The sequence below is a fragment of the Telmatherina bonti genome (genome assembly GCF_933228915.1).
Source record: "Telmatherina bonti genome assembly, chromosome: 19".
Lineage (NCBI taxonomy): Eukaryota > Metazoa > Chordata > Actinopteri > Atheriniformes > Telmatherinidae > Telmatherina > Telmatherina bonti.
In genome coordinates, this window is record NC_136617.1 from 18,185,612 (window position 1) to 18,257,700 (window position 72,089).

The window sequence follows — 72,089 nt, forward strand, 5'->3', positions numbered from 1 at the left end:
GTAGTTTTTATTGTAGTTTGCTTAAAAAAAAATAAATAAAAAAGTTAAGGCCATTTGAGAAACCATGCATCATTATTTCTATCAGACTTCATTGACAACAGGCAAGTATTAAAGCTGAGTGACATTGTGATGTGTCAGTAAAATAAGAGGTTAATACCCCAAAATAAATCACATGGAGTATAATGGGAGCGATGACATCTTATCTTCTTGATATGCTTCTGATACATGTTCAATCAATGAGGGTTGTTTAAAACTAACTTTTGTCGTTAAATTAATTGTTTGTCTCGAGTTACTGCACACCCCCACATTTCTACCACCTTCCTATCTGGCCTGCCGCCAGCTCAAAGTTTTTGGGGATTATTACTGGATGAGCAGGCTTGCTTCAAGTCTAACCCATTATCAAGAGACCAAAGATTTACACTGGATTTAAAAGACAGCAAAATACCTGTGTGTCCATATAAATATGAATTTAAGCAACATGCAAAAGATCTGAAAAAATATGCAAATTGTCTTATTAGTTACTGCATTTTTCTACAGATGGATGAAAAATGTGAGCAAATATGAAATCCACAGAGTTTCAGGGATCCAGCATGCCGTGAAAATCAGCCTGCGTTGTCTTGTTTACACCCACGTGTTGTTCTAGAATATAAAAAAGCTAACCTATCTACAAAGACTTGCATCTCATCATACCTCATATAAGCTCTATGTTCTTATCAGTTCTCAATATCGTTGAATATAACTTGAAGTAATTCAGGAATATTTTAAAATTTAGGGAAATAAGCAAAAAAAAAGGAAAAAAAAACAGCAGATTTTTACAGTCCAGTTAGAAATGTGCTGAACTCTTGAAAGGCATCCACTTCAACAGTAAATGTTAGAACTGGAAGCTTGACCAGGTATTTTCTCAGGCAAGAAAAGAGACTTTAGCAGAACTGACTGTTTTCTGACTGGGTTTATGCTAAATGTCAGGGATAGGCATTGCAGGAGATATTCCAAACAAAAGCTTCCTCTTCAGCTGAATTGGTAAGCCAATTGCCTCAGTGTGAACTCAGCTGAACTGTCTAAATTCCTACAGTCCAATTACCAACACTTGCGACAGAGACACAGACACCTTTGCTTAATGAAGAGAAGCCGTGGAGTGCGTCACCAGCGAACAAAAACTTCAAAAGCAACCTCATGTGTTGCTGCAGCCTGATTCTACTCCAAATCCTTCAGTTTCAAGGACAAAGTCCAACTTGTTATCTCACCAGGTGGCTGATTGGCTGGCAGCAGCCCTTCTTGAAGGGTGAGCCAAAGGGCAGGATAGACAATACGATCCTGCACAGTCATGAAACCACCTGTTTGAAAAAGCATGTTTTCTGTCAGGTCGCATCCAAAGGCTATTACACAACAGGCAAATTCCAAATCATTTAAAAAAGATTTTATTCAAACAAGCTGTGCCAAAGTACACAAAATATTTAAAGGCCATGAAATTGCAACATAAATAAATAAGTAGATAAAATGTTGGGGATTTTCCATGAATATAACACAAGTGAAAATGTTACCACACTTCTCAAATGTACACAACGGCATGACTTCCATTATATTATCTCCGTTTACAGATGTTTTTGAAGAACCTGAATCTCTTAAAGTATAAAAGAATGAAATCAGAGGAGAGTGCTTTTATGCTAGCAGTGGACTACCTCAAGACAAAACTGATGAATAGATTTCAAGTCCGGAATATTAAAGATCCAGCAACTTCTGGGTGTTTTACCCAACGAAGACCATTTGAATCTAGAACAGAATTTAAAATCCTTCTCCTTACATATAAAGCCCTCCAGAACCAAGCACCACTATATATCAAAGACCTCATAGCTCCTTATATACCAAGCAGAGTACTTCGTTCGCAGACTGCAGGCTTACTTGTGGTTCCTAGAGTCTCAAAGAGCCGAGCAGGAGGCAGAGCCTTTGGTTATCAGGCCCCTCTCTTATGGAATAAGCTCCCAGTTAGTGTTAGGGAAGCAGACACCCTCCCCACCTTTAAGACTAGGCTGAAGACTTATCTTTTTGATAAGTCCGATAGCTAGGGATGGTTAGCATCCCTTAGTTATGCTGCTATAGGTTTAGACTGCTGAGGGACATTTCCTGATACACTGAGCTTCTTTCTCTCTCCCTCTCTTTATCTCTCTCTCTTATCCCCCCTCAATAACAGTGTTGCATCATTAACATGTATGTCTCCTGTCTCAGCAGGTCTCCCTGGCCGGGAGTAGCAGTTCCTGTTGTCTGTTGTCTTTCTGTCCTCTTCCCCCCACACAGCAGAGGCAGATGGCTGCCTGTCCTTGAGCAGGGTTCTGCCAAAGGGTTTTACTTCCTGTTAAAAGGGAGTTTTTTCCTTCCCACTCTTGCCAGTGTGCTTGCTCAGGATTGGAGATTGAGTTGGATCCTCTGTCTCAATCTGTTGATTTCCTTATATAGGCTATTATGGATTGGCTTTCATTATGTTTTTTTTCTCTGTCTGTAAAGTGTCTTGAGATGGCATTGCTGTGATTTGATGTTATATAAATGAAGTTGAATTAAATTGAATTGAATTTGCATAGCGGAGATTTAAAAAAACCTTCTCCAAGCAGCTCATTTCCATCCATATTGTGCAGAAACCTTTTAAAAATGCCTATGTCTACAATTCCTACAGATCACACTACGTGAGTTTTGGTCTTGATCTTTGGTCTCAATGTTGGACCAAAACCCATTCTAAAAAAAATAAAAAAATAAAAAAAATAAAAAGAATCACAAAAATCTGTCCTGGGGTTTTGTATAAAGTTGCAAACGAACAGAGACACGGAGAGACAGATGCAAGCAAAAACATAACTTTCTTGGTGGAGTTAATAAAAATACTGTGCTGTGAGTTGAAAATGAAGAGGAAACAGAGATGTAATGGAGAAAAGAAATAATGACATAACTTCATTCTTTTGTGGAATCACTTCATGAGCCATTATGACAGATCATATCTGTGGTTTCATTTAAATATTCATCTGTGTTAAAGTGACCACACACAACATTTAAAAAGACTTGTTTAACTCTTCAGTTTTCTCTTTTTAGTCTCAATTTTATGCATAACAAATACAATTAAACAGAAAGTATTAACAAACAATATCTGAATGCTGCTCGTCTAGAGTGCTGTCGTTCTTGGTCACTGCCCAAGCACAGATATTGGCTCAAAAGCATTTCTTCTGTACGTATGAATGCTATCTCCAAAAGTTAATTTTATCAAAGTAAACCGGTCGATTCATTTAGTCTGCAAGGAGTTTTATGGTAGGACTGTGTGCTTCATAATAATCTGGACAGCTCATACTCGCCAGCAAACATTTCTAGGTGGAAGTTAAGCTTTCCCCTTTGAAGTAGTTTAACAAATCAACCTTAGATTAGCTCTTAGAATTATTCAAGCTGGTTTAGTTTAAACCAGAATAAGTTAAAACTTCATGTTATGTAAGCCGAGTCCCTGAGTCACGACAAATAAAACAAGCGTTTTGGTCTGCGACTAGCCTAAAATCCAGTCTACAAATAGACAGTTCAATAATTCAGAATCATGCTTCATGCCACTGCAGCTGACAAAGGCCTTGTTCACGCAGACATTTTCTGATCATAAACGGAAACCAAACCAAAGTTGGTTTAAATATAAAGGACTCCTCTGTCAGCCCCTCACAAATGCTGTACACACTGGGTGAAAGACAGATAGTGGAAGCTTTATGCATATCTTCCTACTTTAAGCTACATTAAAAACATATATATCCCACATGGAAAGGTTAAAAAGCAGCATGCAACAATAGTCTAAATGTTTTACCAGTGTTTGAGCCTGGTGGTGACTATGTCTCTGACAAGTTCAGAGGGGTTTTGCATGTGAACGGTGTCACAGCCTGACCTTTAGAGAAAGGTCAGTCTATTTGGAAGATTTAAAAAAAAAAAAAAGAAAACACACACACAGATGGGCTTGATAACTGGTAATATAGATCCACCACAAACAACAAAACTGGACTTTATTGACCTTTATATCAATCTATATAAGTATGGAGTTATTTTGGAACAGATAATTCATATTAGATGTGTGAGCAGTTGTGTGGAGTGTATTTTACCCATCCACTTTTGTCATGACCTTTGTTTTGCTCACTCTTTCTAAAATCCTTCTGCCGTATTATACCTGACTGTGTATGCTGTTTTCTGTTGCCATTTTCTCTGGATACTTGAGCCATGTTTTGACTGCAGGAACTTCCCCAGGGAACAGAAACCTTTGGATGACCCACTCCATTTCTATTGCAGGGACAAGACTCTGAAAGTATTGTGGGGCAATTTACTTTCCAAAATGGGTCTGGAGGTAACACTTAGGAATTTGGATTGTATTTAAAAAATCTGTCCTCAAACATGCAGTTAAAACAGGTGAAAGCTTTTACCTGATCTTTAGTTAGTCTAACTGGATTTAACAGGTTTCCAGTTAACCTGAGCCCGTACAATGAAAAATATTGAATATATCCACACTTTTAGGTCAGTTTTTTTTTTCTTTTGTTCTGGTTTTAAAAAAAAATAACAAAATTTCAAGATATTACTGGGAGCTTAATTTCCTCCATAGCAGTTCCAATTGCCAGAATAAATTTTCCAGGCAATACACCTCTCTAAGAATTAAATAGCTTCTTTGAAAACCCACACTTGCACCGGTTGCACCTGGAGTTACCTCACTTAGCTCCCTGCTGAGTAATAACAGGCCTCGGTCAAGGCGCTCAACACTGCAGTAACTCAAACTGGGTTTCAGATTGGGACATTTTTTGAGGTGTAGTTTGTTGCATTTATACACTGGTTTTATTTTTTCTGCCATTGTTTGGTCAGTTTCAGCAGTGGCCTAAAAATTAGACCATGTGTTTTTCATTACATTTTGGGGAATAAATGTGACTTACAGCCTCACATTAGAGGTGCACCCAAGGTCCAGAATCAGTCCAGGGTCCACACCAGGACACGAGCAAGCAGAAGAAATCCGGGGAATAAGCAAGAGGCAGGGTCAAAATCAGGCAGGGTTCAGCATCAGCAACAGGTGATTAGTTCACACCAATAAGGGTGTAGCAAAGGCCGTAGTCTGGGACAGGCAGGGTCAAACCAGTTTTTTTTTCATTATTCAGGTACATGAACAAGGCTTGAAAGCTGCAGAAAAGACAGACGATCTCACACTGAGTAGATCTAGAGCTGGTGTTTAAGTTGAGGGTGGAACAGGTGAAGCTACATATATCTGTATATATATGTATATCTATATCTATCTATATATATATATAGATATATATCTATATATCTATATATATATATCTATATATATATATATCTATATATCTATATATATATATATATATATATATATATATATATATATATATATATATATATATATATATATATATATATATATATAATGTATATATAGAGATATAGATAGATAGATAGATAACAATGTAAATAAAATAAAGCGGCATCAATATAATAAAATGAATTTCTTTTCATGGATGAAGATAAGTTCTTGACTGCTGCTGACATATATTGGTGTACTGGTTTTGGTAGCAAACATCCACACCAAACCATAATGGTTTGTTAAGTGATGTATAAGGATGGTGTGATCTTGGGTTAATGTTACAGTTGACATGAATATAAAATATATTTCTTACAAGATTACGATGTTCAGCATAGGCTTTTTACTATTCTATATGTCTACGGATACTGATATTTTGGAGCAAGTTGCAACAAACAAAACTTTCTGGAAAACTATACATGACATCTCTTATATTTGGTCATTTTGAGCTATAGGAGACAAAGCTGAGGAGTTTAGAAAAATAACGTGTGCATGTTGTTTAAAGTTGTCAAAAAAAAGTCAAAACTACAGATAATTTCCAATATAGTATTTTGATGCTGATATCATCTGATAATATTGGTAGCCCATTTAATATCGTGCGTCTCTAGTTACATTGTAACATTATGTCATTTGTGTCATTTTTCACCTCACAATGGAGCCATTTTCTCTTTGTTTCACACTAACTGGATATTCATTAATAGAAATATTTAAACATCTTATCACACCTGCCTTTTCAAATAGCTTAAAACTGCTTATACCACATACTGCTTTAAAAGTCAGTGTTTGTTTTTCTATTAAACCGTATAGCTCCACTAAAGCAACAGTTTTTTGTTTTGTTTTGTCTTTTTTTTAACATATGGTGACGACAACAAGAAAGTCTGACAGAAGGAGAGAGCTGGCATGTTAATTAGCTGCCTTAACTGGCTAATTAACAAATGATGAAGTGTCAAGATGTCCCTGGGAGAGACCCACACGAGCACTTGCATGCATGTACACACACATAAAGGCACAGGGACAGCTGTGTGTATTCCCCAGTGATTTAATGCTGCTATAGCCAAAGGAAAAACACATCCACACTGACATACACAAGATGCCTTTTTCTTTATACATGTATTGGTGTACTGAAGCTTATTCATGCTGATTCCCGTGAGTCAAATGTCTGTTTGTTTGAGACAATATTGACTGGTAAATTGCGATTGTTCTCTGATGCTGTTTCACACATTAATACTACAATAAGGACAATTCAAATAGCAGCAAGACAAATTTCACCTCGCTGCATCGATATTGAATTGTCAAACCAGTCATGTTGAGCAATCATTTCTGCCCGAAAGCCGTACCTCTAAGTTTCATGAACCCTTTTCAGACCTCACATGTGTGACTTTGCTAAAGCAAAGCATTGTATTATCCAAACATGGATGTTCAATATTAATATTGCTTATGGCTGATTTAGTAAAGCTTGCTGTGGAAGGAAGAATTCAGATGGATGACTGTCATAGGCATGTATTAAGGGAGGCAGTGGCTCGGGTGGTGGAGCCGCTTGTTGTGTGGCCTGATGGTTGGCGGTTTGAGTCCTGCTCCCGATGCTGTTGCAGCCCCGTGGAGGCTTGTTCTCTGCAGGCTGGTTATAAGTCTGGATAAATGCAGAGGGTTGTGTTAAGAAGGGAATCTGGCATACAACGTGCCAGTTCACCTGCGTGACGATTTGCTGTAGTGACCCCTTTACATTGCAAAAAACCTCTCAAATAGCGCTTAACTTTTTTATGTTCTCCTTACATGGTCGAAATAGAAGTATATCGCAAAAGGAATGGAAACATGTTTTTCACATTTACACATCCTTTGACATGACGTAAGGCCTAACAAGTTTATTTTAAGTAAAGATGGTGCAGTATGGATGGATGAGAGCGGGGTGTAGATGGGATTTTTGAACTGAGGGGGTCATGCTGTCAGCAAATTTTGACAGTTATTTTTGTTTAATTTGGGCTTTAACTAGTGCTCAAGCAGTTACTTTTGTAATAGTCTGTGGGCGAATAGATTGCACCAAAAAAGCCATCAGAGAATAAGTTCAAATGATGGAATAACAAGTTTTGTTTCCTATCTGCTGCTTATTGACTTCCCTGTCCAAATATATAGAAACTCAACTCTTTTCATTTCATTGGGCAGTTGTCAAGGTCAGTTTTTTACTCTGATATTTAAAACATTGGACATTTTTCAAGTGCTTTTTTTTTTCTTTTTTTTTTTAGTTCCACTTCTCTAAAATGTTGTCAACATATGTAAATACAGAATGCTGAGATTTGCCTTATGTGTAAAGGCCAATTTCACTTCATTCTTGTGAACCCAGACCACATTAGACAAGCTCCTGATCAAAAACTACATATGAAACATTCTAAACATGTAGATTCATCCGAACAGTTTGTGAATTGTGAAACCTATATTTTGTTTAAAAACGTAAATGACTCAAATCTTATATGATGTTGCAGAAGTTCTACCCAACTGAGGCCTTTTGCTTTTGTAAGTGCCTTTGATCTAGAAAAGAAATAGAAAAACAGAACAGAATTTTCTACATTAGACACAAGTTATGTAAGCCGTACAGTGTTATGTCTGAACTGGATAGTAATACATGCCCAGTGTTTAAAAGAAAGAAAGAAAGGGTGGAATGGCAGATAGACAGGCAGTTATCATGTGCAATGATCAATTGACCAAGTGATTTTATTCTTTACTGTTATGAAATTTTAACCTTGCATTAGTGGAAATGCAAAAGTGACAATTTGCTTCACACTATTCTATATTTACCACGCCCACTTCAAATGTTTGACCAATCATACAATACTTCTTGGAGCTCCATGACAAGAAAGTTCTGCTTAGCTAGTGTATTGAGAACAAGCTGTTCACAACATCAGCAAGAAGAAAGACATTGTTCTTGTGGCCAAGCACAAACTTAAAAAAAAATACTCAGAGTATATAACAGGCTTAAGCAGCAAGACAAATGGAAACCCCTGTAGTAATCAAACAAGTTTGCTACATTTCTCTTACAAATTGTCCTCTGAGACTGAACCACCAGGGTGACATGTTAGGCAGCTGTGCAAAGAGTCTGATGTAGCAGCAACACCTCCTGCTGTGAGTGACTGACTCACAGCAGGAGTCAGTCACTCACATCCCTCACATCAATTGCAATCAATCTATCATCTTTTATTTAGAGCGTAAAAACAACATGAAACACTTTCTCGGTGCACTTTACAATTTACAATCAGAGGGACTAAATTAGAAATTATCAACATGAAACAAACTATAAAACAATGGCAAAATAAACAATCATACCATTTCTGACACCCCCCCCCCCCCCCCCCCCCCCACACACACACACACACACACCCGCAGGAACACAGTGAGTGTGTTTGGCCTCATATGAGAGGAGCTTGTTGCCAAAAAGCTCTACGTCCCTGCTTCTGTAGACTCTAAGAAGCACTAATAGACCTGCATTTTGGGAGCAAAGATATCTTGAGGGGCAATAAGGCACGATGAGCTCCCTGAGGCAAACTGGTGCTTTTGCATGCTTGTGCTGGTGCACACACTGCCAGAAAGCTTTCACTCTCCAACTACTCCATTTCCAAGTTATATGTCTAGTTTTTGGTTGGTTTTGTGATTCTTCTAGTATGTAGGTTTCATTGGCAGTTTGTTCCGCTTGTTTAAGCCAAACAGTAAAATGCTGCTTCTCTGTGTTTTGTCTGGACCCTGGTCTGGTCTAGCTGGTCTGAGTCTTTGGATCTGCAAACTAAACTTTCTTGGATTTAGAAGAACCAAATTCTCTCTCATCCAGGTGTTTATTTGCTCCAAACACTGACACAGTAAGTCTATTGGACAGCAGTTGTCTGGTGACAGACACAAAGTTGTGTATTGTCTGCATGACTGGGATTATTGATTATTGATATTGATTGTTGTATTTGATCCAAGGGAAACATAGGCAAGTTGAACAGAAGAGGTCCAAGGACTGATCCGAGAGGGACTCCACAAGTCGTGTTCACTCACTCAGATTTATAGCTGCTAGTTGTAACAAAATAACTCTGGCCTCCTAAACAGGACGTGAACCAGTTAAGGATCGCTCCAGACAGTCCGACCCAGTTTTTCAGCTTGTGAAAGCTGTGAAAGGATTTTGTGATCTAAAAAAATCAAACACATTGCTGAGATCCAGCAGAACCAGGACAGATACTTCACTGGAATCAATGTTAAACCAAATGTCATTTAAAACTTTTTACCATTAGAGTACTTTTCACTGATCAGCCTGCCGCCATGAGCAGCAAACAACTACCCACATGCCACCGGTTGGCTCCATTTAGAAACATATTTTCATCTAACAGTAGGTGACCCTACCTTTTCATGATTTGCAGTGTATTATAAATGCTAAAGCATTTGCCTTGAGGTGAAATCACATGTAAATAAGCAGCTGCACTACATTTTCCATGGCTGTGCTTTGATTTTCTATGAGAATAAATTACAGACTGCTTTCACCTACTGAATTCATTGCTCTATTTATCTTTATAAGTCATTTCAGAGCACACTTAATCAGCGATATTATCAAATTAAATTCAGTCTGTACAAACATGACGATTCCAGTCTAGAAAAAGTCCCTGGGGGCTGGGATTAAGACATGGTTTTTGGTTATTATAAATTGCAAATGTGTGCTTGGTCCTGTCTTTTATATTTCAATCATTGTGGAACTGTGCACAAGCCTCAAGTCAAATTTAGCAGCTTTCTGATATGAATATTTGTATTCATCATTGTAGAATGTAGACATATATCTGCTACAGTCAACCCTTCGCTGCATGTATCAGTGGAAAAAACAGGTAAAAGGTGCAGAAAAGGATTGTACCAGTATTTATATCCCCACTACTATACAGAGCAAGTCATTCATTTAATGCATCTCATTGAATTTAAAAGGGATGATCAGAGATTAATTCATAGAGCTCTGTTTGACCAAAATATCCTCACTTTTAAAAAAAAAAAACTAAACTCTGTGTGCAAAACACATATTTTAACATGTATGTGTAGGTTCTAAATCAATATTAAACAGATAAAAGCAGAAGTTAAAAAAAAAAAAAGTTATGTTTTTTTCTTCTTTTTTTTGTTTGTCTAAATGATGTAGTGGACTCCTTTATGTTGGTACTTGCATTCAAAATGCTGACCTTAACTTATATCCAGCTATTAAATTATAAGGTATCAGACGGGATGATTACACTGACATTACATATTTCTCATTTCTCATATTCTCAGCACTTGTTCCTGCCAGGAGGTCACACTATGGACATTACAAAGGCCAATTCCTGCCCTAAAGTCGGTAAATGCTATTGAGGCATTAGTGACCCTGCCTGTTTTTTCTTTTTCCTTTTTCCTTCAGGCACAACCTGCTCAGTGCTTTAGAGAGCAGCCATGTTTACACTAAAAAGGTACTCGGGTAACATTTCTGTCTTTATAAGACTGTCCAAGACAATTTTACTAGTTGAGCAATTGTCTGTTGGGTAAGAGAATATGGACAATTGAGGAAGGCCATGGCAAGAAGAGTACAGTTCCACAACAAGCTGATATGATTTTTGACAAATTGTCTTTTGATTCCATTTTAATTTCCACTTTTTTTTTAAACTCTCTAAAGCTGTTTTTAAAATAAATTTCATCAGGAAGACCACAAGAGGAGTATGGCACTCTACTCAAAGACCAGATCACAGATGTTGACAGTTACACACAAAATAAAAACACCACTATCGCTGGTTATTGATTTTGTGTTGTTTAATGGAACGTTTGGTGTTGTCACAGTGTGCAGAATATGTCAGATACAAACGATACATGTGTCCACCGTGATTGTGCCACTGTGTCATTTTAGATCCTTTTTCACACCGCATGATTTGAGTTATTCTAGACTATGCAGATGAAAACCCATACGGCTATATTGGCAGCATGGATGGATGTTGTTCAGGTGGATGAATAGATTGTTCACTAATCGCAAGGTGTGCTGTTGAGCCCACAGCCTCTTTTCATCTTGAAACATTTTCATATGACACTGAGCCCCAAATTGGTTCCAGTGTGTGAGTATATTTTAAAAACACAGTGTACAGTGCCTTATGAATTTGCTTAAGCCCTCCTATTAAATTGCAGTTTAAATTGGCCTATTTGTATATATATATATATATATATATATATATATATATATATATATATATATATATATATATATATATATATATATATATATATATATATAGATATATGTGTATAGATATAGATATATATATATATATATATATATATATAGATATATAGATATATAGATATATGTGTATAGATAGATATATATATATATATAGATATATGTGTATATATCTATATATATATATAGATATATATATAGACAAACATACACACACACACACACACACACACCTTGGAAAAAGGAGGTGGTAGCTTTACACTGCAGATTTATTATGCAATGTGCAGACATAATTTCAGGCACAGCAGCATTTGCAATACCAGTTAAAGTACAATAGATTTAACTCCAATCAAATACAGTCAAGCATTTCAGTGTGATTCAGACTGTGCTGTTTCACTTTTGAACCAGAAAACAGTATTTGTTTGATTAAATTGTGAGATACTTGCTTCCAGTTTCTCTTTCTTTACTTGAGAAAATTCCAAGTCTCTCGTTTCAGTTTTTCCATAGAGGAACTATTTGAAAAGAAAAGGAATTGTGTTATCATTGAGATAAATGTCAATTATTCAATACTCATAGCCAAAATCCCTTCCTTCTATGTTTCTGTCCCCTCTCTCTTCATCCATTTCCTTCTCATTAGCAGTCTCCTCTCTGCATTCCCCATCACTCCATCCCTCATTTCCTAGTCAGATGGGGCTTTGCAAGGCAGAAGGTCACAGAAATGTCTCTTTTACACACTATCTCTCCCTCTCAACTCTCTCTCTTTTTTCTCACACATCTGTACTCTTTTTTTTTTTTTTTTTTGTCTCCATCTCACATGAGAATGCATACATTATTTAATGTATTTTCCTCTTTGTACCTTCCCATATTTCCGAGTGCTTTCTGTTCCTCTGAATACAGTACATATAATATTCCTTTTGGTCCCGCTCCCTGGACTGATACGACACAACAAGTGGTGACAGATTTTGAGTTGTGACCTAAAACCACAAAGGTAGATATAATACCCAGAGAAAACAGCAAGCAACAGTAGTTTTTGTGCCTCTAAGCAAGGTATTTCAAACTCCATAGCAGTAAGTTAGCCATGTGAATCCTACAGAACACCCAGTTGCTGTCTTTTTTAACCTGTATGTTAATTACCTGACATCGATTTGCATTATTCAGCTGACCTTTCTTAGATTGTCGAATCCAGTCCAAGAGTATTCCCAGTTGCCACGGCAACCTTCACTGCCCTGGAATCACCTTGGTGATCCATGTCACGACGTCATGACAGACGTATTTAGCCTACTTGCATTAATTGAGCTTGGTATGCTCAGTTTGTGGAAAATCTGGTGTTATTTTCTCACAAGATTTGTGAGAACTGAAAAAGTGAAGGTAATGAGGATGAGGTGGATCATGGAGACAGGCTGTGACATGCGGCTGAAGCCCCTCCAGTGAACTCATCATTTTATTTACATGCTTTTACCCATGTGTCATTATTCAATGCTTCCATGAGAGTTGAGTGCTGATTAAATTTGTATTGTTTCCTAAGGATTCTAATCCAATAGGCAGACCATATGATAACATGTCAGGAAAAATGGAAACCTTTAAGTTTATTTCATTGGATTTATTTGAAACAAAAAGGAAATTGACAACAAACATACAATGAAGTATTAAAGCCCTTCAGAAAAAAATATAGTCGTAGTATTTCAAGAAGTCGATCTTGCTCAAATTGTTATTTTCAATTCTGGCAAAATTTCTCCCCTTATCTGTTTGGTACTTTAGTCCTATTCAGAGTCTAGTGACCTTCAATGGTTGGTAACTTGGTCTGGATGGTGCTAGATTGGCAGTGATATTTGTAGTTTTACTGAAATACAAGATGAGCGAATGGCACAACTAAGTTTGCAAACTGACTTGTGTTGTTATGCTTTCAGTGGAAATGTGGAAATGCTTTAACCATATTTTTACGGCATTTTAAATAATAAATTACATTATATAATATAATTCAATAAAAATATAATTAAATTCATATTTAAAAATACATGTAAACATTCTTTAGCTGAATTCTTAACAATGTGGGTCTTATTCACATATTTTTCATTGACTTCATCAGACAACTAAAAGTTTGTCTCTGTAGCTCATCAGTCGTCTTCTAGTTGGAAGGTCTGTGGATTGATTCCAGGCTTCCCCTGACTCCATGTCTGACTACTGAACCCTGCATTGAGCCAGTGTCCCTATTGGGTTATGTGTGTGTGTGTGTGTGTGTGTGTCTGAATGGATGACTGTGATATGTAGTGTAGAGCGCTTTGAGGGGTCAGCATGACTGTAAAAGAGCTATATAAATGCAGGTCCATGACCATTTACCAAGACTTAGAGTCCATTAATCATCACTTAAAGGGCTTCCAGACTGTAACGCCAATGAAAACTTGACTTTATAAACACAGTCATATTTAAAAATCAAAATTTAAGTGGCTTAAAAATGATTTACATCAGAGGATGCTTGAAGCAGAAAATGTCTAGAACATTATTTCCCACAGCATCGCTATATCAGTAATTCGGTTACCCACTAATTGGACATTTCATTTCTGTTTATCAACCTACATTTACTGATTCATAAATCCAGGTTTTTGTCTGTTCCATCAAGGCCAATGTGGTTATGATAATCTAAGGTGTGTAGAATTTTATTTCATCTTAAATTTCTTTAAATTGAATGACAGTGTCCTCCATTTGTTTTTTATGTTTGCTAGAAGTTCACAGAAGACAGTGGAACACCTGTCTGACTGACTGGTAGGGGGAACAGTAATTGTCCTGTGATCCAAGAGAACATTTAGTAAGAGTGGCAGGGAAGAGCGGGAAAGGTAGGCAGAAGTAGAGCTGTGTTGCACCAACAAACAATGACAACACAGAGGCAGAATCAATAGTCCTAGTCTGTGTTTGCTCCAGTAAAACACAAACGATGCAACCCTGCCACAACCACAGAGATGAGTTGTCAAACTTTTGTCAGTTCTGCACTCTATCTGTACAATGATGACTGATTATTAGTCTTTGTGCTTGGCTGAGTGTGTGTTTGGCCATTTTGAAATCATTTAAGGTGTCAGCACTGATTACTTTTCTGGCCGGGTGTGACATCAAGTTAAAGCCACACCAATACGCCACAACAGCCAGACCAAGAGACAGCAAAATGAATAATATTGATAACCTTGTTGCAATGCCAATGCACTGCTGGAAAACCATGAGTTCTGGGGTGTTACTTTCGGTTTATGTCGCCCATTTAAGAATTTTTATAGAACAGGTAATGTTTGGTAAATCACTGACACAGAAAAACACTGATTTTAGTGATCTGGCTGATTAGGGTTTATCATATACAGTCATCAGGTGATATAATAGTCGGAGGCTATTGTGTAAGTGATCAGATTAGAGTATATTCTGGGGGGCGGCAAGAGGCCCAGGAAGAAGAAACACGCTTAAAAAATACAGGATATGAAATTTTATTGATCAAGACATGTCACAGTTGAACTTTAAACAGATGAATACTGCATTAACTCTTCCTGAAACAGAATGCTCTGTCTGCCTCTATATGATTATTTTAAAAATGGGAGACTTGAGGCAACTTGTGCCTCTGAGCAACACTCACTGCTCACAAATCTGCCAGCAGAGCCAGTCACAGGATGATCACCACACACCAAATTGCATATTACCACTTAGGGAAGTTAAGTTGCCAAAAGCCAGCACCAACACTCAGACCAATAAGGTTCAGGGCCATCTTGTTCTTCTACCACTGTATTGCGTAGCTGATGGGATTCTGGATGGGGCGTCTCTTCCACCTCAATGACCACTCTTTAGCATAGGTACTTTGTGAGTCCGTGTCATTTCCCATCTTGCTGGTGACCACTGAGCCACTGTCTGTCATTCCATAATTTCTGCCTGTGTATTCACAACCCGCCTACTCTCCACCCCCTGATCACCTCTAAACCTCACACCCTCAAACCTGCAGTTTCTGGCTTTTTTTGAGCATGACATAAGACAAGACTCGACATCAAACCCATTTTTACTGACCGGGAAAAAGGCAATCTCATGTTTTGTATTAAAGCAGGCATGTATAGAAAGTAGACGTTCAAATATGGCAGCCCACGAGTTACCTTAACCTAGCAACAGATTATTTAGCCATTTCTGTATTGTTTTCTCAGAATCTAAGACATTAAATGTTATCTTCTCACCTTAATGACTGCACCCTTGTAAAGAGGTTCTGCGCACCAAAAGTGTGACTACGAGTCTGTTTATTCATATCTTTGTATGTGTGTGTTTGTGTGTCTATACACCAGCTCACACGCGTGTGTGTTATCACCCACTGAGCAGTGAAGTTAATTGGCTTCAGCTGAGAGGAGAAGCACAACAGAAACTTTAAACACACACATTCACTCAGACATGCACATACTGTCAGGAAAAACTCCCACAGAGTTGCACACTTCACACTTTGCTCAAAAATGACACACCAACACACACACTCCCACTGCGTAGCTCGGCTGAATCCAAACACTGAAGCATATTGTTGTGACTTTATTTAGAGACATGGCTTACATGAGTCACAACAGTGCCTGATAATGATGTTTGCCTGTGTGTTTAGGGGTATATACAAGTGTTGAGGTCACATGGGTAATATTCATGCCATGAAGGCTTCATTGTTAAGTGGTCGTGGTGCATAGCAAGACAATTTTACCACACAGTTTTTATCTATATATTTTTTTCATTTTTGTCAATGTTGTCAAAAGTGGAAGTGGGTTGTTTGCTGGAGGTTTAGAAAAACAATCAAGAGCCAACATTGCACTTGTTTATCCTTCCCCATCACTCTCAACCTCTTCTTTTGCATTATTTCCAGACTTTTCCTTCTATGTATTTGACTGTTTTTACGATCATTTTATCTTTTTGCATCTCTCCCTCAACCTACATGTAACCATTTTTTACATAATTTAGGCAAGATATGATTATTTAACTTTATGTAAAATTATTTTAAATGTGGGTAAAAAAAAAAAAAAAAGTGGAGTACCTCTAGAAATTGAAGCTCTAAGGCAACCTTTTCTAAGAAACTACCTAATTAGCTTGTTAGGGCTATGGCTTGTTCACAGACTTTGAAGTTCCAAGCTTTATGATTACAAGTTCCTTAGTCTTTGTTTTTACAACAATTAACATTTTTCCAGAAAAGAACTGCGGGAAAATATAGCAGGTTCTGTGTAATTTCCACCTTAACTATGTTATTTTAACAGCATTGACAAGATCCTCAAGGGACCATCATAAAAGATCCTTACTTACTTAGAACATTCCAATATAAAAACCTCCTCTAAGTGTCCATGTGGTCGGAGAAAATCATATCACGGAAAGAACACCTCTGCAACTGTTCAGCACAGAATCACATCTGTCAGGTTTTTGTTTTAATCAGGAGAGCGTTTTAAGCTTTACAATTTGCTCCTACTTAAATGCATCCAATCATGCAAATCCAAGGCTCTGACAGTACTCTTAAGACCTTTGGACAATGAAATACCAAAATCACCAAATAATAAGAGAAACTCTACTTTGGCAACCAAGAGCATTTCCTTGCAGTGGCACACAGCAAAGTGTCAGACATTGTAGGGTATCTGAAGTTTTTAGGGGCTCTTTAAACTGTTATAAAAGTGGAGACAAAATCTTTCCACAAAAGAAACATGCTTTGGATCTCACTTAACTGTATGCTTGTGGAAGTTAGGTCATGCTATACTGACTTTAAAGGTCTCTCCAATGGATTTTTCTTTGTTAAAGGGGAAACAAACCTTCACTTTTTTTGTTCAGAACAAAACATAATGTACCTAGTTTTTATTGTTTTTCATATTGATGTTCACTATACATCTGCATCAGAGTCTAACTGTACACAACATTTGACACACACACTTGCTAATACTCAAGCACATATATCAGCTCCCACACATATAACTATAGACCCTCTTCTTCTTAAGCACTCTTTGGTATAAAGATCGACAAAAGACGAAAGTACAGTATGCGAAGGAGGAGGCAAGGAATTCCGAGCTGAAGTGTTTTTGTTTGTGGCTTTTACCCATTACCACACACACAAACACACACACACTTGCTTTCTCACACTCACTCCAGTGTCTTCCAGTGAAAATGACTTTCAGATTGTTTCTTCACAAAAACATTTTCACCCACAGAAAAACAAACTGCTTTTATCAGGACATCAAATGACAAAGGCAGAGATAGCTTTCACTGACAATATCCATGTACATTTGGTACATTTTGACACTCTGTCTGCAGAGACAGTACAGACAGAGCCCATTAAAATATGAATATATGTAAATATTACACTGGTCAAAAAACTAAAGGGAACGCCTCACAATGTAACTCCAAGTCAAGTCAACCACACTTCTGTGAAATCGAACTGTCCACTTAGGAAGCAACACTGACTGACAACCAGTTTTGCAGGAGTGCTATTGAAGGTGGATGATGTTTTGGTCACTTTTGAATGCTGGTGGTTCTTTTACTCTAGTGGTAGAATGATACGGAGTCTACAACCCACACAAGTGGCTCAGGTAGTGCAGCTCATCCAGGATGGCACATGAATGCCAGCTGTGGCAAGAAGGTTTGCTGTGTCTGTCAGCGTAGTGTCCAGAGTATGGAGACGCTACCAGGAGACAGGTCAGTACATCAGGAGACGTGGAGGAGGCTGTGGGAGGACAACAAACCAGCCGCAGGACCGCTACCTCCTTCTTTGTGCAAGGAGGAACAAGAGGAGCTCTGCCAGAGCCCTGAGCTCCAGCAGGCCACAATTGTGCATGTGTCTGCTCAAACAGCCAGAAACAGACTCCATGAGGATGGTATGGGGACCCGACATCCACAGGTGGGGGTTGTGCTTACAGCCCAACACCGTGCAGGATGTTTGGCATTTGCCAGAGAAAACCAATATTGGCAAATTTATCACTGGTGCCCTGTGCTCTTCACAGATGAAAGCAGGTTCACACTGAGCACATGTGACAGACATAACAAAGTCTGAAGACGCCGTTGAGAACATTCTGCTGCCTGCAACATCCTCCAGCATGACCGGTTTGGCAGTGGGTCAGTAATGGTGTGGGGTGGCATTTCTTTGGAGGGCTACACAGCCCTCCATGTGCTCGCCAGAGGTAGACCTCATGTGCCTGGAGTGTGTCAGCAGTTCCTACAACACAAAGGCATTGATGTTATGGACAGACTCACAAGTTCCCCAGACTTGAATCCAGTTGAGCACATTTGGGACATCACGTCTCGCTCCATCCACCAACGGCAAGTTGCACCACAGACTGTCCAGGAATTGGCGGATGCTTTAGTCCAGGTCTGGGAGGAGATCCCTCAGGAGAACATCCGCCATCTCATCAGGAATGCCCAGGTGTTGTAGGGAGGTCATACTGGCACGTGGAGGCCACACAAACACTACCGAGTCTCATTTTGAGTTGTTTAAAGGACATTACATCAAAGTTGGATCAGACTGTAGTGTGTTTTTCCACTTTCATTTTGAGTAGTAGGAAATAAAAGCCAGTTGTCACTTTGCCAAGTAAATTAAATTTAGCATTTTTTGTCTAAGACCTTTGCACTTTATTAGATATTTGTATTGGACAAAAATGATAAAAAATAACTTTGATATCTTCATATTTCCCTTTATACTGTTCTATAGCAAATCCTGCACATTTCAGCAGAAGAGGAGCTGTCCAAGGTGCTAGCCTCAATTGCTGTTGGTACTGAAATGGTCGTTTTGACTTGTGTCATAGCAGAAAGCACAGTTGCATCTAGTTGAGCTCCCCGTGCAGTGACTTTTAAATTGCAGTCGCGTCCAAAACGAGAGCTCACTTTGCAACTGTCCTGCCAGCAGTGCTGCTTTGTTTTGTCTGTCTCCCTTCTGAGCCACTTGTGAGTATTAAAAGTTTTGGCCCATTGAGTCTCCATCATCTTTGTTTTTAGTTGCAGCCCACTCAACAGTGAAGCAATCTTCTTACCCATAGTGACCAGTTTAATGACCATGCCACATGTCAAAGTAGAAATTCTGTCATGTCAACAGCTAAACCAGTATGAACTCAACCAACAGATACCTGCATGATATTCACAAACAAACATTGATTGTGTTTCTAGTGTGGTATTACTTCTTGCAGAAGAAGCCTTTCGTTTTCTTTTTCAGCTTCATTTGACAGCTCAGGTTGACTCTCACATGTTTCTGAGAACAGCTAACCATATGCGAAGAGAAGTGAAAAATAAATTACTTTCTTTTGCTTCTTTTCCTCCTTTCAGTTTAGATAAAAATCCATTCTCCTCTCATCTCTCCCTACCGTTTGCATCTTTAGGGAAGACTTTTGCATTTCTTTTTTTACTTTGTACATGAGTCACATCACTTCTTATATATTGTAACCGCTACAGATTGTTATCTCGAGAGAATAAGCTGTCAAAATCGCCCTGCACTGTACATCTAATATATAAAAAAACTGCTCATACATGGACACCATGTTCAGTGTTCATGGATTAGGAGCTTTAACCCATTTAAAAAGCAATGCTATGTAATGCCGTTTGGATGTGAAGGGAGGTTAAATGCACCTAGTCAGATCAACTATTTGTATTGATCAGAAAAACAGCCCGAGGGGTCAAACCTCTTCTTGAACCTACTAATGCTACAATATGGATCATGCGAGCAGTTGGATCGATGCTGACGGTGTCTCTGAAAGCATGCGGTGCTCAGATGCTGGAAGTTTCAGCGTAAACACACGCATCATGGGTCCAACTAAATCGCATCTCTGTATATGAAAATAATTTCCACTATTCATCACTTGTTGTTCAACGTGTACTTTTTAACAGTCTGCTAGATGTGTAGACATAATACTGTGTGCACTGCAGAGCTGGTTTACACATCAGAAACTCACTAAATACCATTTAACATACAGTTTTCTTTATTTTAGAATATTTCTATGGCAAGTGTTTCTGTCTGCACAACATGATGGTAAATCTTCTCTACCTAAAACAAAACTTAAGGTGTTAGAAGTTGTACAGTAATGTAGGCTATAGATTACTAATGTCAAAAAACGACCTACTTTTGTAAGGAGGAAACTGTAATTCATTGAAGCAAATAAATGCTAAGCAGCCACTTGGGAAGTGTGTAAATTTCTTATATTGGTCAAGTTTCTTTACTGTCAAGTTAAACAAAAATAGTTCAAAAGGATTTCTAAACATTTTCTGTTTGTGCTGTAATATTTCTTTGTCATTTATAATGTTACATTGTTATCTCATGTAGTTTATAGAATAAAAAGTAAATAAATATTTTGACCTATCTTTATCTGAGGTTTCCTTTTGGAGTTCGAAGTTCATTGAAAAAATAAACTCATAGTGTAGTGAGACTTAACTGTGTAATGATATATCTTTTCTTCTCTAAGCGAGGGTCGTACCCTGATGTTTTGTTCTGTTATTAAGTGTTAACACTAGTTATAAGGTGAAACTCACTGAAAGACCCTTTCTATTAGATCAGTCTCCCACACCAGTCTTGGCCAGTAACCGCAAACTGTGATATAATTTATCGGCATATATCAAATTTAACTTTGTCACCCCGCCCCTCTGCTTTAGGACAACATAGTTTATCAGCTCAGCTGCCAAGCAGTTCATCAGAAAAAGTACCAGTATGCTGAGATGGCCAGTTTGCATTTTCTCTATCTTCTATTCCTGGTCTGTCAGTTGCTGCACACACACACACGCAAAACTAATTTGTTAAGATTCACTGTTTCAAAACGGATATTTGTTTCAAGCACTTTACTGAGGATGGGATTTTTGTCCCCCTCTGTACGATGACTGTAAAAGTTGTTTGCTTTTAAAATACACTGTCATCACTGTCAATCTGTCACATTGACAGGGCACATATAGGCTTACTTTGGTCACAGAACAGGAAAGAGGATTTTACTCAGGTTTTTTTTTTTCGTTGTTTGTTTTCCTTTTTTTTTTTGCTTTCAGATGTTTTATTAAAACAACTGTTATGTTAGCAAACACAATCATGACACTCAAGTGTGTCATTTAACATGTGCACATGCTTTCATTCCTATGAGTTGGATAAAACACCAGTTAAACTGTGTGTATGACATGAACTCCTTAGAGGTATTTTGCTTATATTTAGCTATGTCTAGCAGAAACTAAGAGGTTTGGCAATCTTGTACCTCTGCAGGATGACAGTATTCTCCTTTTTAAACTAAATCTATTTTTTTAAAGCCTCATGTTAACTACAAAACACACCATCACATATCTGAAGATATGGCTGCCCATAAAATACCTGGTTCTTACAGGACAAAGATGCAACAGCAATCCTATTTTAGCGCGATACATATTGACAGACATTTACAGCATCTCATGCATTCTGGGGAATGAACAACAAAACTCAGCTTAGCATTGTATAGCATTAAAATGCAATATACAAATTCATGAAGAAAAAATGTTTGATTTGATGAAACGCTGAGAGGGAAAGTCATTTTGCAGAGAGAATGTCTTTCCCTCATGTGTGTGAGATATGACACTGTGTACCAAGACAAAGGCTTACTTACTTACTTAAAAAAAAAGAAGGAAGGAAAAAAGTTTTATATTAGATAAGTGTTTATTAGTAAAAGACTGACAGCAAGAGAACCACTTGAATGATGTAGGGGGTAAAAACATGTTGCAATAGTCTAACAACTGCTGGCTATTTGCACTAAATTAAAGGAGTGATTTACTACTTTGGGAAACCATTTCCACAAGGGTTCAGCAGCAGCAGCAGTGTATTACACCAAGCAAACACAGCCAAAAAATAGTTACAGTTAAGGTGCAGCTTTTAATACACCATATAAATCTCTCTCAGATAAGAAAAAAAAAAAACCTTCCATTTCAACTTATTCCACTCGAGCAAAAAGCATCATTCAGGTCAGCAGAAAGAACAAACTTTCACACAGCATACAGATGCTCTTTCACACAGCAGCCACAAATACTCCTGAACATTTGCCGTCATGTTCAACACTGTCTGACTGACCTACCTGATGGTCTGGAGATGTTATTAGGGACCAAGTGGGATATGCCACCACTTGGAATGTGTCTGTCATATTTTGGGACACCAGTGCATATGTAAAAAGTGACTTTACAGAGATATATGTTCATGCACAAATGTGTGGTTGTCCTACTTCAGACAAGAAGAAAATGTGAATGTACAAATTAGCTTTGGAATTTTATATAATAGTAAATAATAGTCAGCTTCTTCAGGCACACAGGTGCTTTACAATCTCTATGGACTAACTGATTTGTATGTTATTCTTTTCAGTGATCTTTCAAGGATCAAATACTAACTAGAACATGTCAATTTTCTTCTAATTAAGACATCAATGATTCACTTTTACTTAGTGTTTCCCTTCCAAGTGAGGATTTGGCTCTTTCTTATGACTGTTCAGTAACATCCAAGTCCCAGCCTGCGCAGTCTATCATGTTTTAAAAATTTATCTTGATCATGACTTATAGATTCGAAGCATAAAAATTAAAATCCATTTTGGTGGGACAGGTGTTCCTGATATTCTGGTGTAAAACTTGAAGAGGCCCTTGTCCGAATAATAATAGTCACACACACCAAAATATGAGTCAGAACAATATACTTACTGTATGATTGTGTCCTCTGAGTGTGTGGCATCGCATGCGCGAGTGCAAGAAGTATTACTTAAGACATGCTTGGAAGGTTTTCATCTGCTGGAGTGTGTGCCTTAAATCCTGCAGAGAGAGAGAGGAAAGAGGGGAGGAAGCAAGAAGGTGAAGCAGAAGAAGTCAACAACAGAGCAAGTAAAGAGGAGAGCCCTGAAGAGAAGGTGTTTTTAGGGGAATTAGATTGTTCCTGAATGTGAGTCAGGCTTCCTGCTTGAGTCTAATGGTGATGGATGGTTCACCACTTTGAAACAATGGAGCACACAAGGATGTTCTGTTCAGCACAGTGTGGCTTTCACACACACCTACAATACACACTTTTTCAACCTATAAGCTTTAAAACTGGGTTTGTTCCCTAAAAATGTTCCCAAGGTGACTAATTCGTAGATAAAGTTCACAAAATTTGGTTTAAATAGATTGGAATAACAAAGAAAAACAATCAAATATTTCAGAGCAAATCCCAAAAATAATTTAAAGCTGTTTTTGTGAAAGATGGAAAAAACCCCACCTTTTCATTAAATAACAGCCAGCTAAATCTATTTAAAAGTGCATCATATACTCCAATTATTTGTGGATGTGTATATTATTTAAACTTCTGAAAAGTATTTAAAAAATATGTGGTCAGTAGCAAAATAATGTGTTGCCACTGCTTAGTTATTATAGTGTAATTACCTTCAATTAATGTGTTAATGAGATAATAATAAGCTGCATCACATTGCTTGTCTATATGCCCAACTGAATAATGTTTTCTATGTTGTGTGAGCATTCCCAGTTCTTTTGCTGGCACTTTATGATGCCTGGTTGACCTGACACATGCTGCAGTGGGCTGCCAGAGGAGGCTCACTTGATGCTTTGTTGATAGTGTGTGAGATTTAAATGGAAGCAAGATCTTGGAATATTCGGCTCTAAACAATAAGCAAGTTTTATCTTTTTCTGTATTTTTTTAATCAAACCTTTGAGTTTGAATATCTTAGAAAGCATTTACCAATTCTTTCCATTTTGCCACAGCCACAAATGAGGAACAAGCAGGCAACAACCTCTATATAGTCCCCTTTTTTTTTTGTAAATTGAGGGTTTGGATTCTTTAAGTAGACAAGTTTGTGATTCTCAGCACAGCTGGAGAGTTTTCTTCCAGTAGGTTTCTGGAAAGCTGCAAGACAAACAGCTGTGTCAGCTGCTGCCACCTTCCAAATCTCAAAAAAAGACTGTTTTTCTGTGTTCCCACGAGTTTTGAAAATATTCTATATTTTACTGACATAAAACTTGCACATACATTATGCAGGCTACGTGATGTAAAACTGTAGAACAACTGAAATCTTTCTCCATCTGTTAGAATGGATTTAATACTATGATTGGACGATATTCACACCTGTTTTTTGGTATGTTAATCAAGCAAAACTTCCTTTATACCTATGGAAGCACAATATTATGTGCCTGTTGGTCTTTTTTCCATCTCAGACGTATGGAAAAGCAATGTTTCTGTATATGAGCTGCTGCCTGTATCATAGTTTGCACAGATGCCAGTGCTGGCTGACGTCCTGTCTGACAGTGTTTCTCACTGGCAGTTGCCCTGGCTTCTGCGGATGCTGTGCTAAAAGTCCCTTACCAGCATAATTTTACTTTTGTCCATCTGCCTCCTTATTTTCAACTCCTCATTTGTCTGTTTTTACTACTTTAAACCTGCTGCCTGTTTCCTCAGGGTTGATCTTTTTCTGTGCTTTATTTGATCATTTTTTATATGTTGCATGACACAAACTAGCATAAACCAGCTTCCACTACTGTCAGTTTTGATTAAATGGCCTGTTCTTCTTAAATAGATGATTTCATCTTAAATCAACCATCTTCAGAAGGAGGACTCTAATTTTCGTTGGCCTCAAGCAAGCCACAAGATTCAACGTAGGCTACGTGGTACCCTTCTGGTCTTGATGTGACAGCACCTAAATCAAGGCAAAGTGTTAATATGCCTTCCAGCTAATAACGGTCTCTTAAGGAGTTGTCATGTTCAGTAAATGTTAATTACTAATTTTGTCTCTTTCTCACATTGACATGTTTTTCTTTCGAGGCCTCTCTGCTTCCTGTTGTTTCCTGTTCACTTGTTCATTGATTTAACCTGACCGTAGGGTCCACTAAGTATATGCCCACGCTGTCAATCACAGGATTCAGCATGTAACAAACACACATACAACACAACTTTAAAAAAAACAAAAAAAAAACACATATATAAAGAACAAGACACAGATATATTCACAATGGACCATCAATGAGTCATTTTGCTTGGAGCTATGTACTGTCTCACTTCCATGTGTGTATTCATTAGTTTGTGTGTGTTCGTCCTTTGCAAATGTTTGGCTAATAAATTATTATCATTCATCTCTATGTTCCCACAACTCATACTCGATGTCTGGATTTATATTTCCCACTTTGCCTCCCTCCGTTTCTTCTGCTTTGCATTCATTTGCTCCCGTCAGCAGCTGCAATTTTTCATGACATTTTTCCCATAATCCTCTAGTACCAGGAAGTTAAGCCCTGCAGGAGCCTGGCTGACATTTAGGAAGTGCTCTCTAAGCAGGGTTGTTGAAATGAGGGCCTTTTATATTGAAGCATATGCAATTAACATCTACATACACATGTAGGCATGGTTATAATAGGAGATACTGATCGTCTATCAGAAAACACAGTTGCATCATGCACCAAACATATAGCGTTCATATGAACTTTAAGAGTATGAAAATACTCTTATATTTAGCAAGTATTGTACAAAGGAAATAAACATTTATTATAAAGTGTTTACTGTGTGAGATTATGGTTTAAGCAGATTAAACAGCCGTGCATTATAACTGTGTAACGCACGGACCCTCAATTTTTAAAACTTACAGATAATATTGCCATGTCTAACATCCTTCATTGTAGACTACATCAAACGCTGCATCACACATTTTTATTTTTTTTACAAAATGGAAAATCATTGTTTTCAGACTCACTAGAAATGGAAGTACAGCCTTGTAAAATGAGTTTTTACCAAAAAGTGAAAAGGAAGCAGATAAAAAAAAAAATGTTCACTGCAAATCTACACTTTGGAGGCTGGTTTCAGATTCACCTTTCTGAATCTGTAGCTTCAGTCAGCCCACAACATCTCGTCCTCATTTAGATGCGTTTTCCCCTGTTTCTGAGACAGTTAAACAGTCCATTTTGCATTCATTAGCTTTGTTCCTGCTATTCAGTGGACATAGCCAGGCTTAACACCAGTGCCGTTGCATATCTGACATTATATGCGTTCTTTTAATTTCTTCCCTTTGGTGTAAATTTGTGGAAAAATAAACAAAAGAATAAAAGAGCAAAGAAAGCTTTACTATGTTTTATTGTGCATTGTCTCTGTTCCCTAAAAGCTTGAGGAATTTCTCTCCCCACTTTTGCTTATCCTCTGTCCATCAATTCATCCATCCTTCCAAAATCCCCTCAGCTTTTTAGTTTTACCCTCAAAGCTTTATTAGTGCTCCTCCTGCGAGTGTACATGTTCAGCGGTCTCTCATGCACTATATCCTGTTTTTTTTCCCCCCGTTATTCTCATCCTTCACTATCCCCCACCCTCCATTTCCTACACCCCCAATAACAGCCTCTGGCCATAATAAAGTTTTACAGATGTGAGTTGGCAGACCTTGTGTGGTGAGTTTCTGTGTGCGTTCACTTGCATGTGTCTGTGTCGGTGTGTACGCGCGCATTGGCAGACCTTCAGGCCTGTCAATGTCTCACTGTGTCAAACAAGGGTGCTGGCATTGTGCCGTCATCTCCACTCTCTCACATTCTCACATGCATAAATATGCAAACTAGCAGACACGTAAGGAATCTCAGCATGCTGGCCCAAAGTAGACACAGATAGAAATATTGTCAGGTAATTACTACTTTAGCAAAATGATCCGATTGGCTTCCTGGCACTTGTTTGGATGCATTTGTGAGAGTACCACAACTGTTCACTCTATAACCCAACCTTTGCATTTCAGCCCTTTTAGCCTGCCAATTGATGTCTGCGCTGCACTCTTATTTTGCTGTAAAAGAAAGATTTGATTAAAAAAAAAAAAAAAAAAAAAGCTTGCTTGTGTGTGCAGCAATAAACTGTAATTCCCAGATGACATGGGACCAAAATCAAAAGGTTTTAGGCTTCTTTGTGAGATGGTTGATGAGTTTCTGAGATGTTTTTATCGTCTCATCTGTTTGCCACTTGTGATAAAGTCAGCCTCTCAGTGCCTGTTGAAAATTGTAAGCAGGTAAAAGCTACAATATGGTGTTAGGTAATACATACAACTACATATCTCAGTCTAGTCTGGCCATGCTGGTGATACTGAATTTGAATAACTTTTGTTGTCTTGACAACATATTTTCTTTCATTTCATATGTCATCTGGATAATGATGTTTTTGTGCAATATAGCAGATTGTCATGTTTTTGCCACCCTGATCTCCTGGCGCTCATCATTGGTAACTCGATCCACCTGCTGGCTTCCTAATTGCCTCTGCTACCTCATTCAGTTCACCTGGTTTCCTTTTCTCTCACTGCCTACTTAAGCTCCCTCCAATCCCTCCTTTTCTGCCAGATAATAATCAGACCTATGTCTAGTTTTGTTCTAGCGTTCTACGGATTGATCCTCAGTTGCCGACCTTCTGCTTTATGCCCCTGGATTACCCTCCTTGCCTTGCCCTCGACGGACACCGCAACTTTTCGGATCTTCTGGTTACCGACCCTGCCTGTCTTTGGATCTCTGAGCCTTGTCGTTGCCTGGACGAGTATTTTGCCATCCTGTTTACCTCCCAGCTGTTGCCTGGTTTCTTCTGCAGACCACTCCCCCGGACTGATCTTCTGTTCATACTCCTTCACCAATAAACTGGTCATTTGTCCAGAACTCCCTGTGTGTGGCTGTATTAAGGATCCTCAGGGTAACTCATTACAGCAGATATATATATCACAGAAAAAATACATGATAGTCATCATTGTCTGACATATCAACATCTTTCTACTTGCTGTTATGCACATTCTTTCTGTGCACTTTGTCCTCTTGTCTCCCTTTCATGTACTACTGGCGTTTTTTCCCTTTTTTTTTTTTTCTTTGTGCTTCTGTCACTTTATCTCAGTTTGTTACCGTTTCTCCAGATCTGGCTACAACAAGAGCAGATGGCCCTCATCCACAGCATTGTAAAGTGTCTTTGTTTAATAGGGGAAGACATGCAGCTAGAGTGAAAGATAGAACAAAAAAAAACTTGACTAATGAGAAGAATGTCAAATGACACATATGACCTGCTCAGTCAGGAGTCATGGATTAAAATCTTCCATGACAACAAGCGATTATAAAGAAATGTGTGTGCTTGCTCTTTTGCAGCCAACTGAACACTTGGCATTTAGTATGAGGTGCGTGCATCACCCCAGCACACACACTTGTTCAGAAGACATAAAAAGATCATACTTTTGAAAAGACTAAACAAAAACACACAACAGTTTCTATTGCAGATCAAAGTTACATGAGTCAGTGCATTTGATCCCATTCTTTTACCCAAAAACAAAATACAGGTCAAAAGCTGAAATTAAGCTCCATGCATGTAACTACTTAAAGAAAGGGTACAGTTCTCCTGCATTCATGGTGAATTTTAAACACATTTGATACATGTGAATAGAATAGAATAGAATAGAATAGAAGAGGCAGGCATAAATTACACAAAAGGACAAATACTTTAATTCCAAGGGATATTGCAATGTTGTTGTAGGTTTATTTATTTATTCATTTATTTATTTAAAAATACCAATAATTCATTAGAAGACGATTGTGTTTTGTTCCAAAGGGTGATAGATGCTGGCAGGAATCATCTTTCATACCTTATTGTGTTCCTTTAGACCTGACAAAGCCTCACACTACTGGCTTTTATCTGAGTTTCTTCTGGTCAGTTTACGATGCTATTTGTTCATCTTAGTATGTACATACATTGTCTGTACTGCACACATCATCATTCATTGTGTTTAGTTCACCAGTTAAAGCAGGCGTCCTATCCTCAGAGGTGGTAACAACTGCTCAGCTGGCCCTGGTACAATGTTGGCTTTTAGCTGCATATGATCCAAGAGGCCCCTAGATCTACATTTTTATTTTATTTTTCTTTTTTAAGTATCACAATAACTTGAATTTGACTGCGTCAGGTGTACTGCAGTTGCAATCAACTGTGCAACTTGCAATGAAAAACTATTGGAGAACTATTAAACACAGCTCACAATAACTGGTGCGATTCATGTGTAGTAGCATCACTGATGTCTGATCAGATGCTTGTAAAGCTCTTTGTAAATGAGACCTAAATTGATTTTCACATTGCAAATGCAATTTATATTCACATGGTTTTAGTTTCACTGCACTGTTATTATGATATAACTCAGAATAATCAACATTAGATATTCAGGAAAGTCAAACTCTGTGAGAAATATAATCTTTTTTTTCTTCCATTTTTTTGTTTTTCTTCTTTTCTTAAAAGAACAAATCTTAATTTTCCAAATCACACTCAGCCTCCTTTCTGTGTCGTCCCTGAATCCATATCTGATGTTTTCACTAACCTCAGTCTGTGTGATCATGTCACATTTCAACCCCCCCCCCCCCCCCCCCCCCCCCCCCCAATTTTAAGTCACTAAAGTGAGACAGATGTCACAATCTGCACCAGAGGAGACAAGATGCATCTTATATCAGAACATTAATATAACCTCTTTGATTCCACAGCAATTTCATAAGCGGTGAAGACGCGCTGACACATGTAACATCCATATTGACTTCCATTCACACATGCTGCGTGTGTGACATCTTCTCTTCCTCTGTGCATGTAGGTCATTTTAGGGTCATAGACTTTTCAAACTGGTGTCTGATGGAGGTAATTGAAAATTATGATGTAAATGACAAAAAAAGAAAAATTTTCAGGCCACCAGGGTCACCATAACCTTACACTTTACTGGGGGGGACCAGTAAATTAGATAATAGGACATTGGTTCAAAACAGGTTAAGCATATACAGTATATCGTAACAGTTCCACTCACACTGCAACTGTTTAAAGCCTCTGAAACATTTCAGTTGTGTTGCTGTGCTGTAGCTCTTCTTGTTCAATAACCTGCATTTACTTTGTCTTTCCTTTTTCTGCTTGAGGGATTTACAGTGAAGTACCCCATGGGGAGTAAACAGGCAGGGGCTAAAACACTTTCAAAGGGATCTTTTGTTTCTTTTTTTTTTGTTGTTTGTTTTTTTGTTTTTTTCTTCTGTAACAGACATATCATGTGTTCTTTGAACCTGATGTGCTAAATGTAAAATAACTGTTATAGACCGGAGCTGCTGCTTCGTTGGGATTTGGTCAAACTCCAGGTCCAATTATCAGATCATAGACAGGTTGATACTTTCATCAAGAGATCAGATAATGACTCAGCCTCAGGGGTATTATCCTGCCTTTAGGGAGGCCTTTACAGACTTCAAATGGCTTCTAGCAAGTGCTGAGATTATTTTCATTTCATGTCTATATGAACTGACATATTGCACAGTTACTGCTGATCCATACTGATGAAAACATACCGTTGCTGTGGAGAATTGTTTGTTGCCTTGTGAAATCAGCCCTTAATGGAGACCGAAGTCAGCATTCTTACTAAAGGGAAATATGAACATCAATAATCATTTGGTTTTCGGATAATTTGGTGCATCTTGTAAAAAGGCTTTTGCTTGTCAAAAGATGTTTAAAATGCTTTTGTCTATGAGATCCAGTGTTACATTAATCTTCTTTAAACCTGCACACCAGTGTAAAATACTTTTTAAAAAGACTTTGATAGTTCAGTGATATCAGTCAGTGGTATCTATTTTCAACTGATTTTTCTTGACATGAAATTGTTGAATAAAGAAAAATAATAACCCAGTCCATGTTTCAATGCACGTCAAAAAAGCAGAAAGATGGTGAGTTGCTTTTTAATATTCTGACACCATATAATTGAAAATCTGTTACCTCAATCCTCCATAAATTCATATGACACTGCTCGATATTTGCAATTCAAATTCTGTTTCAAATTGTCTTTATAAAACACTTTTCATGCAAATCAAATAGTGCAAAGAGCTTTACATAAAAACAGTTTTGGCACATTTAAACACACAAGTCTTCACACACCTAAATATATGAGTCAACCATTTTAAAAACACATTCCTGGTCAAAATCTCCTTTTCTCTCCCACACAAGCACTCAGGCACACACATACGTAACAGGCATGAACCCACCATAACAATACACACCCCCATCCTCTAACCTACCTTCTATGTCTTTAAGTTAATATTAGTTTGGGAATAAAGATCTGGCTTGACGCTGCTGGGAGGAAACAATATCTTAGGGATCTGTTTACACCAGGAGCCAGCCTACTCATGACGACAGACACCATTCAGATAAGTGCAGCCATAGGGCTGCAGTGCAGGACCATCAGCCACTCAGACCAGGATGATCACCCCAGCAACTACCCAGCAGACTGAGCAGGCAGATCCACAGGTAGAGATCTCTGTGAGGAAAACACGGCTGTTATGTTAGATTAGGAGACCAAATAAAAGCAACAGGTTTAAAATATTAAAAAAGGACCTTATAAAAACAATGTACCTGTGTAAAACAATACAATAAAAACAGAAAGCAACAGAAATAGGTAGTATTTTAAGTTTGTTTTTGTTTTTTTCACAAGTATGTAAATAAGTGAGTAATCTACAGAATGACTTTGCTTTTGAGTTCTGGAGTAATGTAGGTAAAATGCTCTTTGTGGGAACCAACTGAAGTACCTAAAAGTTACAGTCTTAAGAAATAACCCCATGGGCATTCAAAAACCAAACATTGGATAAATTATTCTAAACTATCTTGCTTATATATTACTGCAGGTAGGATGATGCAACAATTTAAATTAGCTGATCATGTGTATATATATGAGTGTATATATATGTATATATATATATATATATATATATATATATATATATATATATATATATATATATATATATATATATATACACTATTCACAAAAAGTTAGGGATATTCAGCTTTGGGTGAAATTTCACAACAAGCCTAAAATGCATTCAAACCTGTACAGGTGAACTTAATGTGGTCTTCTCTAAGCTTTTAAATGCACATGTCCAACTATTAAATGTTTCAATAAATTTTGCACAAGTTGCTGTTCTCTAACAAGGAGCTTAACGGCAAAAATCACGGCAGGTGTGTGATCCTTGAATTGACCAATAAATGTCCTGGTTCAATTAGAGCTGGTGTTTAAACAGTTGTCCTCATCATGCTGTTCACATTTTGACATCATGAGACCAAGACGACACCTAACAATGGAACAACAGTCCCTTGCCATTGCGATGCTTCAAACAGGACGTTCTCAGACAGAAGTGGCCACTGAGCTTGGAGTGTCACAGAGTGTCATCAGCAGGTTGCAACAGAGATATCGAGAGACTGGAAGAGTCACAGAAAGGCCTAGAAGTGGACGTCCTTTGGCCACATCCCGTGCTGATGACCGCTACATTGTGAACACTGCCCTGAGAAACCGGGTGATGAATGCCACTCAACTCCAGGCACGTTTAAGAGAGGTGAGAGGCACCCAAGTGTCACGTCAGACCATTCGAAACCGTTTACATCAGCGTGGTCTGCGTGCTAGACGACCTGCACGGGTACCTGACCACACCACCAGGCACAGGCATCATCGTCTTGCATGGGCCAGGGAGCATTTACGCTGGACGAGGAACCAGTGGGCCTCAGTGCTGTTCTCTGATGAAAGTCGATTCACACTGAGCAGAAATGATGGCCGGCAACGATGTTGGAGACGTCAGGGAGAGCGCTATGCATCAGCCACTGTTGTCACCAGGCGAGCTTTTGGTGGTGACGGTGTTACAGTGTGGGCAGGGGTGTCCACTTGGTACAGAACTGCCCTACACTTTGTGAATGGTACAGTGACAAGCCCATACTACCTGAATAACATCATTAATCCAGTGATTGTGCCCCTACATGAACAGCACAGGCCTAATTTCATCTTCATGGACGACAATGCTCCTGCTCATCGAGGCCGCATCATCAGGGAACGGCTGTTGGAGACTGGTGTACCTCAAATGGAATGGCCTGCACTCTCTCCAGACCTGAATCCCATTGAAAACCTGTGGGATCAGCTGAGCCATCGTGTAGAGGCTTGATACCCTGCACCCCAGAACCTCAATGACCTGAGGGCTGCCCTTCAAGAAGAGTGGGATGCCATGCCTCAGCAGGCAATAAGTTGCCTTGTGAACAGCATAAGACGTCGTTGTCAAGCTGTAATTGATGCTCAAGGGCACATGACGAGATATTGAGACGTTCAAATTTTTTGTTGTGGTGTAACTACCATTGTTGTTACCTTTTGTGTTGAATGAATTTTTTGAGATGAGGAAATCAGTAGTGCATCCTTCTACTTAAATGTCTTACTTTTATGATATTATATCACTGTAGCATGAACATATTGCATTTTCCATAAATTTCACCTGAAAGCCAAATATCCCTAACTTTTTGTGAGTAGTGTATATGTGTGTGTGTATATATATGTATGTGTGTGTGTATATATATATATATATATATATATATATATATATATGTGTGTGTGTGTGTTCATATATGTACATATATGATATTTTGTGAATTTGACAATTTTGATTCCTGAATATAAATATTAATAGAAATATTATGTTTTTAATATAAATATTCACACATCATATAATAATGAAACACTCAAAAATTATATATATATATATATATATATATATATATATATATATATATATATATATATATATATATATATATATATATATATGTGTGTGTGTGTGTATGTATATATATATATATATATATATGTGTGTGTGTGTGTATGTATATATATATATATATATATATATATATATATATATATATATATATATATATATATGTGTGTGTGTGTGTGTATGTATATATGTATATATATATATATATATATATATATATATATATATATATATGAACATGCAAATGTAACCCAGGTTACTCGCGAAGTAATAAAAATTCAGATTTTTCCGGTGGTCAGTGAATGCACCACAGAGATGCAGCGTGTTCAGCGAGGTGCTGCGCCAGAACTTTCCTTTCCCTCCTGCAAAGCGGATGAGAAATGCATAGCTCCCGAGCTCTAAAACATTTTGGAACTTGGTATGTTGAGATGCATTACTGTAGACAAGTGATAAGAAACTTAAATGTTGTTATAATCAAAGTAAATGTTTAATGTGTTGTTAGAGTAAGAAGCCACGTAGCTGTGTGGAGTCCGACAGGTTGTCGCCATTACACAGACTCCTCTGGTGAGTTAGTTTCAATAGTGCATTTCTTTTGAATGTTACATGTTCATTGTGCTACAGTAGTAAGTTTAATCTACTCCTGCAATGTTTGTTTGTTAGTAGGAAACCAAATTTGTGCAGTATGTGTGGGTGTAATGTCATTAGCAAGACGACTGCCTGATTAGTTGGCCCGGTTGTCGTTAAAATGGCGGCATATGCAAATTTGACCACAGAATGTGCGTTGGTATGGTCTCTTTTGTTTTTTCTTTTTCTCTCTTTTTCTTTCTCTTAAATTGTATTAATGTCCTGTTTACATTCCATGAGCAGTATTGATCTTGTAAAATTTCTGTGAATTTCTTTGTTTTATATGGATTTTCTTGTGATTGAGCAACTGAATTTGTTTAATAGGGAGTTGTGAAGTTATTTAACTCTTCTGCACACTTGTGTGCAGGTTGGTTTTTCCTTTCCCCCTTTTGCTCTTGAATACCTGGTTCCGTGAGAAGAATTTCTACAAGACAGTCCTCATCAGATACCACCACTGAGCCATTCTGCTCTGCGTGAAGTAATCGCCACAAGTGGATTCTACAGCTCGCTGGATGTTGTTGCTCTAAGGCATCGCACTACGCTGGATGTTGTTGCTCTAAAGCATCGCACTGTTCCAAGGGAGTGGTAGGAAAAACTTAAGGGCCCCAACATTGCACTTTTATTTTTCCTGAGCTCAGATATTTTTTTTTGTTTTGGGGAAAAATAAAAAAAAGAAGGATCAAGGACAATTTTTTTATTCTCAAATGGAAGATTCCTTTTATTGTTTTTTATTTAAATAAATGTTGTTGTCTAAATTGAGTGAGGTGTTCATTGTAGACTGGAAGTTCAAAGCTCTTTGTGGAGCAGCTAATACCAATCTCCTTTCGAAACCTAGTTCTGATAGTAAAGCATAATTGAATTCTTTGTAGCTCCATTAAAAAAAAACTGACTGGCTTGGGTCTGAACATTGTATCGATTTTGATTTTTATAGATAGAGATTGAGTTACCCAACGTCAAGAGTTTGTTTTTAAGGTGCCTAAGCTATGGTACGGGGATAGATGCGTTACACAAACTTTAAACTTCAGACATTTACAAAACACAGCTAACCAAAGCCACTATGAAGGTACAGCTGTGTGACACAGACTTGAGGGTAGCATGGATTTATGAGCATGTCATTTAAATGACGTCTTGGTGAAATGTGCATGCCTAGAAGGCATAGGTAGCACATCTCGATGTGTAGGATGAAATGTTAAAACATGGGAATGAGTAACCCTGATTTAAAGGGTGGTGTGCAGAGATGGATAGATATGGTATTTTCCATCATACTCAAGCTTGTAGGAATAAATGTCCACCTCAAGAAGTGCACTGAAACCAAAAGGGCTAAAAGGGTTTTCTGCAGTTAGTTGGCGGAGGAATGTCTAGCAGGGTTTATGAAGGGAAAGCAGCCATAAATATTCTTGCTGCACCACAGTCATATCAAAGACAATCTACTCTATTTATTATGAGGCCAAAACAACTATTTAGGAGTCACAACCAGCACAGGAAAAGTCACTTCTCCTGCCGCATGGCTTTGTTTCACGTGCTGCCGGTGTCAGAGTTGGTTTGTTTTGTATTGTGCTGCAGCCCGCTAGAATAAAACAAGACGGTTTAGAACTCAAAGGACTTTTTATTCATCTGAAACTCATATAGACTTTACAAATCAGCGGAAGGTAACTCACCTGTATCTGTACATCAGCTGATCACTCTGATTGCTCAGCTGCAAGATTGAATTCCATAACTAATAGGATTTCCTGCAGTGCACTCAGTAAAAGCCTCCAATAGACACCTGAGCTGAAAGTTAGAACTGAATATATACGTGTATGCATTGATCTCTCTTTCTTGTTTTCTCTGTTTTCTTTTTCTGTTCTCTTTCTGTCCCTTTTCTGTCCTCTCTGGTCTGGTCCAGCAGCATAAACTCTGTAATACGAACAATTAACCAAAACAAATAGAAAGATAAAATAAGAATCCAGAAATACAAGGGGATCATTATATGTATAAAAGCTCCCCTTGGCAAAATAAATTTGCTCAGCAGAACACAGCATCCAGAACATCAGTCTGCTTGCTTAAATGCTGGACAAGACTATTTTATTTAAAAAAAAAAAGAAAGTTAGAACTTCCCATGTCTTTCAGGTGCTGCTGATGTTTTCCTGGGACTACCACTTGGTCTCTGCTGGTGCAAGCGCTGACAAGAGCAGGGGTTGGCCAAGTGTTGTTGGGAACCTGGCCCTCATTACAGGTAACCACAGGGTCACAGTAAGGTGGTGGCACGATCAGCCCTTTATCGGATGTGGGCGCTGACAGAACCCCACAGCTGCTGGAGAGACAACGGTAGAGTCTGAGGCTCTTCCTGTGGCAGATACCCCTGCAAGGTGGGCCCTTTGGTGTTAAGCTCAAGGTGGACCAGGGTGAGGTGTGTGGATCCCAAGGTCCCGTCTCCTGAAGAGCCACTTGTTAAGTGCATTGATGGTCAGTGGGCCAACTCCAGCAGCTATTCAGCATTTTATTCTTGGACCTCAGATGATCAGAGCGCTTATGGATATCTTCCTTTATAGTTTGTGGTTTGCTTGTCATTGTTTTTAAACTTAAAATCATTATCAAAAGGGTCTGGGGCAACCATTCAGGCTTGTCTGAGATACCAAACCAAATTAAACCTTTTTCTATGAATCATGGTTTAAATAATAGAGGCTTAGAATCTGACATTTTAAGAATAGCTTTAATATTAGTAAAAAGAAATGAAAATGAAGGAAAAACCATCCACATCTTTCAGAACCTCTCACTTGTGTGAAAATGCCATGCATGCACTTTGCAGGTCAGGATTTTATATGGAAATGCTGCTTTTATTTTTTTGGGTCTGTTTTGTCTAAAACTGAAGGTGCCATTTTTTCCCATCTTTTTTCATCATTCTCTTGATGTGTACTCACTGACTAATTTTGAGGAAGACTTCTAAAATCAGAAGCAATCTCATCCAAGTGTTTTCATCACCTCTATTTACACTGCCAAACAGATGACACTTTAAATGTTATTCCGTATACGCCATGCTAAGGAAAGCAGCTGAGGCGATTAGAAATGATCATTACCATCTGCTTGTTTCTTCTAGCTGAACGACAAAAACTATTTAACCTGAGTTTTATGAAACTAAATCTTAAGTGGAATATGAACGCACAAAGAGACTGTTAATTATGGCTTTGAATCAGGTTAATTTTGGCTACAAAAGCAGTTTAAAGATGCATTACGTACCCTTTTAACCTTGAAACTCTGACTTGTTCGATGCCATGGAGGCATCATCATGTGCATTTCTAGAACCGCTGCTACCCAACAGCGTCCCGAAGCTCACAAACTGCAATATACAACTTTTACATCTGGGGCTTGATGTGACGTTGAGCTTCACCGACCTATAATGGAAAAGTTGTGTCATTCCAGACCACTGATAAGAGACTGGTGCGGTTCCACACATGACACAAGTCTCTGGTTTGGGGACATACTGTGAAACACAGTGGCCTAAGTGGAAGATGGTATTCAGGATATGTAGTTAATGAATGTGCTCTGGTCTACATTACACTCAAATTGTGTAATGTTGACTAAAAATGTATTTTTATATATGAACCCCTTGTTTTATCTTGTTTTTGAGGCGAAACATGAGCACAATTTAAAAACATGTTCTCAACAATGCAAAAACAAAACACAATACAAAAAGGAAACACAAGCAAACATAATGGTAAAAAAAACACAACAAACAGGCAAACAAAACTACAGTTAGCAAAACAACATTGGAGCAAAACAACCCCTAAGGCCACGATGGGCCAAAAACTGAAAGTGAGACATCACAGCGTAATGATTACTTCCAATTCGCCAAATCAGAAAGAAAACAAGAGCAGGCCACAATAAAATGAAAAGAAACAGCAACAGAGCATGCTTCATGACACCAAAAGAAGATATTCGCAGGTAAGTTATTCCAATCCGCTAATGCTTTAAAAATAAAATATCTTCTTCTGAAAGATGAATTAAATTTGAGAACAGCCAAACGAATCTAGGAAGTATGCATGATGTGTTAACTTGATGTATGCGGTATAAGATGCTGCTGTTGAGAGAGTGGGTGATCAAAGTAAATACATTTGTATATATGTTGCAACTAGTGCATGTGTCTTATAACATTCAATGATGGCCGGTTGGGTCTTATATATATTGTTCAGTATTAAATTAATCAAATGAATTGGGAAACCTTGAGAAACATACGTTGTTAACTGAATTTACTCATGACTCAGTGATGAGGCCATTTGCACTTCTGCGCTATTAAAACAAACTTTGGTAAAGTTCAACCAACTCAGTATTTATTTGTTGGTAGCCATTAGTGACAGGTTTTAGGACAGGAATAGATTTTTCATGAAAGTTTCAGATTTTAAACTCAGTATTATAAAACAAGCTATATTTACATATAAAAGAAAATAACACTCCCAACATTTTCTCAGATTGTTTAGTGAAGTATATTAAACCGGGACACCAGAGAACCCCAATCCTTTGAAAAAAGAAAAAAAATAATTTTGTCAAGATTGAAAGTATAATCTTCTTATCTTCTCATTTCCTTTTTCTTCATTCCTTTTACCATCCATATCCTGTCCTCAGTCTGTCCTTTTTTTTGCTTATCTCACATTATTTTTCCTCTGTTCTCTTTGTCACCCATTTCCTTCTTTCCCCCTCATGTCTTCAACTGTAAATTGAGAGCAATCAGTGGCTGTAACCTTCGCCTTCTCCCTTTTAAACACAAAGTTTCAAATAAAAAAAAAAGGAGAAAAACTGTTTCCTTGACATCAACTCTCTCTAATATGCTCTGCCTAAAGTTGAAGAGACAAGGCTTCAAGTTTAGATGTGTGTATGTATATATATATATATATATATATGTATATATATATATATATATATATATATATATATATATATATATATATATATATATATATATATATATTTATTTATTTATTTTTGTTAAAGTAAGACGACACACTTGATCATAAAAAACAAATGATATGTCAAAGGTTAAAAAGCGATGGTGTAAAAGATTTTGACTAAGTTTTTTTAAATCAGTTTTGATCACTGCTCTATGAACACTCCAATTTGCTGTTTTAGTTTCTTCACTAGCAAGAAACTGCATCAAAAAGCAGATTTCATGGAATTTAAACAAAATTTGGAACTTATGAGAAGAAGACGCAGACAATCTGACTTCATGACTTATCGTATATGTGTTGTTAACAGCACTACCCTGTTTACAGGATTAATACGATGAATGATGACAAAATCAAAATAAAGGCTCACACATAAATAAAAAAGGAACCAAAATGTGTTAACAATTGCCGAGTTGGCAGCATCTGATGTGCCTGCGAACTTTGCTATGGAAGGATGAGTTGTACAGTTATCTTGCAGTTGGCATACCCACTGCATCTTTGGCACTACTCTGCAAGATGACTCATGATTCAAGGTCCTCAAGTGGACTGACAGCTTGTCATGGGAAGGGGTGGAGGTCATTGTCCATTACAACAGAAGTTTTGCTTCCATCCCTTCCTAGAAAGCTGCCAGTAAACTCCAGGCTCAGTCCGATGTCAGAGCCACGATTGTGTTTCATAACGTCCATTTGTCCCCTCAGCTGATGTTTCCAGCCCTGCAGCAGACATATAGGACAACAGGCAACAGAAAGACACAAAGGACAACAGAAAGACGTATCGGACAGCTGTGCCATTGGCTCCAGAAGTATGATAGAAAAAGTCACAACCCAGATTAAACTCTGATTCAACCCCCTGTTGCACCTTTAAAGGTGCAGTAAGGTAAAGGACAAAAGACTCCATTAAAAGACAAACCTGTTTGCTGTTTTAATTACTTTTATGTGCAACGGCAACTCAAAAACACCCATTCTCACTGATAAAGTTTTAACAGTTTTTGCATTGGAACTTCTAAGATGAAAACAAAGAGCTTCCAGCGAAACCGCTGGGGAAAGCTTACTCTAAGGATGTAAACATAAAGAGAGGTAAACTCCTGAAATTGTATTTTAGATAACCTTTCCTACGAATTATAATTCAGCAGCTTTATTCGAAACACTAATATTTGTCCTCTCAGCTTGTATGCCTAACGGAGTGAAAAGATGAAGCAAATAGGACGTAAGAGATGACCTTGATGTCTTTGAAATGGAAATGGCAAAAAATAGTTTTTGTGCTTGTAGTGTCTCATATTGACGCATTGAAAATGGATTTTTTTTTAAAAAATAACTGAAAGTCTTTCATACAGAAAAAAAAAAGTCATGTCTAATAGCAAATGGTTTGTGTATATATTTTTATTTATAAAGATTGCTGCAGTGCGGCACCAGTGTATTATGGACGTAATTTTAAAAAGAAATCCTCTAGAGGATCATTTTATTTTTTCTATCTTGTCAGGATCAAATCTCTTCAAATCAGATAATCAGTCAGTTGACATTGTGTTTTATACATGTTTGAGTGTACATGTATGTATGATGACATTTTGTGAAATTGTGCAGTACTTCAAAATATGTGCAAAACATACAAATATTTGATCAGCAGACACTGCCACAACTACACCATGCAGTTTAGAAGCACGCATTACATCACAAACTGTAAATATGTCTAATTAAATCTTGAAGTTAAACCTTAATCCTAAACCCAATTCCCTAAAACGTAAATAAGCAGCACATGATTAAATCACTGACATTCACTTGTGTTTTTCAATGTTGACAGGCTTTGAGACTTTTAAGCCTCACATCAAAACCCAATAAATTCATATAGATTCCCCTTTGTCAACAAACAGCTGAGGAAAGATGATAGAGGTAAAGAGGTATATCCACTGCAAGTCACTACCCTCTGCTTCTTTCATTTATGAGCACAGAAATGGTGTTTACAGCTGTATTGATAGTGCAAAACAAATAACAGGCGCCATGGGTTAGCATAGCAGGATCTCTGAGAGGCTTCTTCCTTTACACAGGTAATCATGAAAAGCAAAAAGTACACTACATTACTAAAAGATGAATCCATGTTCTAAGGATTACCTTGAATGTGTTTTAATGGTTTGCTTTAGATTGGTTTATCACAGGAATTCTGTTGAGAATGCATCAAAGAGGTGCCTCGTTTCTTTCTAAGCTTTAATTAAGCGCTTTGAATTAATATAATAAATATAGGACTTATAAAGTGTTACTAAGCTAAATGGCACAATATTTATCCTGGCAGCAAAGTAAATAAAGTCAGTTTCAGGGCAAAGAAATGGATGACTGCACATTTAGATGAATGTGGGCTTTAAGCCAGTTGGAGGGAAGGCAGAGGAGACGTTTGAGGGATGGATGGATGGATAAACAGATATCTGGATGGATGGGTTCAGGTGATGACAGTGGAGCTGAGCTGCATGAAAGGGTGAAATTGAGGAACCAGATCAAGATGGTATGTTGGTCGTCATTAGAAATTTTGACTGTTGATAGAATAGGAAAGAGATAGTTTCATTTCTTGTCTTTTGGAGCCAAGGGGTACTCATCATCCTGTCCTTCATCTAGGGACTGGGAGGCCATTTGGATGGCCAGATGACCACCTCTCCATCCACAAACGTAAAAAGGACACCCTACTGATATGTCAGAATGAAAAATTGAGGGGGAGGTTAGAGCCAAGTTCTGCCAAGTGGAGGACGTGGGCCTGAGTCTTTCCTTTCAAAATGCCACAAATTTCTTTTGTTAAATCTCTCAGTTCATGAACAAAAACAAACAAAACTGCATCAAATTAACGGTTAATGAATGTGAGATGAAACTGCAAATGATCATCTTCATTTACGGGTATTCATCGCTTAATTGGAGGAAGGGTTCAGGAATTGCAGCTCTTTAATCCTTAGGAGCCTCATTTTCAGAACATCCGATATAATTAGACAATTCACTCCAGGGCTTTTTCAAGGAGAAATGAGGGCTTTTGAGTAACTGCTTTTTGTCATTTACATAGGTAAAATGTTTCAGTGAGTTGATTCCAAGTGGGCAATTTACTTTTCAGTCTGGAGCTGTGAGCCCAAAACCTACATTAAATTGACGATGTTATGCACAACCTAAAAAGAAAAAAAAAACATAAGATACTAATATCTTTAAGAGTGTTGAGTTTAGTACGTAATTCGTCCTATAGAACTTCATAAATTTTTGAAGACCTAGAGGACTGTTGGCCTGTGTGATGGTCTGCCATCTTAGTTTTGTATTAGGTGTGATTAGGAGAGAATGCACTGCACCTGCAGAAGTGGGAGTGGCTTAACTTATAAAGCCTGCGTTTGCAAGACTCACTCCCCGTTTTTTCCTCTGGCTGGGCAGCATTTCTTTCCCCATCACGGTAATTATGATTTGTTAAGTTCTGGGTTGCATTTTTGTACAACATTGCGCAGATGGTCACACAACTATTTACAGCATTTCACTGCTGATATTTTGCACACTCAGACCCCATTATGAGTTTGTTTTTGATTAAGTTCTGTAAATAAAGTATTTATTTACAATATTTTACAATATCACAATTTATTTACAAGTATTTATATACAATACAATATTTGACTCCCTCTTTTGTTACCACTGTGAGCCAAGTTGGTAACAGCCTGTCTTGTACATACCCTGTTGACAATCTGTTGGTAGCTAAAACAGGCTCCAGAACCACCTTGGCTATAGAGGGTTCGAAAAAGTGGGGAAAAAGCTTTAAATACTTTTACTTGAGAACTGCATTTTGTGCTTTTGTGCATTCATGAATAAAAAAAAAAAAACAAAAAACAAAAAAAAAAACAATGTTACACTTAAAAGAAACAGTATTTTATCTCTACAGACATATGCAAAGATATTTTTCCTATTTATTGGATTTGTTGACTTATTTAATGTAATATATATATACCATCCTCATTCATTAATATGGAAGATAAAAGCTTGTAAAATTCTGTCAAGTCATGACTACTATGCATAAAATCGATAGGAAGTTCTTGTGCTAATTTTAAGATATACACCTGAGCTTCTTCACATGCCAAACTACGACACACTCTATTAAGCTGTTGTGCTTTTAATTTTGAGAAGGGAGAAATGTCCTCTCCTGCCCTGTTGTTATAGACTGATGTGACTCTTTAGTGTGGATTCAAAAGTCCTACTTAAAGTTGTTGGGCTCTGAATGGGTGATGACCCTATTTTCTTAGACCAGATGGGATTTGCATCTTTATAGCAATCTTATTTTGTCATCTGCCATCATTTTAATTTTATCACACAGTGTAACAAGACCTTCCAAATAATAGTAATCTTTAATGCAACAAACATTTAACAGGGTCAAATGTTGGTACCTTTGTTAGCAAGCGGGTTTAGCCTTGGTTATGACCTTTTCTGCAGGGTGAGGCTGCAAATTTAGATATTTCTTTAGAGGCTGTAGTGCAAATGAGCAAACACTATTTGTTATCTTTGATGGCGAACTTCTAGAAAAGGTTGCCCACGTTTGTCATGTTTGTTTTCAATTGCAGCTGTTCGCATAGCTTTCTGGCTGCCTTTGGAGTATCACTAAATGCAGATGATAAACTCCTGTACAGTTCAGGCCCAACAGTAATTTTTAAGATAATTCTGCAAGGGTGTTAGTTTATTTTAAACGTTGCTTAAAATTCAGAATTCGTACCTTCATTCATGGGTCTGTGTCTCAGAGCCTGACTGTATGATGGGATCGTCGCGGAGAAGCTAAAAAATGGTTTGCCAAACTCTTCCTCTTTCATTTGTTCTAGATTAGAGACTTTGCAGAAAGCAATTGCTAGCAGAAATCCTTTTAGCGACGGGCCCAAATGGAAAACTGAAAATACATAGCATTGGACTGTGACATCAACATGAAAGGAATGGGAAACATTAGATTTGGTTCATAGTTACTACATATGTGCCTGCCAAGGCTTTTAACCCAATGTGAGGCTCTCAACAGAATCCACAACATCTATTCTAAATTAGCCATTATTTGCCATACAGTTTGTAATGTCTGCAGTTGATGCAAACATTCTCCTTCCTTTCATATTCATATGCTTTGGCTTTCCCCTAATTGGCAACATTTTGGATTTGATATGACAGGAGTGGCAGTGGCTCAGGCAGTTGAGCAGATTTGAATCTTCCTTCATACATGCTTCATTCCAGCCAATGAGTCATTGTGCCCTCCAAGGTGTCTGCATGGAGGCTGGTGTGTGATTCTTGTGATTGGAGAAGCTGTTGGCATGGATTGGCTGCCAGGTTTCTGTCAGCTTACCATCATCAAGCATCAACGTGACAATGGATTCAGTATAAAGTGCTTTGGGTAACTTGAAAACCTCTATATAAATCTAATCCATTACTATTTTTGTAAGCACAGCCTGTGGTCATGTCATCCCTTTTAATCTTATATCATTACTATTTTCTCTTTATGGTCCCTTGCCTGACAGTAACCCCCCGTTGCAACTAGGCGGTCACTAGCTTTCACAATTATACTTACCCAAAAGAAGCCTACCAACATCTGCCTGCCTATATATTTCAGATCTATTAAAGGATTTTTTTTTTTTACTCAATCTCTTTATCTCAAGCTTGGAATTCTCATATTCTCTTCAAGTTCTTTCAAGCCTGTCCAAGAACCCTTAAATGCTGAATGTTGCACATACAATAAGTTTAAGATAAGGAGACATTAAGGTTTCAGATGTATGATTAACTTACCATGCATTGTATCACTTTTTCAGCCATTAGCTGTAGATTTCCTGGCATGTTGGCAGTCACCATATTTTTTTTTTTTTTTTTTTTTTTACATGTAACGTTTGGTCCTTTATGTCCAAAAATTTATTGTTAGAGAAGTTTTGTTGTTTTTTTTTCAGATGCAACTCCTCACATCTAAGTCAGGCTGCCAGGTTTGTTTATTTAAGAGAAAATGCTCTTTTGGCAACTCTTCTTTTAGAGAAAAACATGTAAAAAAAAACGTATGTGCATCACACTTGAAACACATATTCACACATGAGGTTCACATATAATTTTTAAAAATGTGTGCTTGAAATGTGAACCACATTGGGGAAAAATGTTAAACACACTTGATTCACATGCAAGAACCATGTGAGGACCACATGCATGAATGCAATGAAATGGGAACATTGCATGAAACACATGTCCTTGAAGATCACTGCAGACTCCCCAGATCAGGGATCACCCAATCATGGTCCTCGAGGGCCGGTGTCCTGCATGTTTTCCAAGTGACCCCGCTGGAAAACTCCTGACTCATACTCAGACAAGCTCTGCTAGTGTCCACTAAATACACATTGATTCGAATCAGGTGCTGCAGCAGGGACACTTGGAAAACCTGCAGGACAACAGCCCTCAAGGACCAGGATGGGTGATCCCTGCTCCAGATCATCAAACTGTTCAACTGCTGTAGTAAAGATGCATTTGAACAGCAACTGGCTGCTGTCTGGGTAAGCATGGCAATGGCTGCAGGTTGTTAGTGTTTCTTGATGATGTGATAGAACACAGTAGCAAGTAGGTGGGTGCTGAAGTGTATCGAGATATGCTGTTTGCTCAGGTTCAGCAGAATGCAGCAGAGTTGATTGGACAGGACCTTGCAGTACAGATGTACATTAACGCCAAACATTCTGTGAAATAAACCAAGATGTTTTAAAGGTAAACTAGTGGAAAAATGTTGCAAGGTTGTGTCTGAATTGCACTTTAGTGCTTTAAAGGAAGAAACCCTTTTGGTGCTGTCACAGAATTTCTGACGTCACAAAATAATAAAAATCAATGAAAGTATTTTATATTGGGGCCTCTACAATTAGCAAAAGATTGTCATTCTTACATGCTTTCTCTAAATTAGATGAGAATACCTCATATTAAAGCAGGGACTCCTTAAATCCAATGCAGATGGGTTTGGTTATTTAAAATTTCTGTTTTAACTTTTAAGATACAGGTTAATCATATTTTAACATCAAAGCTACTGGATTAGATTGAGGAAAAGTTTACAGTCAAGATTAAATAATCCTACTTGCATGACATCTGTCATGTTAACTGTTAATTAAACCTGTGCTAATGTCCTGTCTTGGGTGTAGTCATGCAGCATTTTGTTTTTTCCAAAGCAAAACACTGCATGGGCATGCTAATCTGTTGCAAACTCTTGGGTCTGTGCTTTGAGGCAGTGCTTTGTGTTTAACCATTAGATTTTCAGATTTTTTCAGAATGAACTACGTCTTCAAATATGTTCATTTCTTTGATATGTTGTTTGGTCGAAGATGAATTTTTGAAATACCGCTTATATTGTGTTGCACTGCATGGTGGACAACCCTTATTTCTCACAGTTCATTTGAATAATTAAATGGTGGGGCAGTTGAGATGCAACCAGAAAGTCAGACAGAAAGATGAACACATGAGATGGTGCAGACAGTACTGATTCTGAGCCTCCAGAAAATGCAAGAGAGGAGCCAATCATTCTTGCTGATTAATTCTCCCACATCTGTAATGAACTACTATTATTATTATTCATTTATTTGTGTTTATTTAATGAATCAGTTCACACTTAAATATTTGAATTAATAACAGACACAACCAGTATTTTTTTTTTTTTTTTAAAGTAGAGGCTGTGGTAATTTACTACTGGTCTTATTTTAGTGTTAAGGTGATAGACTGGAAGACTTTATCACAAAAGCTAGCACTTATTGACTATGTTTTCTCAAGTTTGATTGTTCGCTTGTGGTGTTCTCACTCACATATGTAAGTTGCTTTGGTTAAAGCATTTTCTAAATGACAGAATATAATATAATAGATTAAATTTAAAAAGTGCATGTCCATTGCTTCTAAAATCCTAAAAAATTCTGAAAAGATTTTTTGGTGACACACTGCAACTTAAAAGAGTGAAATATTGTGACAATTTCTCAGAAATATAATAGTCTGTGCATATTTTAACACATTAGTGTGGGAATTCATTCTTTTATAAAAATTATTGTATAACTCCGACTTAGATAAGAGGGCTGCCTATATGGTTTAGCTTTTCCATACAAGTTTTATCAGATGATGGCAATCATGAGCCCAGAGTTTATTTTGTATGTTTTTAGCTGTTGTGGATGCTTAATTCTCAGGGTCACCCGGAACATGCATAAATTCTTCTAAGCATCCATATTAAGAAATATTTGAAAATCCCCTTGGTTGGGATTGCATGTTGCCTATGCACAAGTCAGTCATTAAATAGCTCCTACTTGTATATTCAGTACATGACAATGCATGGTCTATTATTTTAACATATTGTGAATGCAATCTGGGAATGGTAGTGGCTCAGGAGTTAGAGCCGTTTAGTCTAAAGGTTGGCAGTATGATGCAGCTCCAAAGGGGCACAAGTCAGGTTTCTCTGGGCCGGTCCCAAGCCTGGATAAATGCAAGGGTTGTGCTGGAAAGGGCATCCACAGTAAAACATGCCAACTAAGCAGCAATCTGACGGTTAAAAGTTAAGTTCATGTGGAAGTGGCAAAAATTGGAGTTCATCCCTCATCCACTAGGGGCTCCAAAACAGAGCAAATTTTGATTGATGTAGTATCCTGCTGCAAGAAGGCTAAATGTAGCACTTAACAGCGTGACTTGGCTTTTAGTCCAACTACCCCCTTCGGCTGGTTAGCTCCTGTTGGCTACCAGTTATCTTGCTTAACTCTTAGCTACAAAACAGGTTGGAGTTTGATAGACATCAATCACCCACCCTGATGCTCAGAGTCCCACTCTGAGCCTCACTCTTTATGTATTTTCCGGAAGAGAGAATATGTGTGACGCTGCCAAGATGACGACAGTGGGAACTGCCCAATGAGCTTCAATTCAGCTTTTCAGAAACCTACGGGTGACATCACAGAAGCCCCATCCATCTTTGAGACACAGTCTATGGTCCCAACTTACCGACCCAGTACGGAGAAGATGTTTTGCTGTGGTGACCTCAAGAAAAGGACAAAGCAGGAAGGGAAGAAGGAGGATTGTGGATGCGTGCTGAATTTCCATGCTTGTGCTGAAATCCATTTGTTTCATGAAGAAGCTAGGAATGCTTTTTCCTTAAAAGGGGGACACCAAGTAGTTGTAGATCCACTAATGGAGGATAAATATGCACAGTCCTGAGCACACCCACAAAGCTATTTAGTTTTAGTGAAGAAAAAAGTGAAATATATGGAAAACATGAACGACTGAAATGTCTTTAAACACAATCAAGTTCCTTTATACGTATCAGTTTTTAAAAATGTGAGAAGTATCACTTTCTTTTTGCAAGTTTTAAATATTGTTTAATGTAGATGTCATGCCGAACACGTAATGCTTGGACGCACACACACAAGGTTTCCCTAGCTTTATAAAATGCCTGATATGCTCTGTCACGTTCAGAAGAAACTGTGTTTGTATGTGAGAACATGCAGCCTAGAGCAATGAATTCCAATAGACTGGGGCCCAAAGGATGCATGTGTGCACACCCCTAAAACCACATATATACATATTTCAAGCTGTCACACTAAAGCCCAGCTTGAACATGAACTGAATCCCTGAGAAATTTTTTTATTTAGAAAAATACAGGAGCCTACAAACGCTCATAAAGATGTTCTGGTTATCTTACATCTCTCAAGCACAGATGTGGATTGATTAGTTATGTAACTTTATAAATTGAAGTTATTTTATTTTGCACATGTCCTTGGATAGCAATTGTCAAAACAACCCTTCACACACACATAAAGCAGAGTACTCTGTCGGTCTTCAGGAGCTTGCTTGGAAGGGTTTCGGCATCAGTGCTTTGTTGTAGTAGTCAGGGTCAGGTGCTGTGTTCAAGGACAGGTTTATGTTTGCAAAACTGGTCTCTTGATTTGTACGACGAGGGGCATGAATGACATTCATGCTGCTCTTAACCCAAATAAACGTGGTAAGAGAGTAATTTGAATCAATGAGAGTTTGAAGAGCAACTGAAGGGAGAAACAAGCAGGGTGAAAGATAGACCATGTGGAGGGATTTTGCTAGACCCCCCCCCCCCCCCCCCCCCTCCACTACTGACTGAACTGTTTTGGGTTTTTTTTTATGTGAAACAACGAGAGCCAATCAGTAGACAATTCAACATAACTTTATTTATGGCTGTTAATATGCTGTTTTCTGCATGAGACCCTGGTCTTATCTCTTCATCAATTCAAAACACTGAGGAGAGATATAACACAGCTCAGACTGCATCTGTGTGTCCATGTGCGTTTTCTTAAACAGTGGTATTTATTCCATTTTACACTGTCTAATACTGTTTCAGATGTACTCTTTCACTAATTATTCCAAGCTAAATTCCCATTTTCAGGCTGATTGTAGTTTTTACATCCCAATTTGCTTTGCCCACAAGCTTGCCGATAGCTGTGCCTGCAGCTGTGTGCCTTTTGTCTTGAGTGATACATGCTAATGGCACCAAAGGGTCACTTCACTTAAGATGATTTTTGTACATGCTTGTCTTGTCATGTAATTGTGTTTTTTTTTTTTTTTTTTTTTTTTTTTAACTGTCTTCTGTCATTTGATTTGGTTTTGCGTGCTTTTCATAACTAAATGAGGAACATAGATCTTTATTTCTTACCCTAAGTTAAAAGAAAAACATGGATCAGATAACGTTTAATACAGTTTATGTCGACCTCCTTGCCATTTTCAGGAAATAGTTGTGCTTAACTGGGCAATGATTTTCTGTGGCTGTGCTGGGTTTCTCCTGCAGATGACCTGATCTCTAACACATGACTTCCGAAAGCTGTCTTCACTTTCAACATTCTCTCTGAAACATCTGCCACTTATTTTCACTCACACTGAAGAGTCTCCATCTCTGGTTTTGCCCACTATGGCAGAGAAAATATCTGGATCCAAAACAACCATGTTTTTGAGCCATCTGTCCGTCTTATCGGAAGGGCTTTCATTTCAACAAGTGCTGCTGTCTGCATTAACTCTGAACAGGTTCCAGCATCAATCATACGTCAACACAGCCTATAACATTTTTTTTTATTCTCAAGACAGTTTATTTTTCACTTGTGTTTATAAACCAAAGGCTTTAGCCAGTCCAGTTTTTTTTTCCCCCCAAGTTGTCTAACAGTTATTTAGCTCTGAAATACCACAGTAAAAATGTCCCAATCAGTCCCAATCTGAAATATCGCTGGAGATCGAGCTACTGGATAATTAACATATGAACTCAAACACGTTAGGGAAGCTATTTCTTACTTAATATAGAGACAGCACCTAATTTGATACTTAAATAAAACTTTTTTTTTTCTTTTTCATTAATCCGAATCAGTGGGAGATGGAGGGATAATAAGAGACAGCCAGGCAGAAGATTTCAGCAGGATAGTCCAGACATGATTTGATTAGTGTCACCTTTTCAGAAAATACTGCCTTCACTTATAGGAATAATGGTTAGTAGTTTTACGATTATTTTAAGACATTTGTTATATTGCAATGTTTCACTAAGTGTAATAAAGTCTTGTATCTTTAAAATGACCTGATCATCTTAATTTTCCTTTAGCTTGTTAAATGCTTTGAAAAGATATAAAGTAATTTCCTCAGGTAAGCAGAATTTCAGTATTTTCCCACATGTAGTTACCAAATGCATGAAGAAACAATTAAAAAGAAATCCTTTAGCCACACTAAACGTGATCTGTTTGCATTTAATGTCTACCCCTCTTCCATAAAACACCCCAATCAGCTCCATGATATTGAGAACCGATATTGAACTGAACAATGCTGAAGAAAAAAAGTTTATTTCATAAGAAATTTAGCTAGTTAAGAAACTACCCTCTTTGTTGAATTTATTATATTTGTGTGTGTGTATATATATATATATATATATATATATATATATATATATATATATATATATATATATATATAAAGTTTATAATAATATACTAATCATGCCAAATAGCTTCTCAGTCCAAAATTCTTACTATCTCCCTTTACTAGTGTATGATGTAGTCACAACAGATAGCTGTTAAATTATATGTTCCTTAACTTATTATTTGACCAGTAAAAGTCAATACATTAAATTTTAAGATATATAAATGCTTTACTATGTCTCAAACAACTGTTCCCCTGAGCAGTCTTCAGGTTCTGCTGAGTCCATGCTGTATTCAGTAAGGTTGTCTGGAGTGTTATAGACACTTATTTTCTCTCTGAGGCGCCAACCTCTACCCTTCCTCTTGTACTGGCAGGTGCTAGGCTGCTTGTCCGAGAGGTATCCTCTAGGGTCTTAATAAGACAGTACTAGTTTAAAACAACCAGCTTATGTTACAGACATGGTGCAGCCAGATTATTAATCATCACCCATCGCCTGTGTGACATGGATGGATAGCAACTATGTCTTTTCAGTTTGACAAACAGTAATCTTTTTTTTTTTTTTTTTTTTTTTAGATCTCAGCCTTAAAGGTATATTATGTATCTTAAGATGAGTCTTGTGTATGAGTAGCTGGTGTTTTACCTGCAGTAGAGAGTGGTAAGATTAATTATGGTTTGGAGAACTGAAGGAATTCTGACTTGGATAAATTGAAAAGATGGCAGGAACATGACTGCTGAAGAGCAAATTTTTTCAGAGAACAACTTTTCTGAAAATGTACAGAGACGAGAGTGACGGCATTAAGTGAACCGGCTTCAATATTTTGTGAAGTTTTACACCTGTTCAGACTACTGTGAGTCTTCTACAGTGGAGAGGAAGCAGAGTGATATGGTTAAAACTGGAGAGTACGCTCAATGTTTGAGAGTCGCCATGTTCTGTTGTGACTGGGTGCAAGCTAAGAATAAAGCAGCACCATATGTTCAAGCCAGGCTTTGCCCCCAAAGGATGTTTGATGGTCGTCATTAATAGTTAACACTGAAGACACATAGCATCAAACTGCACACTGAAGCTGATTTCATTTCATCATGGGTTTATTGCAAGATAGAACCACTTAACCCAATTGATGACAGACTGATGGAGAGTAAAATGTCATGGCAGTGTGTGTAGCAGCACAGACTTAATTCTGCCATGTTAGTGTTTCTTCATATTGGCCAGCAATTGATGCCAAATAAGCCTCTCCTGAGGAGACAATAGTGTCACAGCATCCAAGTAGCAGGAAATTAATGTTAATGAAGTATCTTTTTGTCATTTATTCTATTTAATTTCTGCTTCATTCATTAGTCAGATCAAATATTCATTGTTTTATGAATGAATTAACATGCAGGTAAATTTGGAGTTCCATTAAAGCAATGCTTCTCAAGTTCAGTCCTCAGGCCCCCCTGCCCTGCATGTTTTAGACACGTTCCTCCTCCAAAGCACCTGAGTCAGATTATTGAACTTCCTTATCAAGTTCTTTCCACCCTGTGAAGGAACCCTTTAATTTCATTCAGGTATTTAAGGTAGGGTTGCCTATTTAGGGCAGGGGGTCCTGGGAACAAATATATTGAAAATATTTTAACTTTTCTTTTACGTAATGGAATAACCACTTTGACAATTAATAGAATAGTCTTATGATCTTGTAACTCTGTTACTTTTTACAGAGTAACTTCTCTCTATAAAATTAATTACTTAAGTAATCCCAACTCCAGAAATTTCATAGTGGTTTAATGAAGTGATATATTTCCATATTTTACACTCCATCATTTTTGCATCACAATTATTTACACATCTAATGTTTTCTACCACTTTTTAGCTGAATCTGCCAGATATTTTACCACACTATTACATTTACAAAAATAATAAAAATAACAGTACAAGTTTGCATTTTTTAGGTTTTTCACTTATATTTACTGTCCTGTATTTGGCATTTTTCTGATAAGAACAGTATCATTATTTTGAAGTTTATCATTGACTACAGTACATTGCTCAGCCAACGTGCATGTGATTAGTCACAACACAGGCTTTCTTCCAACATATAAATGGTGTAAAAGTAAAAAGCTCAGTAATAGAAAATAACATTCATCCTTTATTTATACTGACTAAGTACAATTTGGGTTCACATGGGGGCTGGAACTGGTCCCATCTGCTGTACAGAACAAAAATGATGATACATAGCTTTAAATGAAACTGTTATGACATTTTGGAGTTTGAGGTTTTTTTTAAGACTAGTACCCATAAGCTTGGTTTCGCCACCAGAATTCCTCCCAGATTCTCTAACATGACTACCCTGACTGCGGCCTGCCAGACATAAGACAATGGTTGGTCTTACTTACTTACTTACCTTGTCTTTAAGTAATTACATTTATATTTCCAGCGATTGTGTTTTTTCTAATTATATCTGGAACAGTTATTGCAAAACTGATACAAACACTGAAATGTTTGACACTAAATGTCTGGTAGTTACTTTGCTATTTGTCACCTGTTTTATCAGCTCTTCATGACTAGTACACAGCAGTTACTGCTGAGCACCACATCCTCAACTCCCACAAGAGTGTGAGAAAGCATGAAACTCCCCCACCTCATCATGGTCCTAATCTGCAACCAGCTCACCACTTAAACCCATGTGATATAACATCACCCCTCACAAACTGAACACCTGTAACCAGCAGACAGATTTGTTGGGGAGGAAACGAGAGGAAGGGCTTTTTTTTTTTTTTTTTTTTTTTTGCTCCAAAGTCACTGGAGACTAATTGACTTAATCTCACACAGATGTCTCCTCAGCTTACCAGAGGCAGTTTTATTGAATGATAACTGGCAAAATCTGCTATTAGTCATGTGCTTTCTGCCTGACTCTGTCTTGGAAGATAAAACTACAGGAGGATCTGACCTTTTACAGCAGACTACCCTAAACCAGCCTGCTTTATCTCTTTATTCTTCATTCATCCTCCTCTCTTTCCCTAGTTACAATTCTTATGTTTTCTTTCTCAGTCTTACTTCACCTCCATCTAAATTTGCCTGATAAACCACTGTGTTTCCTTTTATTGTTATTTTTGGGCACTAATTTGGTATCCATCTTGTACCCTGTCTCTTTCCTAAGCTCTCTCCAGCCAATAAAAGTCAGTCCAATCGTGACAATTTCTTTCTTTTCTTTATATTTCAGCCATGTTGCACGTCCAGTGTGTTGATATCCTATTGCTTACAGGCGACATGATGCCATGAAGAAAAATGCAACTTTAACATGATGCTCAGCGACAGAAAAAAAATTGTGAAGTGCAACATCTCAGCCCCAGGACACTGAAGGGCGATAACTACTCAGTGAATCTACATAATGAGTATCAGTGTGCAAATAAAAATGACTCTGAAACATGGAGTTTTAAGGTCCAGAGGTTATCTGGTGCCTTTTTTTAAATGACCATGGCCATCAGATGAAATGTGGGTTCCAGTACTAAACATTGCAAAATTCATGATTAAAATGTATGCATTTCTTTTTTTTTTTTAAATTATACTTAATAATCATCATCGTCGTCGTCGTTGTTGTTGTTGTTGTTGGTCCATTATCAAAAAACACAAAGCACCATACAGTATAACACAGTTATAAAAAAAAATAAATAGTTGTACCAGTGCTTCCACAGAGCTGACTGGTAATGTACTGATGTACTAAGTTCAAGCAAAGTTGGAAGTGACTAGAAGAGACCATTAGATTAATGGAAAGAAGTGCACGTCTGAAAGGAGCCTAACTGAACCTGAGAAGTTGTCTTCTCTTTGTACAGTTAGTAGGCTCTTGCTGAGTAACACATTACTGCTCTGCTGACCAGGTATCTATTGGTGTGCTTTACTCTGGAAAGCCCTCTAGAGCTGTAAGATATCAAACACATTTTACTTGCATGTTTAGCCATATTAGATGACTGTATCCTGGATTCAACTTCAACAGCTGCTCTAATAAGGAAACGCCCTGAAATTGAAATGTGTGCATGTATAGGATTAAAATAAGTGTAAACTATTTGGATCTTGATGGCCTTAGTTCAGGTTTCATCACTTTTATAAAATTTTCTGTATTGTATTTTCTGCAATTTAACGTGATTCATCTGTTTACCTTTCGTGGATTTGAACTCTGAGATCAGGTTGGCATTCAGTGGCTATCTCAAAGACGGTTTAACATGATACATGATACATGGTTGCCAATTGACACTTGGTTTATCTATGATCAAACCAATGACCTTTCAGTTACTAGATAAATTTCAGGCCACCAGGACACCTTGTTCATATAAAGCCCTTCTCACCTCAGAATTAGCTCTCGAGAAATTGATATTGCATAACATGAATTAGAATAAGCAATAAAACATCAATATAGTTTATATGCCATGTTTCCTATTTAGAGTGATTTTATTATACTCTTTTCCTCTTATGTTTTTTTTCTTCTTCTTCACAGTTATTAAACCCTGAACTAGAGGTGACTGTTGAGTGACAGCTTACATAAAAGAAAGCAGAGCCACCGCTGTGGGAGTATTTCAGGTATTTCTGAACAGCAGCAGAATGCCTTAAGGCTTTTCAACCTGGTTCCCAGTGGTGTCGAGTTATCTTTGCAGGCTTTTACACTGGCAGAAGAGCTCTTGAGAACATTAGTTTTTTTTTAAAAATGAATGGATTTAATTAAATTTGTCCTGTTGTAATACTACACTACACTATTTGTTTATATTGTCTTTGAGTGCTGCTGGGAGATAATTATTATTAATCTCAACATTAAGTGGTTTACATTGTTCTTCAGTAACTATGCCAATGACAGTACATCTGCTTTTTTGGTTCTTTCTGATTTTCTTGATGATCTGCTTTGTTTCAATCGCAGTTTCAAGCATTCAACCATTCTGATTTATCTATTTAGCCTCTCTACAAAATTCCTCAAAGTCCCTGACACAGATACAGTAATCTTTGAAGGTAAACATTTCTATATGCAGTGCTTTTTGAATGCTGGTTTATTCTCCAACAATGCAGCCGTCAGTGTAGGTACATAGAAAATGCAGATAGTAGCAGGTGTAGTGTACCCGGCAACAAAAATTTAATTTGTATTGTTTTTTCCTTTCCTTCTTCACCAAAGAAAACCTTGAGTGAAAGAGAAATGCTTTGTTTTAAATTTAGTTGGAGTCTAATTGGATCCCTTGAGAGAAATGTGGATTGAATGTGATATTTTACCCGTCTAACCTATGGTCTTAAGTGTCTACATTTAACATTATGAAATAGTTGTTCATTATGAACACAAAAGTTCTTGGTTAAATCTATAAATGTGATGTTTAGCGAAAAAAGACAGAAATTCAGCATTCATGAAAAACTTTGAACTTGCAAACTGACTGTGACAGTCAAGCAGCAAATCAAAATCTTTCTCAGATGCAGCAATGTGCTTCATTTGACTATCCCATGGTTGTTGCTAGATAACTTGCTGACATGGGAATGTTGATCTTTTAGATCCAGGTCATATCAACATGATGTCCGTGAGGTCAATGTTAGAGATGAGGGACATCTTCATGATAGGGCAGATTGACTGGTGACATTGCTCCCACTGGATTGATTGACAGAGCTGATGTATGATGTGATTTATAGTAAAGAAGGGACGATTAGCCTTTGTTAGCCTATGAGTCTCAGTTTGTAGATCATTTGAACAGTCATTCTTTGATGTGGAAGTTCATGTTTATTTAAGCGGCGTTCTAATAAACATGAGGCGTTTAAAGTCCTTGGGTTTGCTGTCCTGCAGGTTTTCAATGTATCTCTGCTCGAACAAACCTGCTTCAAATTCTTCTTCTCCTACAGACGCTTTTATCCAAAGCAACTTGCATGTGATAAGTGTTCAATTACCCATTGAGGACTGGAGCTGAACACTCCTGATTTGAGCCACATTTGGTTCATTATGTTCAGATTTCAGTGCTGTGATAATGAGCCTGTAATATACATATGCACTCTGGCACTGAAGCAACTTGGAAATCCCCACTCACTCACTTATTTTGTTCTTTACTTGTCCACAAGGTTGTTGACCAAAACTTCATGAATTCGTTGTTCCTTGCAATCATGTTAACAGTTAATATGTTTAAGTAAGCAGATGCTTTTGGTAGAGCTCAAATCGATCCTCTTTGTCTGCGTTCAGCTGTTTTACCACAGCTATATTGAAATCACATAGTTTCGCCTTATAGGTGAATTGACCTCAGGTTACTGTTTTGAAAACTCATCATTCAAACCTGACCCTCTCTTTCTGGTTCAAAAAGCAGCAAGGTGAGCAGTGGAGGAGCTCAAACTGGCAAAATTGGAGGGACAAGATAGTCTGCTTCAGCTGTAGACCAAAGCTGTAAATCTGAAAAAGAAACAGAGATTTATTGTTTCTCACATTTGCAAATTGTATCTGAAGCCCAAATAAACATGTTGTTATAGCTGCACACCCCCGTATAGCCCTGCAGGACATATCTGATTTGCTGCATGTGAAGACTCACAAACTGCTTAGTTAGCCTGGACAGTATATAATCTAAATATAACCCATGTTTATCTTCCATTGCTGTGAGCAGGTGGTCTTTAGGCAGATGGAAATTCACTCTGAATGGGAGGGAAAAAGCTCAAAAATGAAATAGACCCATATTATAAGGCCAGATATTAAAGTTGGCAAATGCAGTTTAGCTAATAATGTTCACAAATGACAAAACCAACCTTAAATTTTTCCAAGACATAAATCTTTAGCTGCAACTTTAAATGAGTCGGATCAGTTGGTCCTCAATGATCCATCAAAATAATCCCTCTTAACTTTCTTTCATTTGCTTAATTTTTGAGCTGAGGACACCTGTTAATGTTCAACACTTCCACGCTGTGATCAGGCATACAATAGGAACAGAATAGCATAGATTACTTTTGGGTGTCCTTTTTAAACTGTTACCATGGTACTGGACAAATACATTGATTGGACATGAAGAGGGAGTGATTCACACTGATTATTTGCACATTTACAACATGATACAACGGTAGCAGAGAAAAAAATTCTGGGATATGCAACGTATTTGGTCTGGGTGGAACTAATTAAACAAAGCAAAGCACTGAAATAAAATACCCCAACAACTTTTGACTTGATTTTTTTTTTCAAGAAAATGGAAAAGACAAAAACTTTAACAAAAACAGGTAGAGAAAGGGCTGTTATTGATCCACAGCCTGTGTAAAGGCAGTAGAAGTGGTCACTTTGAAGTGACTCATTAATTTGTGAACTGTCGTTTTTCGGTCTTGAGCTGCTTTTTTTTCTTAACAAGGAGTGATAAACAAAGCTCGATACTAATGGTTTAGTGACCTCAGCAATTTGAACTTAAAGAAAACAGTAGAACCGGGTAACTGGGTTCATTGCGCATAAAGCAGACATCGCCGGCTGCAGTGATCCCTCCCCACTGCAGACAAAGTAGTATGAATGGATCGGATGAAAGATTTTTTTTTTTCTTCTTGCAGCCTCAAGAGCAAGAAAAAACTTTTCGCTTCTTGTGGAGGATGCAAGCTTTTGCAATGGTGTTGGTGCCGTAGCAAGGAAATGGTGGATGACTGCTCAAGGCGTAGCCATATTGCCAAACTGATCGCCACTTAGCTGTCAGTTTGGTTGAGAATGACCATTAGCATCATGAACCCACCCATGGCACACTTTTACGAAAGCAAAATCTTGAAATTATAGCAGAGACAAGTTTTTAGAGGGAAAACAAAAAAGTTTTGAGAGAGAAGAGATTTTATTTAAAGTACAAGTTTTCACTGACAGAAAAAAAACAATGGAGTGAATTTTTTTTTTGTTTTATTAAATATATTTTGAAAATGTCAAGTTAGTTTTTATATATTATGAACCAGAATACTTTATCTCAAAACTTTTTTTTTTTTACGTTCATTCATTTATTTATTTTTTTTTGCTATCAATGTGAAAAGAATTACTGACAAATATTTGTTCTTCCTTACATAAATTCCTTCCTAAATTGCACATTTTCTTGCACTGAATAAAAACAGAAATTTAACTTTCTACTTTGTTAGGTCAGTTGATTTTTCTTAATTTGATTTTAGTTGGGTTGCCTAATCTGTTAGTTTAGGACTTTGATTCAGGTTTTGTTTAGTTGGCCTAATTCCTTTTGTTAAAACATCATTTTGGGCAAATAAAACCTGTATCTTTTTTAAACCAGCTGTGTTTTTCTTTTACCAGCACAGTCCCTCACAAATGTAAATACTCATTTCTATTTTTTTTTAAAAAATGTATGCATGTTCTCCCCTTCTTCTCTTCATGGGTTCTCTCTGGGTATTCTGACTTCCTCCCACGATACCAAGACATGCATGTTAATTGATCATTTAAAACCTCTTTCTAGGAATGAATGTGATAGTGAATGTCTTTCCCTTAATTGGACTATAGCGGTTAAGAGAATGAATGAATGCTAAATTGTCCTAAGTTGGTTATAGAAGAAAGAAAATATGTGAATGCAAGCATTTTTCTTGTGTTTATGTATTTTGGTTATTTCTTTATTAAGAATCACAGAAAACAATGTGGTCAGCAGCAAAGGACTGTGATTGGACGACAGCACGTTTGTTCAGCCAGTAAATCATTTGCTGCCCACTCTGCTCCGGCACCTTTTCAAGGGGATGATGCTTGGCTTCTGCATCTTGCCATTCATATGCAAAGTGAACTGAGATCATTAAGTGTATAAATTGAGCAAATATTAAACCCTCTTGAAAAAGAGTCAAACTGGCTGTAATATGCAACGACTTATACTGTTGTCATGGCTACATTACTGTTAGCTGTGACAGTAAAGGTCTGCAGCCAGTTACTGTTGTCATACACTGTAATCAGCATGTAATGTACAAACTATCTAATTTCATAATGTGAAATTAGAAACATTTGATATATAATTTCAGAAAGGTGAGCAATATTTCAGTCTCCTGTTATTCCTGTACTAAATAAAAGCCGTAAGTGCTTTTATAAAGACAAAAAATTTCAAGAGAATTTCTTTTAGCGTTATCTTCATATAATTTTCTATGCAGAGAACGTAAGTTTAACCTTGGCAAAGTGACCTAATGAGTTACTGTGCAATAAAAGAATGAAATATACTTTGCTGAATATTCAGGCATAGACATTTTCTTGTATCTTGATATCTTGTAGCTTGATCTGCCAAAGTTAATAAGACTCTAAGAACCAACTTGAAATTTCGTTGCCAGTATTTTCAGTGCACATAAACAAAAAGGATGGGCTGCAGCTGAACACTTTTAACTGAATCTAATGCATCTTCCTGGTTTCTATCCTGATGATTTTCTACATGTGACTTTATTGTTCACTTCATTAAACTGAAAGCCATAAATTCAATCCCTCTCATTCAAACACACAAAACCACACACAGTTTACATGCTTGCACGTACACATCCTCACAAGCACTTCTTATTTATCTGGTGTGGCCAGTGACAGCCTCACAGTTGATGCAGGATTTACAACTCTAAAATGCCCTGCCTGAGTGTGCCGCTGTGTGTTATTGAGGTGATGTTTGTGCCCTGCTCCGATCGTGTAGAGAGGGAAGAGGTAGCAAAAAAGAGAGAATGAGATGTAGATAAATAACCATTTTAGAAGATTCCTTCTATCCTCTGGGCAGTGTGCAGGACTGAGGAAAAATGCTAGACAGGCAGACCCAGAATCAAAGGGAGAGTATCAAAGCAGGCAGTACAATACTTAGATTCAGTCCATCTCACTCAAAATGGCAACACACCACAATCTATCAATGCTTTATTCGAAATTGCACACAAAACACCTATGGCCACATCCACATGCACACCCATATGGCACAGTGGAGTGCAGTAGATTGCATCCAAATCATTGCTATCTGAAAGTAATGGGAACTGGTGGCTAGAGGCCATGTCTGCTTTGCCCCTTAAAAACCAGACACTACATCAATATTGCACTTCAATGCGTGATAATATAGAGAGGATTGCTCTCAGACTAGGCTGTGTTTAATGCTGCAAAGTTTTTTTTTTCTTAAAAAGGAGTATTAACAGAAATGCTCACACTCACTTGGCAAAGATTCCAGTGTTATACAAACGTGTTTGTGCGCCAAAGAAAGCCTTGAGAGTGAACAAAACAAATTCCCATAATGACTTCTAATCTACATTGATTATTATGATGATAGTGCATGCTCAGTGCATGTATGTGATCTGAGAGTACACACCGGTATCAGTGAGAGGGAAAAGTTTGCTTAGAGCTGATCATTTTCGAGTCTGTTATCACAAGTAGTGATTAGCATGCCTGGCTATTGCTTTGGGCAGAAATTACTTCCTGTTCTAGTCTTTGTTAAACCAGAGCTGAAGAAGCCTCTGGCTGAGCTGACTCTGTAGTTTAATCACTCTGTGTAATGGGTGTGCAGTGTTTTCTGTTATTATGAGCAACTTATGCAATATTTTTCTCTGCATTAATCTGCTGCAGAGACTCCCCCAGCATAAGATCAACCTTATATGCCACTTTGTTATAATGCTGCCTAGTTTTCAAATTGGCTAACTTTTTTTTTGTATTGTGTGTGGATTATTGAAAATCCTGAAACCTTTTACTACAGTCTCTTAACCAGATACAGGCTAAAAGAGATATGTTGTATACAAAAGTGCAAGAAAGAACAAATGGTTCATTGTTTAAAACTGAAATTTCTTGGCAATGGTAAAGGCACCAATATTCAAAGGTATTGCAGTACTTGCTAACAACACACAGTAATCCTGGACATATCACTGCAAAGGAGCAAGTCTGTGTCCATGACAATAAATCAGTTTGCAGTAAATTTCTCTTGCTGCTGCCAACATCGCCTCCAATGTCATCAGCTTAGTCGTTGCCAGGTTACAAACACAACACCCCAACTCATTCACGGCAATCTGTGGAGATTTCAACCATGTCTCCTTAAATGCTTCATTTCCAGTTTTCCAATACAAACTCCTTCACCAGGGAAATAAAACGCTGCATTTTCTTCTTTTGAAATGTTAAAAATGCATATAGCTTCTCTGGCTGTACTTTATCAGACAAAAGATGTGAAACACGATGAAAATTCTCACCTTCACACACACACTCTTTCCTTGCAACTTGAGTATTGTGTTACATTTATATCAAAATCTGGGGAGAGCAAACCAAACATACAAGCACACAGACTAAACTACCATTGTATATTAATTTATTGATCCCCCCTGAACAAAAAGATCCTGCTGCACAAGAGACAGCCCACTGTGTGTGAGAGCAGCCTATGAGGCATAACTAACCCTGTTATGTGCATTCAAACCTGCGTAAATGTCTATCCTCAATAAAACTTCATGAAAACTGTCTCAATTATTTATACTGAAAGACATTGTGTTTTGTACTCCTTTATTTTTTTTAGATAATAAACATTCTTTATATACACTGTAGAGCCGCTTGTCTTGTGGTCTATGTGGTTCGAGTTCTGCTCACCTACGCTGCTGCTGCCCCAAGGGGGACACGTTCTCTGAGGGTCGGTCCCAAGCCGGACAAATGCATAGGATTGCGTCAGAAAGGGCAAACTTGAGCCAATTCTTGTGTGATGATTCAGTGTGGCAACCCATTCAGAGGGATAAGCCGAAAGGTAACATCAACATTCTTTGTTTGATTAAGGAGCATACAGATCCACTCCCTCACCCCTCCTCTATTGCTATCCAAATGAACTCTAAATGTTCTTGTTTGTGCCATGTTTGAGCTGGATTGCACTGCACTTTTGACTTTTGACAGTGGGCAGGGTGATGGGTGGGATGGGGGCGGGGGGAGCATGTCATTAGACTGATATCAAAATTATATTAAAGTAATATTCATTGCTCCAAAACGTAAGCAACACATGTAAACGATAAAAACAAATTAAAAAAAAAAGTTCAGTTCATTTGGAAGACAGTGAGGCACGCTGCAAACCCTCAGATTAACCACATAACGAATGTTTAACATCTCAAAAATCACAAAAGGGCAATTCTTTTATTTAAGTAGAAACTAGCACAAACAGAAAATTATTGAGCCTTTTTTACAAAAATTATATATATATATATATATATATATATATATATATATATATATATATATATATGTATATATAAATTATAATTTATTTTATTTGTTTTCCAGTTTTAATTTTCACATGGCTGTGCACAAGCAACATAAAACTGAATAAAGCACAAGAAAAGCACATATTAATGCATCACCATGCTTGAAAAGGAAGATTGGTGGGCCAACTTCACGCAGGTCCCTTGAGATCTTATTTGCGTCTTCTCTAAACGTGCACGAGTTCGTCGGCAGCCACTGTTTGACGAAGGACAGTGTCACCTTTGTAAGTGTCTCTGCTCTCCAAGTTATTTTCTGTGCACTCTGTGAAACAGATTTTTAACAATCGGGGTAAAGACAAATGATTGCACAACCAGTTCATGCTGACTGATTGATTGAAACGTGGCATTAGTATGAGCAGTGCACACAAAGAACAGAGCTAGGACACTCCTGGATGTAGCAGGCAAGCTCTGAGCTGCTCTGTTCTGGAAAAAATATACGTGTGTTTTACAATGCTTTTACAGATTCAAATTGTCCCTGTTTCTTCCCGAGTATTAATCTTTTGTTATAAATAACTGATCATGTTGTGATTTATTAATTCATTATTTCTTCTCATGTACACTGATTTATGTATACCTGCAATCCTTTTCATGGTCTGTCTTGACTGAAAAACCTTGTGAAAAACCTTCGGCTCCTGTTCCTGGGGGCCGCTGTGCCGCTAGTTCGACCCGTTTGCTTGTGAGCATACACCTGGCCCAAGAACATGGGTTTTTAACAAGCTTGTGCAGGACTTGAGAAAAACACCAGCACAATTTGTATAGGGTGTGTTGAAGCAGGAAAACAACTAAATCCCTGTAGGGCAGTGGCCTTAAAGGATTGAAGTTTGAGAAACCCCAGTTTAAAGAAACCAGCTGAGATAAGGTTTTGTCAAAAGTGAAAAAAAGAAAAAAACATAATTAGGCTCATCCAAAACATTTTATTCTGTTTGTTTTTGTTTCCTAAATAGGCAGGTTTAACAGACATCCACCCGACTCAACTGAAAAAGAAAAATAGGAAGAAAACATTAAACTCTTTCATAAATCTGAATACCTCACAGCTGACAACACACTGTATGACTATCAGATATCCCGGCTAACACCAGGAAATTGAAATGTTTTTGGATACACTGACAGCAAAAGCATTAAATCTCCCCACAACCATAAATGCCAGTCAGTTAAATAGTGGCTGAGGTCATTTTACTCACACTACCTCACTCTGAAAATACCATAGAATGAGTTAAAGTAATGTCTACTAAAGTTTATAATACATACATAATATAAACAATTAAATTTGCTATATCAATCTCAAAAGCACTTTGATGCAGTATACAGGACACTGATCTTTGTTGGTTTTTCCAGCTGCATTTGAATATTTAAATAAATATCTGTCCTGAATTATAATGTCCATGTTTTGCTGCTGCTGCAAGGTTGCTAAAGATTGAACCACTGTTTTGTCATATAATCTGCAGCTATGAGTCATATTCTGTAAGATGAAACGGGTTTGGACATTGCAGGAATGTGGTGTGTTTTTTAGTATCCACAATGGGCTGGATGGTATTTATCCTTTGCAACAAATCTGCAGCCTCTTCTGCCAGAGAACAGCATTTGGAAAAATCATGTGGATCTGACTGGTGACAAAAATGCTTCTTAGTAACAACAATAACATGGGACACACACCTGATGGGTCCAAAGTCTCTCATAAACATGATAGATAGACTGACAGATAAACAGACAGACGGTATTTTGTTTTGTCTTTTTATAAATTGTCTACTATTACTGGCTGTGTAGTTTTTTGGATCAAGAAGCCAGTGTCAAAAGGACAGCCTAATGTTTAGCTTTGCTAAAGATACTACTGGGAGGGGAAAATGTTTTCTCAAGTTGGCAGAAACATTTTCAGAAAAATATCAGCATTCTGTTGAGTAACTGAGTTTTATTTCCTCAATTGTCAAAGTTTTAGTTCAGAGTTTTGTCAAAACCAGCCTCGTCACACTGAGGCTTTCATTAGAAATGTGTTTAACAACAGAGCCATGCTGACCAGTGCTTGATAACTCATCTCTGGAAAATATCATACATATATTTTACAAAGAGCTTTATTTTAAAGGACAATGTGTACAATTGAAGTTTTTGAGTAAGCCTGACTTCTGCTGACCAGCTGGGGAACTGACTCACGTTAGCTTAACAATTCTCAACAGCTAGCTAGCTATATTGGAGATGTGGACTGTTACCAAGGAAATGTAGTGTTTTAGTGCTACAGATTACTCAGAGATAAAGGTTTTTCATGGGGGATTTATCCAGACATTCTCTGATTAGCAAACCGTTTACCCTATTTTAAAGCATTCACTCTTCCAAAAGAACTGCAGCAACGCTTCCGGTTCTAGCTCTCAATTAGTATAGATGACCTTTGATGTCCGACTGAATCAGAATGCCGATTCAGTCCTTTGTCTCCACCCCTAATTGCCAAAAGTCATTTTCACAGATTACACAGAAAATAACTTGGACAGGGGAGCCACCTGTCAGGTTGTGACTTTCTTCAAGAAGGGGCACCTGATAGGAACTTGTTGACATGTGGAAGGACATGACATGGGCATTGGGAGCTCGCAAAGCAGGCTCAATTTCACCAGATGACCTGTCCTCGTGCACGAAGTATGCCATCCATTTTTGTGTAGGCGGCTGATGTATTCATCCTCATAAATAAGCTACAGAAATGGAATAGCATAGAAAATAAACAAACGAATGAACATATGAATGAACTGCTTTTGAGTCTAAAAATTAAACTGAGACTGATTTCATCTTTCCCACCTAATGACCTCAAAACCTAGAATTAAACCAATTGTACATCAAGTGCTGGCTGACTTCTGCCGTAAACCAGTAGCATGATCTCACATGATATCAGCTAGTGCTGTAGCTGTTTCAAGCAGTAAACTTAATAGAGGAGTAAATAAATAGATAATTAAAGTTGCAAGTTAAAAATAATAAAAGACAAAAAACTGAAGGACTCATTTAGATAGACTTTACTGTAGTTAAGACATTATTTATGATTTGGAACATTAATTCTGCTTCCAACAGCAGCAAATTACCATCACAGCAAGAGCATAGTTCCTCATTACTACATGCTTTTTCTTTTATTGTACATTTGCATACTGCTTTTTTGTAATCCATTTTTAGGCTCTGGCACTTATCCATATGTCCAGCTTCTGTTTAATCAGTCATTGAGAAACTAGTGAGGTGTATTCTGAAGAGGTTGAGGTGAAGAAAGTAGGTTGGAATGCAAAAAAGGTCTGAGGATGCCAACTTGATAAGAAAAAGGTTTATTGCAAAAAGTTAGGCATCAAAAACTGATCTGTAGAATCTGACTCCAAAGCCAATTTGTGGAAAATCCCAATGACCCTCTCTATCAGCTCTGTTATATCAAACATAGACAAGGCCATTTCTAAGTTCACATCTGGACCAATCTCAGTACCTTGTACAGTAATTTGTAACCAGTTCAATGGAATACTGAGGGTCATTTTACACAAGTAAACATGAGAACAAATCAGAACCTCAGAGTTACATCAAGCATATCATTTGTCACTTGAAACTAAGACACCATCTATTGTGAGGAGTTTGATCCAAGCACAGTTGAAACAATCCAGATGTAGCTACTGTGTCTATGACAGCTGGATGGCATCACCCTCAGCAGAGCAATGTGTAGTCAGCTGTAGAATATAGGAGCTGCGGGTTTTAGGAAATTTTGTGGGAAAGGGATGACAGAGTTAACAGTATTTTTCTCATCTCAATTAACTAACGTTACTTAACTTAGGAATGAGATAACTGCGCAACAAGACACACCATAAGGAGCTTCCATAAAGGAGGGTGAGGAGACTGATGCCATCAACACACTCAAGTGATTCCCATATTTGCTAAATATACACACATTAATACACAAGCATTTATGCCCACACACTTGACAACAGTGAGGATATTTGTTCGGCTGGCAGTAAAACACATTGTCACTGATGGGTGGTGTATGAAAACAAAGATTGTGTGACTGGGTGTGTGTCTTTCAATCTGTCTGTGTGAAGAGGACAATGTACAACAAGAAGGAGGAACAATGACTTTACAACAAGTTGCCAGTGGCTATTGCACGCTGACGAACCCACACATAAACACTTGCACACCAGGTTTTGGCGATGATTAGTTTCACACGTGGCTGAAACATTGGAAGTGTTACCCACGGTTATTGAGATGGCAGACACAGATGCCATTTGATTGAAAAGAGGAAGAAGAGAGGAATGGAATTAGGACGAGTGCCCTGCAGAAAACCTGAATGTTCAGTATTCAATCCATGATATAGTGCTTTACTAACTACTAGACAAAATATTTGCTTATTACACACTTCATGAGCTGCCAATATAGTATAACAAGATCTGGATAGGTTTTTCTGTATTTAACTTTAAATGTTAACTGTAGTGATATGGTGCTGTAAGATTTCCCATATGAGACATGGGAATACTGAATGTGAAAATGAGACACCTTTTCGAAACTGAACTGAACATACCTGCTGTCTGCTGTTTTTAGTCATATTTTTTACACTTTTAATGTACAAGTACACATGCAATGCCTTGTATAGTACATTTTAAAGGATTCAATCATTTCCAAGCACTGCAAAAGCAAAACATACACTGCCTCACCAAAAAAAAAAAAAAGGGTGCTTCTTGTATTTAACTAAGCAAATAGGTGCGAGCCTCCTGCTGGATAATCACTGCATAGGTCATTATCTTTCAGCTGGCAACAAGCTGTGCAATGTAGTGGGACTGGTCCCCACAGAGATCAGACCTTAACCTTGTTGCGAATCTATGTAATATGCTGAAAGAGGATTTTCTTCTCCGTGCCCCATCATAAACACAAGAACTTGGTGAAAAAAATAAAACACTGGTTGGAAATAAGTCTTTTTGGCCACTCAGTGTGTTATTAAATGACAAGCAGAATCATGAAGTCTTACATCTTAAAACCCTAAATCTATTGTTAAGCTGAATCGTTAAAATGACTAGCGTGAAATACTTTAGCTGTTCTGTGGAGCATGGCACCAGGACAGCAGAGGATTTTAGGGCCTGTGGGCTGATGCTGATGTACACGGAGCCTGTTACAGTGTACTCCTGGGATGGCTGTCTGGGGAGCTTGTGCAGCCAGACCCTGGGCTCTTTGTCACATTCCTTGTATGGCTCCTAAACAATTCTTGCTGTTCGTTGCTGTAAAATGTCATTCAGGAGGAAAAGGCTCATAGAATCATAAAGTTCTTCCATGCCTGGATGCATCTGATTTGCAGCCATGTTAAAGTGACTGGTTTGTATCAAGTTTATTGAGCAGACCACTACATTTTAGTGGGATGATTAACGTTATTATATTCAATTGTCATTGATTTTGTACTTGTGTAGGATTGGTATGTGTCTGTGTGCAATAATACAATTCATACTGAGATTTTCTCTCACATGGGCTGAAATAATGTCAACGTGACCAGCATACTGGTCTCTCTCCACTGGTGTCAGCCCAGATCTGTGCTGGTTTCCCTTAACTAGATTCTATTCTATTCTATTCTACAGTCATTAAGCAGATCCTTTTATCCAAAGCGACTTACATATGAGTGAGAACAACACAAGCATGAAATTAAACAGTAGAGGACATCGTAGGAAGATGCTAGTGGACTGTCCACTTGGATGCAGATCTTTGCATGAAGTGCTACAGGCTATTTTTTTGGGTTTTTGTTTCCTCCCTTCCCACCCCATAATATCACCTATGTTAGGATGCAAAGAATTAATACCATAAAGTTTGTTGCAAAGAACTGGGCTCCAACTTCTCAACTTCTTTTTGGAAAGTTGGAGAACTTTCCAACAAATATAGCTATTTGTGTAGCTGTTGCAAATTAGCTATTATATAGATATGTATGGGATCTTGCTTTGTAGTTTGAGTGAAACTGAACTGAATAATATAAATCTTAAAATGAAAGATATTATTTGGCAGCGTAAACCCTAATTAGCTATTTGTGCTTGGTTGTTACATAGAACTTACTTATGTAAAGATATACCCAGACATGAATGACCTGTTGTTGTTGGTGCAGCTGAAGAAGCCTCTGACTGAATGCATGTAGTTGTTTGATCATAGACCTACCTCCAAAATTGTCCAATTTTATCTGTTTGCTCAGTTTCTTCACATCTGTTTCATGCAGACATGGCACTGAAATCGTCTTCATGTGTCATTCCAACCTGTGGCCTCAAAGCACCTCTTTAAAGTTTCTTCAGCTTTCTCAGGCTGGCACCTCAAAGTCTACCTGGTTCCAATTATTGCATTACATTCATATCAAAAGTCAGAAGAGGAAAATAAACATATTCACATGCAGGCAAGAGGCAGGGCACACTCATGGACAGGCTACATTGCAGAGAAAAAAACATCACATCCTGCAGTTGCTTATTGTTGTTGTTGATAGCTTCAGTATAATATAGCGCAGGCAAACATGATACAAATCACAATATCTTTAAATGGGTTGTTAGAAGATTTGCCATGTTCTATTGTGCCATCCACAATTACCACCATAAGAGGTGTAAATAGAGGAAAAATTGAAGATTGATTCAAGCTGTTGTCTGTCGTTTGCTTCAGGATCCATACAAACTGTCTCCAATCATCACATACAAACTGATCGCTACGTATAAAACAGCTGCACTGTATTTGATGTAAATAAATAGGTTTTTGGAATTTACCGATGAACTGTGTGATCTCATCTGAACCAGTGCTACCAGTTTCACTTGATCAAGATGCTGTTGCCTACCTGCTTGCAATTCGTTATCTTTTCTGGAAAAGAAAAGGGGGGGAGGGGGGCAAAAAAAAATCCTAACGTACAGCAGAATAAATCAAGTATGTAATGTGAATTTTAGATTCCTGGGTTTCTAGGACATGCTGGAATATATTACATCTTCTGGTTGAGTATGTGTTCGTCTTGGTGCAAACTGCAAAGAACCAATGAGAAAAGTGAATTACTCATGCAAGACTCTCCAGCATTTTCTCTCCTCATGTCTCCTTATTCTCGCTGTCTTATTGCCTTATTCTCTCCCCCCCCCACCACCACCACCACCACCACCCTTCTCTCACGCAAATTTGCAAATTTCAATTTTATTTTTGAGCCTCAGTCACTCCTCCCACCCCTTCCAATCCCCTCCCTCACTCCATCTGCAAATCGCTAACCTGAATGTTTTACATCTTGTACCTTCTGTTTTTTTTCATGTGTCCCCCTTTCTGCCCCCCCCACCTTTCATCCTTTCTCCCACATCTTTTTCCTTTAAATTTCTCCACCTTTGCCTGTTTTCCTCCCCTCCTCTCTAGTCCGTTCACCACTTCTCTTGTTTTATTGCCTTGTCTTTTCCTCTTTGCATCCCTCTCTCTCTCTCTTTGGTCCCTTTCTCTCCCCTATACTGTTTTCTTCCATCCTACTTCTGTCCTCTTCACACCTCCATAGATCTCAAACCTTACACCTCTTCGTACTTCCCCTCCCTTTTAGCTCCTTCTTTTCCTGCCACTCTCCCCTTTTGTCTCTTCCTCTCTTTTATCTGTCTCTCTCTCTCTCTCTCTCTCTCTCTCTCTCTCTCTCTCTCTGGACACAAACCTCACACACAGCTTATTGATTTTTTTTTAAAGCAGCACAGACGTAGAGCTAAAGGAGGGCCCAGAAATCTGCAAATGGTGGATTTGTGGTGCAGGTGAAGTTTGTTACACGCTTATGGACAGTTTTCAGAGTATCCCTGAACAGTCTGAGAGACTGGGGTTGTGCAGTGAATGTTGAAATGATGACAGAGTGATTAGCGTTGGGCTTGTGATGGAGAGAACTGAAAAAAGGAAGAAGGGAAGAGAAAGTGTGCCTGTAGATGGCAGAAGAGTGCTTTAAGGGAACAAGAACAGGGTTCACAATGTGTTACTTTCAGGCATGCAAGCGTGTTCATGCACATATTCCGACTGACACTCGAACAGATGTAATTATATAGCCACACTGATGAGAATATTTTCTCTGCGATGCAGAAATTCTCTCAACTGGTTTCAGACACTAAACGTACATCACTCTCACTCAGCACATACAAATGCTGCAGATTACAGCGAAGCTGCACTGATCAGAAAATCAGAAGTCCCATTAATTTAGTTTCATTTATGATTGAAGGGAAGGAAACTGACCAATAACATGAATGCCTTGAAAATGAGATTTGCATACTCCCTTCGGTGCTGCTTTGTGATGAGACAGTTTGTGAGACAGTGACATCTCACATTTCTCTCATATGTAACACTAAAAATGCGGATTTTTGTGCTTTAGGGAATTCACTTATTTCATGTTGTTTGGCAAAGTGTTTGTGTCCATAGACAGTGGAAATAGTTGCTTATCTAATTAAGCACTTAGTTGATAGATTTAGAAGTTTCCTGCACAGTTGGTTGGCTGTATGTGTGCATGTCTTAGCTTTGGAATGAATTGTGGGTCTTATAGCCTTTGCTTGTCAGATTAAGACAAACAACCAAAAAAAGATACCATGGATTTAATTATATAAATGAAAAATGAGAGGATTAAATGACAAAAGCTTAC